Raw genomic sequence first — 63,488 nt, 5'->3', positions numbered from 1 at the left:
CTCTTAGCAGAAGATGACACTCAACCAAGATAGATGTCCCATGCCCCAAAGCTTGGTGGGTGAGACATATACAGGACCAGCAGGGCAGGATGAGTGTCGCAGACCCGGCTCTCCTTTGGGACCAGAGGAAAAGCTGTAGGCAAGGCACCAGAGAGCTTTTTAAACCTCTGTGTCTCTCTTCTTTCCACGTGATTGAATTACTGTATTAATAAAAACCTCCCAGATGTTTTGCCCTGGAGCATCCTGATCGCTTTCCCTTACTGGAGAAAGTAGGTTTAGCCTGGAGCAGCTGGAAAGATTCTTTTCTCTCCTGAAGGCTCAAGACTTTGGAGTGGGGAGCGGGTTTGATCTTCAGTGCATTAAGGAGGGGGTGCCCCAGAAACCCCTTCTCTTCCCCACCCCAATAGTTGTTTCCCCTGAAGAATTTGATCCTCTCTCTCCCCCTCTCCCTCTCTCTCTTTCTGCGGAGCTTCTGGGTGGAAAAGAGTGTGGGCAGCCTTAGTTAATGTAATATCAGCCGCCCCCTCAAGGTAAGAAAAGTCCTCAATTGGATTTCACCAAAAAAGGGCTTAATCTTGAATCAGTCTGGACCACGTTGTGCCTAATGGGGCTTGACAGCACTTGAAGCAGTTGCAGGCAAGGGAGAAAGGGGATAGAGAAAACAATCTGGCTGTGTTTGCTTTTGCTTGGGTGGGGTGGGGGTGAGGAGTCGGTAAGGAGAAGCTGGTGCCTACAGTTGGTGGCATTGATCACCCTGAGACCTGAGATGCTTTAAACTTTGAAGAGAGGCTGGATCAGACTAGAGGAAAGACAATTCTTTTTGGGTGGTGAAATCTATACATCTCCTGCTTTGTTTCTGACCTCCAGTAGTGTTGCTACTTAAAAGACTCGACAGCAGGGCACAGGCACATTGCACCAATTTGCAAAATATGTGCATGTGGATATAGATGGCTCTGGGCAAATTAAGGTGGCAAATGTCTGGGGTCCCAAAAGCACTCAGTTCTTCAACGTATTCAGCCACCCTATAAGTGAAGAGCCCCTCCACACCTCCTTTCCATTGTGTGGGATTGTTTGGTTTTATTGCATAATTGTTGATATTTTCAATATATTGCTTATGACTGCTTTTGTTATATATATGTATTCTAATTATGTAACTCTTACCATGCTGAAAGCCACCTTAAGCATGATTTTAACTATGGAAAAGTAGCGTATAAATAGACAGTGGTGTTGTTTAGTACTTAACCATGTTAGCCTACCTTTGCTTTGCTTATTGGGCAGGTTTCTCTCTCGAGAGGGTGGGGAGCTTTATTTATTTGGCATAGAGAAAACAGGCAGATAGCACCCCAGGAGATGGTGTCATCGTTCCTGCTGTGAAACAAGTGGTTGTGTTTCATCCCTGCCTTTCCCTGCCTCACTTCACCGCTGGAGAAAGTAGGACATTTTTGTAATGCTTGCTACATTTACAAATGCAAAAGGAGATGGGGAGAGACACAGCAGGCACTCTTAAAGGAGGTGGGCCATGGGTGGAGAGAGAAGTGGTGTTCACACATTGCATCCAACCAGTGTACAGTCTGAGTACATGTGTGCAGGAATAGCTGAGCTGCCCAAATCAACAAATCCCTTTCACACAAACACTTATACATGCGTAGAGACAGGTTTCACCTGCATTCAGTGTAACACATGAGCAGCCTCTAGAGGACATAAGGAGAGCCTGCTGGATGAGAACATATGAATGTAAGAACATGAGAAGACTCTGCTGGATCAGGCCAATGACCCATCTAGTCCAACATCTGGTTCTCACAATGGCCAACCAGGTGTCCATGAGAAGCCTGCAAGCAGGACTTGAGAACAAGAAGAAGAAGAAGAAGAAGAAGAAGAGTTTGGATTTGATATCCCGCCTTTCACTCCCCTTCAGGAGTCTCAAAGCAGCTAACATTCTCCTTTCCCTTCCTCCCCCACAACAAACACTCTGTGAGGGGAGTGGGGCTGAGAGACTTCAAAGAAGTGTGACTAGCCCAAGGTCACCCAGCAGCTGCATGTGGAGGAGCGGAGACTCGAACCTGGTTCCCCAGATTACAAGACTACCGCTCTTAACCACTACACCACACAGGAGCAGTTCCTTCCCCTGCGGTTTCCAGAAGCTCATATTCAGAAGCATTACTACATCTGATTGTGGAGGCAGAGCATAGCCATCGTGGCTAGCAGTCATTGAGAACTTTTGCCTCCATGAATTTGTCTAAGCTTTTAAAACCACCATTGGTTATCAGTGCCTTCCATCGTTTAACAATGTGCTCCCATAGTTAACTCCCATCAACCCCAGCCAGTATGGCCAGTGGTCAGGACTGATGGGAGATGTAGCCCAGCAGTACCTGCCAACATTTCCCACCCAGCTCTAACTAAGACTCTGCACACATTGGCAGCTTGAAATGCAGTGAGATTGTTTACCCTCCAACTGTGTTTCAAGTCACAATCTTACCTTGCTGTACATACCGGAGATGGGCAGGGATGTCTTCACCTGAAGCCCATTACCTGATTTGTTTCCTCGCCCTGCACTCCAGTTCACTGAAGCTGTCGCTTGTGCATGTGCTGTTATCTGAGCATGTGCCATTGGTGCCTGGAATGCACACGCATCAGCTTCCATTTTCAGATCAAATGGAAACTGATTGGAGGGAAAGGGCATCCAGTAGAAGTGTTTCTCAAGAAGCTATATAGGACACCTTTGAACTGTGGCAAACACCTTGGTTACTTGGCTTCCAGCACCAGTGGTGGAAGTGAACTAGAGACAGAGTAAGTAGGAATGTGTACACAGCCCAAGGATATCTTCACCAAGGGTGCATGCACTCCTGGGAAATAATCACATTTGTTTCCCTGGTTGCAAGGTATGTCCTTCTGTCCTGTTTTCTAACATTCCATTCATACTCCAGTACTTGTTGTTTTACAGAACTGGAGCATTTTGACCAATATGTCACATTCTGTGCTATATTTCATTTGCACCAGTGGGCGTGGTATGACACAACAGTGAACATCATTATAATAATAATAATAATAATTTATTATTTGTACCCCGCCCATCTGGCTGGGTCTCCCCAGCCACTCTGGGCGGCTTCCATAAAAACCAAAAATACACTAAAATATCACAGATTAAAAACTTCCCTGAACAGGGCTGCCTTAAGATGTCTTCTGAATGTCAGGTAGTTATTTATTGCTTTGACATCTGATGGGAGGGCATTCCACAGGGCAGGCACCACGACCGAGAAGGCCCTCTGCCTGGTTCCCTGTAGCTTTGCTTCTCGCAATGAGGGAACCGCCAGAAGGCCCTCGGCACTGGACCTCAGCGTCCGGGCAGAACGATGGAGGTGGAGACGCTCCTTCAGGTATACTGGGCCGAGGCCGTTTAGGGCTTTAAAGGTCAACACCAGCACTTTGAATTGTGCTCGGAAACGTACTGGGAGCCAATGTAGGTCTTTCAAGACCGGTGTTATGTGGTCTCGGCGGCCGCCCCCAGTCACCAGTCTAGCTGCCGCATTCTGGATTAGTTGTAGTTTCCGAGTCACCTTCAAAGGTAGCCCCACGTAGAACGCATTGCAGTAGTCCAAGCGGGAGATAACCAGAGCATGCACCACTCTGGCGAGACAGTCCGCAGGCAGGTAGGGTCTCAGCCTGCGTACTAGGTGGAGTTGGTAGACAGCTGCCCTGGATACAGAATTGACCTGCGCCTCCATGGACAGCTGTGAGTCCAAAATGACTCCCAGGCTGCGCACCTGGTCCTTCAGGGGCACAGTTACCCTATTCAGGACCAGGGAGTCCTCCACTCCAGCCCGCCCCCTGTCCCCCAAAAACAGTACTTCTGTCTTGTCAGGATTCATTGGACAACATCGCTGTTCCCCCACCCTTTTATACATGTGTGCTCCTGTTCCCCCAGGATTCCCCCATGAAAACAGCAGGAATGAATGGTCTGCCAATATACTGGTCCAAATTCTGTCACTATCCCACTTGTTTTTCAGGTTAAGGGAGCTGCACACAGGGTTTTTCCTGGAATCAAATAACACAGGAATGAGTCTTCAGCATTGGCTTCCCATAAGTGGCTTTTATGTCCTGTGAAAGCTCAAAAATACTATAGAAATTAGCTAGGGAAATGTCGGGGAAGTGGACCAAACAGCTGTGTGAAGGCAGCCCAAATGACAATGCCCAGGATTCATTGGGAGAAGGCATGGCAAGTAGTGGAGAGAGAAAGGAAAAAAATGGAATGAATTTTAGTATGAGCCTAATTGTCTGCAAATCACACCTTTTGCCTTGTAAGGATTAATAACCTCCTTCACTCTACAGCCATGATGGAAGGTGCCCAAACCATTTCAAAGCCTTCAGCGGCGATGTTTTCAAGCTGAAATATGAAGTGAAAATCACAGCAGAGAATGAGGTCCAGAAACTATTGCAGTCTAGGAAGACCTGCTGTACTGCTTTGCAAACATTAGCTGACATGGGCGATAAATTCAATGAGCTCTTGGCTGGAAAGGCAGCAGCTGTTTAAACACAGAAGCTACGGGTTGAAAGAAGCCTTAAAACTCGTGCATAGATAGGCTAGCTTTTCTTTTCTTTCTTTAACAGAGGCACAGCCTAAGGAGAGATGTTGCCTTTGGGCGGGATCAACGAGGGGCAGAAAAAGTGCAGAAGGCAGGGAGCTTCTCCTCCTCATCGCTGCTAACTTTTATGAGGGTAATGCTGAGACTAAGGAGGGAGGAAGCTGCCAGCCCAGGGCCATTTGTCATGAAGAAGGCAGGCCGGTGAAGGCTGGCTGAGGGCAGATTCAGGTTGGTGGGGCAGTGCCCCACCTGCCCTAACAGATCAGGCTCCACTGGGTACCTTGGGTTTCAAAACAAGCAAGCTTATACTCTGCCTTTTCATCAGATCCTATAAAACCTTTGCCCCCACCCCTTTAAAAAACAAAACAAAACCAGTAGCAGATTTGCAATTACACAGCACTCTTCATTTTTGTTCTTGTCTAGTTTGAAAGCCTGCAAAGAGAGCCTGATGGGCAGGGAAGAGAGAGAGAGAGCTCTGCCCACTCTCACTGGCCCTTAGTATCTCTTGGCTATGGCAACTGGGGTTGATGGATGTTGGGAGTCCAACAACATACAGAGGGCACTGACCTGGTTACTCCTAGCATACCCAACTTGCAGAGGTTCCTCAAGGCCTGTGCCAGAAGTCATTCCCTGTTCCATACCCTACAGTGTTTTACAGACAAATAGAGGAGCATGCTTGATTGTGGCAGGGCAGACATTTGGGGTGGATGTCCGGGACCTCATTCAGCAGCATGTGCACAAGGACTCCCAAATGCAGCAGGGATGCTTTACTAATATTAGCCAAAACCAATCACAACCATCTCAGGCTCTGTGCTTGGCTGGGGATCCCTTTTTGGTGCTTTTGCCTCCAGCTGCCACCCAGTTGGCATTGACCCATAATAGGGCATTCTTGGTGGTGGCTCCCTGTTTGTGGAATACTCTTCCTGGTGAGGTGCATATGCCTCACTCATTACTGACTTTCAGGAGAAAATCAAAAACATGATACTGGGCATGAAAACTGTGCAATTAACACCTCTGAGGGTATGTGATTTTAAATTTTTTTTGTGGGTTTCAATTATCTTAATTTAAATCTAGGACCTGCTGCATGCAAAGCAGATATTCTGCCAAAGAGCCATGGCCTTACTCCAAGCACTACTAACCTAATCTCTACCTCTAGTATCTCCAAGTGAGAGCTTGCCCATACCGTTTCAGCTTGTGCCAAAATCTCCATGTTTTTTCAGCATTTATAGGCTCTGAATTCTGCATATCCCACTCACTCTCAAACGCAGTTGTACAGATCAAATTATTCGCAAAAGAATCCAGATTTTTCTTCTTCTTCTGAATGTTAGAAGATAGTTTTGGTGGATGAGTGGAAACTTTTATTGTTGCAGAAGTTCTGACTGAGGAGGTTTGGGTTGCGGGGAGAGCCAATTTTGGCTGCTGTGGCATAATGTGAAATTTTAAGATTGGGAACATCTGTCATTTTAGGCTCTCCAACTTTGAGAGAATCAATTTTTTTTAAGCATTTAGGTCATCCTGTAGAAGGATTTGTATAATAGAAAACATATCCTGTTGCTGATGAGGATCACATTATATATACTTTCAAGTCACTCAGTGTTTAAGAAATGGTTGTTTTACCTGTTTTTATATAAGTAATATTTTAAAATTGTTTTTATAGCTGCAGTTTTTTACATTATTATTATTTTAATATTACATAATATTATATTATTATATTATTAACCCACCCTTCACACAGAAGTGTTGGGGTGGGTTGGACCAGCTTAAAATACAGCATTAGAAGCAGTTTAAAACCAAATTATGTACTTTTAAAAGTATTGACTATGGAATGCTAAGATACAGTGGTACCTCAGGTTAAGAACTTACCTAATTCGTTCTGGAGGTCTGTTCTTAACCTGAAACTGTTCTTAACCTGAAGCACCACTTTAGCTAATGGAGCCTCCCGCTGCCGCTGTGCCGCCGGAGCACGATTTCTGTTCTCATCCTGAAGCAAAGTTCTTAACCCGAGGTAATATTTCTGGGTTAGTGAAGTCTGTAACCTGAAGCATATGTAACCTGAAGCGTGTGTAACCCAAGGTACCACTGTATATTCATGGAGGAGAGGGCTACCAATGGCTACTAGCCATAATGGCTATGCTCTGCCATAACAGTTAAAGGTAACAATGCTTCTGAATACCAGTTGCTGGAAACTGCAGGAAGGGAGAGGGCTCTTGTTCTTGGGGGTCCTGCTTGCCAGAGGGATCTGGTTGGTCCCTGTGAGAACAGGATGCTTGGGCTAGATGGGCCTTTGGCTTGACCCAGCAGGCTCTTCTTATGTTCTTACAAATCTCTCTCTAAGGGTACATAAAGTGATGTTTCACTGACTGGCCCCAGGGGAACCTCCAGTTGCCCCCAAGGGTGTATCATGTGCATTGCTTGGAAGCCCTGCTTCTTGAGCTGATGGCTTCAAAATGAAAGAAGCTGGAAACTCTGTCCTCAAGAGTTATGACAAGTTATTTGGCAGCTCTTGTGAGGCTCTGTATTTTAATATGAGCGATTGGATTATTTCTAAAGAGGCTCCTTGTCCATAAAAGAGTTACGTTAATTGCCTGGGCTGTGGTAAAAAAAGAAAGAGAAGAAGAAGATCCAATTGAATTAAAGGCTTGAGATTGTTTATAGGAGTCAGTCGGACAACTTTGCCCCAGGGGCTGACAAGTAACAGAGATATTAAGCTTTAGAAATTACATAGGGGAGGAGGTATAATTGATCCAAAGAAGCCTTAGTAGTTTATATTAGATAAAGTTGAACTGATAAGCAAAAAGGTTAGAAGAGAGGAGCTTAATTGAAGCACATTTGGTCTGGGAAATGAGACGCTGCAGCAGAATGAGGTAGGAGAAAACTTCTGGCCTGCTGTGTCCTTCCTGTGGGTAAAGAAGGCCAAATCCATGCATTTCAGCTTCTGATGTGGCCCATCTTCAGTTTGCCACATGCGTACACCAGCTTGTGAATTTTTTCTACAGCCATCATGAAAATTCATGTAGCCGCAATGAGACACATCCCATTTAGATTCCTGTAATGTGCTCTACGTGGGGCTGCCTTTGAAAATCAGAAACTGCAACTGGCCCAAAGAGCTGCAGCCAGAGGGAGTATATGACCAATGAAGGACTTTGGGTTTTTCAAATTTCAGCAGTGCCCTGTGCAATGCTAACCATTTGGCGTGCCCCCCCCCAGCCTCTCACACTTGGTTCTACAACATTGTTTTGGCGCCCCCTGCAGCTCACCAGTGATGCCACTCTGAAACCGCTTCTGACACGACTCACTTGTTATAGCAGCTGCACTGGCAACTGGTCTGTCTCCAGGCCCAATTCAGACTGCCCTACCAGTTCAGTGAGATGGCAGGCAGCATTGGGATGAGATGTGGCAGGGAGCATCAGTATTGGGATGAGAAAAGGAAGGAGTGTGGAAATCAGCATCATTGAGAGTGGGGCTAGGTATTCGGGGGTGGGCAAGGCTCTACAAGTGCCTGCAGATCATCACAATAGGAAAGGACGGGGTGAGGCCCCATGAGTGCTTCTCCTAGAGGAAAAGTGCTTGCAGGGCATCACTATTGGAAGGGGGCTTCCCTGGGCCACCTCCAGGCATCAGAGGAGGAGGTGTGGCAGTGGGGTTGGTGTCATGCTGGAGCAGTAGGGGGTGGCAATCATCTGACAGCAGCCTGGCAGTGCCAAGTGTCAGCTGCCTGGTGGTGTCACACTCAGGAGCCTGCTGCCTCACCTTGCCTCGTGGACAGGCTGGTTCTGCCTATGAAGCCTTGTACAACTTAGGCTGTAAATTTGTGTTGCATAAGCAACCTTGCATGCCTCCAGCCAGTAGGAGGCAGGGACAGGACCAAGAGGTAGTCAGGGAATATGGAATGTGTGGCTTCCCACTGAACACCTAACCTCTGCCCCTTCCTCCTGCTCTCTCTCTCTCTTCTCCCTCTTTCCTCATACAGTGGCACCTCTGGTTGAGAACAGGATCTGTTCTGGAACCCTGTTCACAACCTGAAAGGAACGCGACCTGTGTCTGCACGTCTGCACACACACAGGTCACGATTTGCCACTTCTGCACATGCTCATGACGTCATTTTGTGCATCTGTGCGTGCACGAGCATCAAATCCTGGAATTAACCCTTTCCGGTACTTCTGGGTCGCTGCAGGACACAACCTGAAAAGATGTAACCTGAACCAAACGTAACAAGAGGTATGACTGTACAAGGATGCCATGAAAATAGCTCCAGCCCATTTAACTTGCATGATTTCAACCATACACCATACAGGACGGGTATGGATTCTCTTGTGAGATCACACAGGAACTGAGATTGTCCCATGGCATCTCACAAGAGCATCCCTAGTAGTACTCCAAAAGTCTGCATGCCTTGCCCCCAAAAGCAAGACAGAGAGCTTAAAAACACTCTTTATGATGGGTAATCCCAAGCAAACCTGCTGCACGCCAGCTCTGGGACTAGAGGGGGTGCTCTCTCTTCACCCCAGACTGGCAAGCTGTGGGATGGCTCCAAGGGTAGCACAATTTTGACTATGCACGACTTTCACATACGCACATTAGCTGTATGGAATCCAGCTCTCCTGCGTGAGATGTGGGCACACTATAAGGCAACCAGTTTTTAGTTTTTCAAAGTCACAATTCCTTTCATCCAGGCAAGCAAGAGGCATGATCCATGTTCAATGGCTCATAAACGAAAGAGATGTGGAAAAAGTGGGCACAGATCTCATTGGGACCTTAGCAGCATTTGGGGTGGGGTGCTTCAGATATTGGCCTTCCAGTGCCAAAGGCTCATCTACATGTTACCCAGGAAAAGAGGGAGGTGCAATGACTGAAGGAAAGATGTTTAAATACCACACCAGCCAATCAGATCAAATGTTTACTGTCATATAACTGGCCCACAAAACAACCAGAATGAATGCTTGGGTATAATCCAACCTCTGTGTAAAAAAATTAGCATGAATCCTCAAAGATGGGTTGCATGGAGGAGCCCTCTTATGTCTTCTCACTGTGGGGCATGTATTATGCAATATAAGCCGTGGACCACAAGAGGGCACCCTTTCTCTACTCTCCCTTGCCAGCTTTCAGGATAACACCAATACCCAGAACCTGGCAACCTGTGTGGTGTAGTGGTTAAGAGCGGTAGTCTCGTAATCTGGGGAACCGGGTTTGTGTCTCCGCTCCTCCACATGCAGCTGCTGGGTGACCTTGGGCTAGTCACACTTCTTTGAAGTCTCTCAGCCCCACTCACCTCACAGAGTGTTTGTTGTGGAGGAGGAAGGGAAAGGAGAATGTTAGCCGCTTTGAGACTCCTTAAAGGGGGTGAAAGGCGGGATATCAAATCCAAACTCTTCTTCTTCTTCTTCTTCTTCTTCTTCTTCTTCTTCTTCTTCTTCTGTAAGATAAGAATTAAAAGAGTATCTCTGATTGCCCTTCTCTCATCACCAAGCACATCTCAGCTGGCTCTCACACAGCTGGGATCAAGTGATCCTGACTCACAGGGTGAACATCTCTCAGATTCCATAGTTGTGACAAAACCATAATCTGATGAGGGTGGCTTTGCTGTCCCCAAAGCGTGAGTGGGGAGTCGCGTCCCCAGGAATCTACATGTACAGCAAAAACATCTGAAGAGAAGGAGCCTAGTTTCAATAAAAATTTATATGGGGGGGGGGATGAAGATAAGGAGCCTTCATTCTTTGTTTAATGATTTCAGCAGCCTGATTCATGTGCTATAAGACCTCATCTGCACTGTTAAAACAGTAGCACACCACTTTAAAGGGTCATGATTTTCCCCAAAGAATCCCAGAAACTGTGGTAAGGTGTTGTTAAAGGTAAAAAGGTAAAGGTACCCCTGCCCGTACGGGCCAGTCTTGACAGACTCTGGGGTTGTGCGCCCATCTCACTCAAGAGGCCGGGGGCCAGCGCTGTCCGGAGACACTTCCGGGTCACGTGGCCAGCGTGACATTGCTGCTCTGGCGAGCCAGAGCCGCACACGGAAACGCCGTTTACCTTCCCCCTGGTAAGCAGTCCCTATTTATCTACTTGCACCCGGGGGTGCTTTCGAACTGCTAGGTTGGCAGGCGCTGGGACCGAGCAGCGGGAGCGCACCCCGCTGCGGGGATTCGAACCGCCAACCTTTCGATCGGCAAGCCCTAGGCGCTGAGGCTTTTACCCACAGCGCCACCCGCGTCCCTTTTTGTTGTTGTTGTTGTTGTTGTTGTTGTTGTTAGGAGACCATTATTCTCCTCCAAGAGCTACAATTCCCTAAGTTCCTTGGGAAGAGGGATTGACTGTTGACGTATTATGTGAATTGTAGCTCTGAGAGAGGGAATAGGGGTCTCTTAACAACCTTGAATTTTCAGGTAAAAAATTGAGTAACCTAGCTAAGTAGAATTGACAGATTCATCCATCCTCTACAAACTGGGTGTGTGTATCAACCACCAAGCATCTTTGGGCTTGCAGATCAGAAGGTCAGCGGTTTGAATCCGTACAATGGTGGTGAGCTCCTGTTGCTCTGTCCCAGCTCCTGCCAACCTAGCAGTTCAAAAGCACACCAGTGCAAGTAGGTAAATAGGTACCACTGTGACGAGAAGGTAAACAGCATTTCCATGAGCTCTGGTACTTGTCACAATGTCCTGTTGCACCAGAAGCAGTTGTTGTTGTTGTTGTTCTAATTTATATACCACCCTATACTTGGAGGTCTCAGGGCGGTTCACAGAATAAAATCAAAATAGAAAACCACAAAATACATAATCAAAAAACAACAACCCAATAACCCTCCCCCCAAAAATACACATTTTAAAAGGGCATAGGATCCTCACAACATTTAAAGTAAGACAATCAACAAACCTAAACAGGAGCCACTCATTGGAAAGGCCATGATCTCAGAAATATTTGCAGCAATATTTATTGGCAACCAAATTGGCCTGTGCTTTTCTGATACAAAAACAAAAATTGCTTTGAAAGAAGAGTGGGAGGGGAAAATTAGCTTTGGTTGTTGAGCAGATGTCTTGCTGGCAACATGACCTGGAAAGCTGTCTGTGGACAAATGCTGGCTCCCTTGGCCTGAAAAGCGAGATGAGTGCCACACCCCATATTCGCCTTTGACTGGACTTAACCATCCGGGGGTCCTTTACCTTTACCTTACTGACTGCTATCTGTTTATCATGTAAAAATATTTCTCTCCGCAGGTTCTTTTGTATCTCAAGAAACAAGAAGCAATTAAAGCCCCCCACTGCAGGATCCCCCCCCCCCCCGATGAAATATGCAGTCCGAGGACCAAGTCGTAGTGAACTCAGTAAGCCTTGCTTCCGAGTAAACATATGCAGGACCAGGCTTCAAAGCATACTGGCTGCCTTTTGATCAAATTAAATGTCTGTGTTTGCATTTTGGCTTAATGAAATGTCAGGTTAACTTCCCTCCTAATGAAATGTCCACATTTTCAAGCAGATGGCAAACACACCTCCTTAATGTCACAAGAGGTTTGGCTTCTGACTTCCTGCAAATAGTAATCGAGGGTGAGACTCTTAAGCGCTCACAGCCTGCTACAATGCGACCCGAGAGGGAGAATTTCTTTAGAATTACTATAATTATTATTTTACAACTTTGGCTTTTTTCACTTTGGCTTTAAAAGTAATGGATGAAATGGATGAAAAATGGCCACTGAAACGAAATAGCTCTTCTATTGGCAGGGCAGCTGACCATCAGGCAAAATTTGGTTAGGATATGTTACACATTTTTTGGGGGGGGGGGCAAACCTCAGCTGGCTGGAGAACTGCATTGCAAAATTCTGGTACGTGCAAATTTCAATGCCTAGTTCTGTTTCGGTTCACAGATTGTCCTGGAAAGTGTGAATTTGACAGATTCGTCCTTAAATGCATACCAAATTGAATTTCCCTTCCCTGGCTGTTGAGCATGTTCTTCCCTGGCTGTTGAGCATGTTCCCCACATACCTAATGGAGCTCTTTGGTATGCTAAGTGTGCAGCGTACAGCCAGTGAACCTGGCTAGAGAATAGACTTTACCTGTTGCAACCACACAGAGAGAGATACCTTGAAAGTAATAAAAAATAACAAAATAATTGTTGGAAGTGTGTAACTTGGATAGAATTGTTTCTAGTTCTAACCTAGTTAATTTTGCTCCTTTGCTCTTCGAGGGTAGTTCCAAGGCCACCTCTCATCTTGAGGTCCAAGAGAGAAGTGTGAGAAGGAGGAGGAAGTTGTAAACAGGATGCAACCATAAGACATATCAGTCTAACATCAAAGAGATAGGGAGGTCAGCTGAGAGGTTAAAGGCACAGGGACAGTCTGGGAATCTGGAGGTCCCTCACTCTGTCTTTGGTTCCCAAATACAGAGGAACACCTCATTTCAACAATTATAAAAAAATGATTCAGAAACCATTTGGAGTTTTTCATCTATGGAGACACTGCATCATTTAGATGTTTATTTAAAAAGCACATAAAACCCACAAACTTTGAAGAGGAAACACCATACATAAACAGGAAACCATAAAGCACATGGAAACAATATAGCAACCTTATTTGTTAATTTGAAAGGCAATATCCTACCTATGGCTTATCGATTGCATTTTACTGTTTAGATTGTATAGATTTTACTGTATAGATGGCATTTTATTGTTTTCCCCTGATATTTGTTGTTTAGGACCCAGAAACTCTCATATTCTCTGCAAGAGTTCTGTTCAAATGAACCCCTATGTTTTCCCACCCACCTTCTCCCAACAGAGCTTCTTTAAACTCATGTGCAATTCCAGAAATGTAAGTAGCTTCACTTCTGCAATTATAGACATAACTCTAGTAAAAGTACATTTCCTCCTTCACTGAATTCTTGCTTGCTTTGCACACATGTGGCTATCAGCCCTATTTCCTTGCACTTAGCATTGGTCTACAGTCCAACACAAGATTAACCCTGGAAGCTGGTCCATTAGGTCACTGCCGTACCAGCCACAGTGTGCCCTCAGCCAGCCCCCACATGCCTGCCTTCTTGCAGTTAGTCCAGAGGGTGGCACTGACCACCAGCTTCCTCCTCCTTAGTCTCAGTGTTGCCTCTTGTAGAACTCATCAGGGAGGTGGATGGAAACAACACTAGACTTATCTGGCTCTAGTTGTCATTGGCTCTGGTGCCACCTACTGTTCGGCTCCTGCCTTACACCCTAACAGCCCCAATAAGCACCAGCCACTATGTTTAAACCCAAAGGGGATGCCTTGCTCAATGGATGCTGCACAACATGGTCCCAAACTTTTGAAAAGGATACCATTTTCTGTCTACTAAAAGCTGTACTCTAGAGTAGGGATGGGAAGATATGTCAGTTTTAGTTTTCTAAGTTTATTGTTTTTCCAGTCTTAAATTCAGTTCTCCACATTTCGCAGCAATTTGCGACTCACTCAAAAAAAATCCTAATGCAAATTCATCACTCTTTTAGAGCTAATTTCTCCTGATAAAAATAATGTTTGCTTCAACTCGCTTGTGGAAACAACTCAGAGGTTATTAAGAAGAAAAACGATAACAAGAAGAAGATTGGAAGATGGGACTTGTGAACATCAAAGCAGCAGAAATATGAGATGATTGGACCCTTACGGAGCTCGAATCATGGGTACCCCCAACAAAAAAATTAAAAAAATTCGGTAAAATATTTGGATTTTATTATATGTATTGGTATAATTTGGATTAATTAATGTGACATGATTGGATTGTTAAATGGAAAACTTAATAAAAATTATTTATATATAAAAAAATCTCCTGATAAACACTTTTGTTTTTTGGCACGCAACTTTTACTAATATTTACATTTCTGCAAGCACTTTCACCTGGTAAAATGCACTTTGGTATGTTATTTTCTCCAGCATGTCCATTTCTATCAACACTTTCCCCAAATATATGCATTTTTTAAAAAACCATTGGTTGGAGAACTGAATTGCAAAATTCAGGTAAGAGTGGCGTTTGAAGGAAAGCTGTGTTTTGGTTTGAATATTGTTTTGGAAAGTGCAAAATTGATCAAATTTTCTTATGTGCATTGAATTGAATTTCTCCTTTATCTCTACTCTAGAGCACTTAGTTTTTGTATTTGATGCCTTTCTACTCCTCTTTTCCACCTTGGAGCAGCAGCCAAAGATTTAAAATAAAGTAGCCTAGGACCTGCCGATCGTATGGTCGGCGGTTCGAATCCCCACGGCGGGGTGAGCTCCCGTCTTCGGTCCCAGCTCCTGCCCACCTAGCAGTTCGAAAGCACAATTAAGTGCAAGTAGATAAATAGGTACCGCTTTATAGCGGGAAGGTAAACAGCGTTTCCGTGTGCTGCGCTGGTGCTGGCTTGCCAGAGCAGCTTTGTCACACTGGCCACATGACCCGGAAGTGTCTCCGGACAGCACTGGCCCCCGGCCTCTTAAGTAAGATGGGCACACAACCCTAGTCGGACACGACTGGCCCGTACGGGCAGGGGTAACTTTACCTTTACCTTAGCCAGGCCCTAATTAGCTTCTAATTAGAAATTGCACCAATCCATACACCTTCAGTCCACTTTCTCTCCTGGGAATCTTAGGAGTAAACATTCATTACACAGTTGCTGAATCTACAGCTCTAATTTTTAAAACACTAAACTAGTACCAGTCACACACGAAAGCCAATAGCAGCAGATCCAACTCTTATTTTAAGCACAAAGCCAACCATATACACCATCATGTGCAAATAAACCATATTATTTTATTTTTAATTTATTTCCTATAATATTCACATAGTTTCCACTCCAGAAGACCGCTTCCAACCAAGGTGGCCAGATAAGGACAAGACAGGCATTTGTTAGGTTAAGATAGACAACACTAGGCAATATTCTGTAGAGTGCAAAAATATTGTAAAATGGCTTTTCAGTATAGTTACAAGGCCAAAATCCCCTGAGTGAGCACGTTCCCCTTTCTGAACACACACACATTTATTCTATAGACAAATGTATTCTGCTGCAGAACCTTCAATTATAGTTAGCTGGCTGGTAAAATAGCCTGTGAGGATACTATCAGACCAACTAGTATGATGTTGTGATTAGATCTCCTGCATTAAAGAAATAAATAAAGACAAATTCAGCTCCTTGAGGATGGGGTTATAGATCTGTATCAGTGTTTGGAGGATTTTCTCTTCTCAATCTATACACCCTCCTCTTCTATCCTACCATCTCCCCGGTTGAAGTTAGCCCCAGGACACAGGCCAAGAAAGGTATCAGAAGAGCTACATGCCCACCTGGTTTCTCAGTAGGTACAAAGCAGACACAGTCAATTGGGAAATGACCCTTAAGAGGGCCACAAATGGAATAACAGTGAGGAGCAAAATTATGACTATTTTGGTGACTGATACAGTCCTTGTACAGCTGTTCCAGAACGTTGAGGGCGTCATCTGATCAGTCAACACATCAAGTGTCCAAGTGGAAGACTCACTGCTGGTTTTGGCATGGGAGTGAGGTGGTTCCCAAGCAAGGACCTCCTCTTACCTTCTTCCTGCTTAAGTGAGGGATAAAAGAGTACGGTCACCCAGATTTCTCCCATATTACAGCCATGATGTGCTTCTTTTTCGAAAGAAAGGGGGGGTCAATCAAGGTGGTCATCCAATAGACCAATCAGTACACAGAACTGAAATCAGATACTAATTCAGAGAAGGGAAGAGGAAGGTGGAGGAAGGCATAGACTCTGGGGGTAGAATGAAGGGGTAGACAAGGACAACTATAAAAAAGGAGACAGCATAATCTTTGTTCTGATACATAGGTCACCCCAAATGCAAGGTCCAACCCTATTAATTTATGATCTTACATTTCCACTTCTGCTCCAAAAGGCCAAGTTAGCTTAGCGCAACCTGTTTGCTAGTCCATAAATAGTTCTTAACTGTTTGGAAACATTTGCCACAAAGGCGGGGTGGGGGTGGGGAATCAATGGCATTCTTTCCAAGAAAGTAACCATTGTATTGCATTTTGCCTCAGTGCAAGCAGCCCAATGAAACAGGGGTGCAATTAATGCAGCCCAAGTGATAAAAATAAAAATAATAAATAGAATGACTGACTCATTAAAACTAGTTGGATATTTTTTTAAGCAATTAATTTTTTTATCTTTACCTTCTCTGATAAAAATTTAAAAACAGCATTTTTTAAAAAAAGAAGAAAATCCGTATGTTCTTTATATTAAAAATAAAATACAAAACATCAACACATACACAAATATATTCAGCCTTTTAGTTTCAGTCTTCTTTTTTATCAGAGACACTGACAATGGAATGGTCATCATCACTGGCCTGAGGACAAACTTTATTCCTTGGCACCGAAGCAATTTCTGAAACTGGGGTTTTCACAGTCGGCGTGCTGCAAGTAAATTCTGTCTCTGGAAATATTTGGCAACGCTGTAGCTCGAGGTATGTTGTGAACAGTTTGGCGTATTCAGGATGTTTCAGAGCAAAATCCTTGAACTCTTCTGAAAATTGAGAAGCACAAGAAGTTATTTCTAACACTGGGGGAGTTTGGGCATTGCGTTAAACCATAGCTTTAGAATGAGCTTCTACTTTTGCTGAAGTGCACCTCATCATGTCGTCTGGACTGATAACCTGTGGTTTGACTGAGACTAGCCAACTTCAAAACACGTACTGGGAAATTGGATTGAACCAACCACAGTTTAAACCAACCACAGTTAATATTAAACCACAGTGTTAGGTTCAGACAAAAGTCTACTGTCCAAGTTTCCATGTCAGGGTAAACTGGCTCCGTTCAGGAGCTCCAGTTAGGAGCTTCTGAGTGAAACCCATCTGAGTGACTGGGCCTTCCTTTTGGCACTAAATTCAAAAGCTGCTAATTGCAAGCTCTACTTGTTAAGGAACAATTGAGATTGCACTTGAAGTCTTCCAATTGTTTTTTTTCAGCCGCAGCTTTACCTCCCCCGACACCTGACTCCCCATGACATCAGATGTGGGGCAGCTAGGCTTGGCTAGGGGAGAAGCAGCCTTGCAGGGCAAATAAATACCTCTGAGAACCCCAATTTGGCCTGGAGGTTCCTCCCCCTTGCACTAAGGGTACGTCTAGATCAGCCTTTCTGTATCTGTGGGTCCTCAGATGTTGTTGAACTACAACTCCCATCACCCCTAGCTAGCAAGGCCAGAGCTCAGGGATGATGGGAGTTGTAGTCCAACAACATCTGGGGACCCACAGGTTGAGAACCGCTGGTCTAGATAGACCATTTACTGCACATTCAATCTGAGTTGTTTGCAAGGAGATTAGACGCCACTGGCTCTTTAAAGAGCCTTCATTCTCATTTGCTTGAAGTGAGGTTAGATGACGTTGCGGGTGTTGCCCCCACACTTTCCAGAGCCATTTCCCCACCACTTTCCATGTCACAAAAAGTTGAATCTTTAGCGAAAGGGAGTTGGTTGCTCAATACCACCAAAACCACTCTAAATGTACGACTTGAATGCCACCTGAAAAGAGCAACAGACTGGAAGTGCTGGAACCGTGATATCCGAAAATGATAGTTAATTACAACTTTTAGGGGGCACCATACTTACAACAATAAATGCTTAGAGTTACACTACAGATGTAAAAGGAGGTCCACCTTGTTGAGCTATCATTGGTTTCTGAACAGAAATACTGGGACTGTAGGCAAAACCTAAGGATTCACCCAGTCAACTTGGCATCCTCAGGTCCAGGCAACAATTCCCAAGGAAGCAATTACACTTTAGGCTTGGCGACACTTACCATAGGAGAGCTTTTTAGAGTTGTCAGCGTCTATTTCCTTGAACAGATTAGAAACGTCGAGGCTAGGAAGCCCAAGCGCTGAACGCATAATTAAGCTAAATTCGTCTTCGTTTATGATGCCATCTTCATCGACGTCAAAGAGCTGGAGAAAAGAGGCACGTGCTGATGTTTCGCAGTGGGAACTGTTGTTACATTGGGAACAGCCAAAAGGGCTTTACAGTTAAATAAGTCAAGGGAATTACAGAGGAACCCTAAACAGATGGAGGGTGGTGGCATGGCACATCAAGGGAGGGTTAGGAATTTGAGCAAACCATACATCACTGTGTAAAGTAATGTGAGATGGGCACTCTTGATAAGGCTGCAGTTTAGATAAAGAGACTAGATCAACGGACTAGATAAATATAAGCATTTGCTAATTCATTTAATGCATGAGCTTTCTTGAAATGAATCATTTAATCAATAAGATAAATATTTTACAAAAGAAATTAAAGGAAAACAATGCCATATAGAGGCATTAGGCATTTTCTATTTCATCAGGAAACTCTGGCTGTATCTACACACTGCAGCTTCTGTGCAATAATTTAAATTTTAACCCCCCCCCCTAGTTTGCAGCAATCTATCTGTTATATACTGAGTTGAATAGGATCCAAAAGGCAGCAGTCTGATTGGTCCTAGAACAATAGGATTCAGAATGCAGCTGAATAAAGAGCTTGAAATCCACTCTCGATTCCGAATATATTTCACTATCTTTTTAAAAATATTAAACCTATTGACAATAATGGCCATGGCTACTCTACTAAGTCCATTGATTTCAATGGGCCTACTCTGAGCAGCACTTTGTTAGAGCCTGCCCCCCCAATGGATTTTGAAAGTTTATATGTATAGCGGAACTCTTTTTTGGGGAGTTAAGATGCTAAGCTTGAGGACTTACCTGAAATGCCATTCGAATGGTCTGTTCTGTGTTAGCAGGGTTGCAAACCACGGACAAACCAATAACATACTCTCTGAAGTCTATGGTACCATCTCCATTCTGTAAGAAATGCAGGGCAACATTCAAAGGGTATGTGCTGTTCTCCCCTCCCTGACATTGTTGGGCCACATTCACAGCATACATTCAAAGCACTATGATGCCGCTCTAATCAGCCATGGCTTCCCCCAAAGGACTATGGAAACTAGTTTGTTGAGGGTGCTGAGAGTTGTTAGGGGACCCTTATTCCCCTCACAGAGCTACAGTTCCAAAAAAATGATCAACCACCAATTCATCTTCACAGCGAATTCTACTTGTCACACCACACCCTGCAGAACATCACAGGGCTGTGACACAAAAATGGGTGTTTTCTGCTGTTGCCCCTCTTCTGTGGAATGCCCTCCCCTCTGTTATAAACATAAAACGGCAACCACCGGCTGGTTAGACATCTTGTGATGATTTATCTTTTCATTCAGGCTTTCCCTGACCCATAAGATTGGACTGCTGAATATCTTTTGGGTCTTATACATTTCTTAGGGTTGCCATATTTCAAGGGGTAAAAAATATGGACACAAAAAGTTTTAGAGCATTTTTAGGACAATTGCGCCCATGCCAGAGCCTGAACCAGAGCTGCTGGTGCATGCACACACACACATAACCAAAATCCTAGACATTTGCTTTAAAATGTGAAATTCTCCCCAGATGTGCATGAAGGACCCCCAAAAGAGGACATGTCTGGGAATTCCCAGACGTATGGCAACTGTAACATTTCTGCTTATTTTGCTTTAATATGTATGTATGTATGTATGTATTTATTTATTTATTTATTTATCTTACAAAATATATCCTTTATGTAAACATTTACATGTGGTGTGTGTGTGTGTGTGTGTGTGTGTGTGTGTGTGTGTGTGTATGCACCCACACACAATATGCTAGTGTAAGGAGCAGGCTCCATTTCAAGCCACTGGCTATATCATCTGAAAGAGGCTGGCATACCAGCCCTCAGGAGACTGGCCAGTTTCCAGACTTTAAGGCAGAGGAAGGGATGGGCTCTGCCTTAAAAGAATGGAATGTTTGCAAACTGGAATTAGCACATTTAACTGCCTCCCTCCCACCCCAATATGCATCCTCAGTAAGGGGAGAAAAAAGTATTTCTACTCTTGGGAGCGGGGAGAGAACAGGCTTGCAAAGACAAATAAAAGTTATTGTATTTGTTAATGAAGCAATGATCACAAGCCTAGATTAGTATTTTCTCTTCTTTTCTGCCTCCTGTACTAAAAATAAAGGATGGATTTTTAGCATACTGGTACTAGTGTGTTGAGTTGGCATCAAAAGTCGATGTTGATAGATACCTGCCAAACCCCTTTTGCCATTACCATCATGGAATAATTAGTCAATTTTAGTTTCTCCTATTTCCAGTCTTAAAGTGAAATTCTCCGCACCACTGCAGCAATCTGCAAATTTCCTTTTCAAAAACCTTCTAGAAATTCACCAGCATTTAGTGTGAATTTCTCCTGGTAAACATGCAGTTTTAACTAATATACACATTTCTGACAGGCAATGGAATAATAAAATGCAATTTTGTGTGTTATCTTCAATAATGCTTGCATTTTTATGTCCTCATGGATGCAAATATGAAAGTTGCAAGGGAAAGTATGCAGAAAATGCCCAGTGAAGCTTCATAAGCTAAAGAGAGGTTAACTATCAAAACTGCAAACACAATGAACCTTCATTCCTCCTATATGCATATAAATGTAAGGCAACTGTCACGCTGTAGTTCACCTGCCTGCCAAAAGGTGGCAGGCAGGTGAGAAAGCAAGCTGTGTGGGTAGGAGGAGGCCCGGGTGGGCATTTTAACAGAAAGGGGGACTCACTTCAAAGAGTGATATGGCAAACTGCTCTCTGAATCTTGCCCCTCTCCTTTAGAAAGGGGTGGGGTTGCAGCAAGTGGTCGGGGGAGGGCTTGAAGTGAGGTATTAGGGGATAGGCAAGGGGTGGGTGATGTGTAAATGGAAGTGAGTTGACAAAGAGCTTGGTGGGCAGGCAGGGTTGGCAATTGGAGTGAGAAGTAATCATAATTAAAATGATTTTGAGTGTTGTTGCTTTTAGCACCTTTGATAGAGCAAACATACATTTGGAACTTCCTAGAGATGGAGTGCCTGTTGCGAAGACAGCTAAGTCAGTGATTATCCCCCCACTCTGCCATCACCTACTTTTCCAGTTCCAAATGGCCCCCTCCTAAAACAGCTCCTCTTTACGAAAAGAAAAGAAAAATAGCCAGCAAGGATTGGCTGTGCACATCATACAATGTTTACAGAGGCCCTCTCAGGCCAGCTGCAGCTATTCAAATAACACCATTCCAAAAACCAATATGAAGAACAACGGACATGGTAGGGCGTTCCCACTTAGGGTGGGGAGATGAGCCATGCCAAAAATAGGTGTCTGGGTTTCTTAATTTGAGAAAGGGCTTGCCAAGAAAATATGAATCATCTCTGCACACTCCGTTTACTAAACACGCAAACACCTGGGTTTAGGTCTGAAAAAGAAAAGGAGGGGAGCCAGGATTCAACATAAAGTCAGAACTGGTAACATGGTGGAAACATGAAGAGGTGGTTTTAGAAGAGGTGCAAACCTGGGGCATGTACAAGAAAGGGAGAAGAGAAGTTACAATGTGGAGTTCAGTGTTCTCTCTCTGTGTGTGTTCTATCTGTCTGTGCACCTCTTTTCCTTCTCCCCCATCCTCAAAGGTAGAAGGTCATTGCGATGCCAATGTGGTGCCATGGAGAAAGGACCTGGTTTGGTATAAGGCACCTGGCTTCCTTTGTTCATATATGGATAAGGCTATAGCTCAGTGGCAGAGCATCTCTGCATGCAGAAGGTGAAAGATGCAATGCCCAGCATCTCACATTGACCTACTGCAAGTCACTCTGCATGAAGCTGCCCTTGAAGGCAATTTGGAAACTTCGACGGGTTCACAATGCAGCGACCAGGTTACCAGCTGAGGTCTCATTGACGGCTCCTGTTTCGAAAACAGCTGCAAGAGGCATGATCACAGGTCAAGGACAGATTTCTGTCAGGTGTAAAACAACAGAGGAGGGTGCAAAGCAGAGCTGGGGAAGGGTGAGAGTCCTGAGGGCCAGAAATAATGGTCTGGGGGGCCACATGCATCTCCCAGGACCAAAGGTTCCCCAGTTCTGGTTTAAAGTAAGAAAGCATTAAGAAGAAATGAGGTATCCCCCAGAGATCTGAAGCCCTGGGCTCTATTCCACTATAAACATCAACGAGGGTTTCCCCACGCCCTCCCAGTTTTCAAGTTATTGCATTGCTGAGTGCAAAAGTAAGTTTCTCTCTCACACACCCCTCCCTGGGTCATACCAAGCTGCAACATGATCAAATAAATGGCAGAAATCTCTTTCTTTGTTGTTATGATCCAAGTTTATTTGCCCCTATTTTCACCCCTTCATGGCTATGAATTAGCCAAATATCTACTTTGTCAGTGCTTGCTTGGGATTCAAATGTGCCCTTGGGCAAAACGACGCAAAACACCAAACAAAAAGCTATGGACTACAACTTTGCTCAGCTTGCAACTCGCTCTCCCCCCAGTACCCATTCCTGTGTCTAAGTTTACAGCATTCCAGCTAACAGCGGACTTGAGTGGCCGAGTGCCAGTCACGTTTCAGAAGAGGAACAGCACCACCCAAAAACAAACTAACGAATATAGAATGATGAGGTGTCTGTTGGGGGGGGGGGGAGAGAAATGAAAATGGGAGGTGGCATGGGAATGGGAACTGGTCTCCACAAGCCCCTGATGGTGTACAGTAAACTTCTGCAGAGGGGAAAAAATTGAGGAGGATTTCGGGGAGGGGGCAGGGGTTCTGCCCTGCACCATACAGCGATGCATTTTGCTGCACTATAACTATAAATCAAAGACACCCCACACCCTTCAACACATGATTGCTGCTTGTGAAAGCAACAGTCTTCTATGCCCAATTTAGACACTTTTTAAAATACGCAGTTTTGGTCCTAGACACAAGTACAGCTTACACAAGCGAAGTGTATCCATGCTCCCGAAATGATAAACAATGCATTTCTAAAATACACCAGCCATTTTCATTATTTAAACAAAAGCACTTAAAGGAAAACGGTGCAAATCATAGACAACAAAGCTAAAATGAGCACCTTGAGTAAAGCCAGATGTAAGTGTACAACCTCCCCTACCTTGCCTATCTCCCTGGCAAGCCTAAAATGTAGCAATGGCATGAGAGAGTCAGCCTCACTTCCAGAAAGGAACAGAGTCCAGTTATGTAACTAAAAAGTAGCGCTTGCAGCCTGAAGCTGGGAATGAGTGCCAGATTCTCCTCCCTGCCCCTTGGGTTGCTTTCAAGAGTACATGGTCAACTGCAGCCAGTCCTGGATGTTCATCTGGACTTTGCCATCACCAGCCCTGTCCAGGGACTTGAAGGCTCGGAACATGCCATCCAGGCGCACCAGGCAGCTGATGAAGTTGTTGAAATCCATGCTGCCATCTTCATCGGCGTAACGGCGGATGATCAGTGCGTAGATCTGCTCGTGCAAGTGGAAGCCGGCAGCCTTGAAGGCGTCAGGCAGCCGGGCCATTTCGATGGTCCCCGCCGGGCCCATGTGCTGCTTGAAGACGCACTGCCACTTCTTGATGTTGTTCCACAGGTATCTGAACTGGTAGAAGTCCAGCTTGCCGGTGGTGTCGCTGTCCATGACGGACACCATGCTCCGGCAGGTGTCCAGGCTGAAGCCTCCACCTTTCAGGTCCTGGTGCCTGGCCATCACCTTGTTGAGGATTTCCATCAGCTCTGTGGGGCACACCTCCATGTCGTCGCCAGCCAGCTGGGCAAAGAGGCGGCGGAACTGGCGCATCTCCTCACTCTCGTTGGCTTCCACATTTGCAAAATGGCTGCGGGGGGTCGGCGGCGGCTCAGGAGTGTACTGAGCTGCCGCTTCGCTGATGAGGTTGACGATTCCCCCGACGATCCCCACAATGTTCCCCGCTTTGTTTCCGCCACCTCCTCCTCCTCCTGCCAAGAGCCCCCCGAGGCCTCTCACCAGGGCTCCCCCAGCACCACCTCCGCCTCCAAGGCCTTTCATGAGGGCTCCGCCAGCACCGCCGCCACCTCCTCCTGCAATGCTTCTCAGAAGGGCTCCGCCAGCACCACCACCACCTCCTCCAGCTCCTGCAATGCTTCTCAGAAGGGCTCCTCCAGCGCTACTGCCACCACTGCCACCACCGCCACCGGTAGCAGTGTCCAACAAAGCCTGAACGAGGAACATGGCGAAGACTCGGAGAGACCCAAGCACCTTCCAAAAAGCTCCGAGGGCGTCTGAGGAGAGCACAGTTGGGTGTGCGCTACAAGAGCAACTGATCTGTCAAAGCAATTACCGCCTGCCATGCCCATACATGTCGTCTTTCACAGCTGGAATCCATGGGTGTTGCAGGACTCCGCCCTCTGCTGCACATGAACAAAGGCAGCTGCTTCTCACAGTGCATTGGCAGTTGCAAACCCTTTCCCCAGAGACGCCAGACTCTTTTTAACCTCATTCCCCGTGCCTCCTTCCTTGCACTGATTCTATGCTGTCCCCCGCTCACCCAGCAATGCATCATCTTTCACCAAAAGAATTTGGATTCTTTTTTTTAAAAAAAAAAAAAAAGACTCCATGAGGATTGAATTACAAGCACAGCTTCTGCAGGAAGGATTATGGAGGGAGTTGGGGAGCATGCTTACCCTGTCAAATAGGGCAAACAGCTGTTCGAGAGCATCGGAGATGGGCAGCTTCAGGTAGTTGGCAAACTCCTCGATTCCAATCCTGCCCCCCTTGGAGGTGCTGGCGATCATAGCAAACTGGTCCAACTGCTCTCTGACGCTGTCCCATTTTAGACTATTGAAAGGGAAGAAAGAGTCCAGAGGCCCCACTTGCCATTAGTACAGGCCACTGAGAGCTCAAAAGTAATAGAATAGTAGCAAAGTAGCGTGCTCCTGTTCACGCCTACAGCCAGCCAACCAGCCAGACCCATTCCATGCTCCATTCCATTCCATCCCCCCTTCACCTTATGGTTCTGTCTCCCCCTTCCTACAGTCAGCCAGCATCCCATGGCCACTAAACACACTCAATCCTGCTTGAGCTGTTTTGGATTATCCCCCTGCCCCATTATTTCCCTTGTACACCTGCCAACCCTGGAGTTCTTTATTGTGCATGGATGGATTAGCTACCCAAGGAGCCACATTTGAGTTTGCTATCCATATGCAGCAGGGACAGGGAGACCTGTGGCCTTCCAGATGTTGGATACAAGCAGAGCATCTTTCAAGTCAAGCATCCGACAGCCAACAAATCTTGCATCCGAATCAAGCAAAAGCAAAGCACTTACTTCAGTTTCTTGCTGATTTTGGTGAATTCCACCAATCCTGCCTCCATGGGCAAGGTCAGCTGTCCGGCCGAGATCATCAGGCGGCAGTCTTCGTACGTGTGGTCCGTAGTGGCCACATCCAAAGCCCTGAAATTAAACATATGTATGACACCACTTTAGAAGGTAAGCTCATCTTCTTGTTCTAGGCAAAGTAAAAGAACTGGCTATATAAACTAGCGCTATGCTGAAAGATTTCGCCATATTTCAGTTGGTTGTTTGCCATCAATGAATGAGAAACAAAACTGCATTGAAAAATCATCAAAGAGAGTGAAAATTTTGGTGACCTCCTCTTGAGTGTGATGCAGGGCCCTTGATGTGCTCATGTTTCCTTTCAAGGCGGCTGAGGAATGTTTGATCCACGTGACCCGGAAGTGTCTCCGGACAGCGCTGGCCCCTGGCCTCTTAAGTGAGATGGGCGCACAACCCCAGAGTCTGTCAAGACTGGCCCGTACGGGCAGGGGTACCTTTACCTTTACCTTTTATATTTAAAGCACGGTGCCATGTAAAACAGTCGTGGCTCCCCCCCCCCCCCCCAGAATTCTGGGAGCTGTAGTTGTTAAGGGTGCTGACAGTAAGGAGACCTCTCTGTGAGTGACCCAGAGAGAAGGGATTTGGCCTAGGAAGAGTCGTGAGGGTTGGATAGAGAGGGTTGAAGAGTCTGGAGCTCTCCACCAATTATGTAGTGGCACTCACACAGGCTGGAAAGATTCAAGCCTGATATAATTTTACACCAGTCACCTGCCGCCTTAAGGTAACCTTGCAAAAGGATTGCCACGTCACCTTGCCATTTTGTTACGGACTCCACTGGCAAAAAGGACTGGATCCTTCTTTTCTTCCTCGGATGGAATGTAGACTGGAAGAAACTGAAATAATAATAAAAATGCAGTTACACAAGCCTGTAGAGTCTTAATAACCTGGGTAGGTTTTATTTCAGGACTACTAAAGGGCTCCGCCAGCACCACCACCACCTCCTCCTCCTCCTGCAATACTTCTCAGAAAGGCTCCTCCAGCGCTACCACCACCACCAGATTTGATTTTGAATCCATTTATTTCAACAGATCTAATGTATGTCAATTGTTGGTTATCACCTGTATATCTATTTATGTATGCATATATCAAATCTATAAATGGGTCTATATCATACCACTTTAAGCAGTCACAACTTCCCCTGAAGCATCCTGGGAGCTGTAGTTTGCTAATCCTCACAGAGCTACAATTTCCAGAGTGGTATAACAATCAACCCCTCCCCCCTCCAGGAGCTCTGGAAATTGTAGCTCTGGGGTCCCCTAGCAACTCTGAACACCCTTAACAAACCACATCTCCTAGGATTCTTTTGGGGAAGCCATGGCTGTTTCAGGTGGTATGATGCTGCTTCAAAAGTATAGTGCAGATTGGGCCTCTCTGTGTGTATGCGTCCATGCAATATACAAACTTGATGAAATCTGCTAGGGAAGATAAGCAGGTCTGCCAGTAGATGGCAGCACATCCATATATATTAAAAAAGCAAAATGCTCAATGGCAAGAATTAGCTGCACTAAAAACCTCTGTAACCAGTGCTCCCCCCCCCAAAAAAAAATGTTTAGGGGTACTGTCATTTTCCTACTCATATTGAAATACTGCCCCTCAATGAGGCCAAACTTAGATTCACAAAATGTTTAGGGGTATGCGTACCCCCAGAAAAAAGCACTGTCTGTAACTATACATAGTTCTTTAAATTGTTGCATTTCTTCTTTTTTGAGAGTGCACACACACAAAGAATGGGATGGCTACTTCAACACAGTCATGGCACAAGCCGTTTTAGGAAGTTAGCATTGATTTCAATGTGTGGGCTAGGAGCAGGGTTAGGCTTCCCCTTTCCCCATACAGCTATACTGGACATGGGGATATCAGGAGTGCAGGCTGGGGCAGAGGATGTGCAACAGTGAGGGCAGGCTAGCTGGCATGGCGCTGACCCCAGCATGTGTCCATGTCAAGACATGATCTACTATTTGAAGGTGGCTGCATAGTCTCTCTTATCAATAAGCAAGGCCTGGATTCACAAAATGGATATACGTTTTCTTCCTATATACATAAAAAGGTAAGGCTGTCGTTGTGCAGCTCGCAATGGAAGATTTTTAGTGCATCGTCAGAATTCCGCTTTGCATGAAGCCACAGTAGGGGAAGGGAACAAAAGACGAGGCTGGTTTTAAAATGGTGGTTTTAAACAACAGCAGAGGGTTGAATAAAGCAGGGGTGAAGGGACACAGCAGACCTGTGAGGCTATAGGGGGAGCTTGAAGAAGCAGTGGGGATGTGAGGGGGTTGGGTTAGGTATAAAGGGAGGGGGTTATGTCTTGGGAGGAGGTGGGCTTTTGGTGCAGGGGTTAGTGAGCAATGCAAGTAGGGATGGTGGCCCCAAGCACTACAATAAAAGTGGTAAAAAAACCCCCCGGAATATAGACTTCCGGTCGGCGCCAGCGCTTAATGGCGGTCCGAGCCTCGAGCTCCGAGGCAGGACTGCTTCGCTAGTTCGGGTCTTACCCGCTACGGCAAGCGGGGGACCCCTAAAATCACAGGCGCGGAGCCTGTGAACAAAGGAGATTCGGTGGGCACCTTTTGCGCCCCCCGGCACTGTGAAGGAGCCTTTTTAAAGGCTTCTGAGCGGCATCGGGGTAAGCGCGGTGCTGAGAGTCGTCACCCAGCTAGCGGAGTGAAGCCGCGTTGCCATGAACGGAGAGCGCCGATTCCTTCCTGCAATTGGAATTTGACCACAGCACCCGTGAGTAAGACTGAAAAAGTAACGGGACATTAAATTAGAAATTTGGCTGAAAACGGGAAAGGCATAAATTAAGGAAGTCTGCCTTCCCGGAGCTGCATGAGAGACAAAGCAACGAAAATCAAGCTGCATTTGAAGGGAACCTTTCTATTTTTTTAAGCTGTCAAACTGACATCGGACTTAAACTTCCCCCCAGATTGGCAGGAGAAGGGGGGAAGGGATTGGGACATTGTTAACCTGCTGGAAAATTACTGGAAAATTAAGACCTTCCATTGCCAAACCCCCCCAGGTCGGGCTGCCCAAATAAGACACCGGGATGTGGACTGTCAAACCTTGCAAAGTGGGGTTTTGTTTGTAACAAAGTTACTGGACCTCAGATTTACCCTTTTGTATTTTGGCAACATAGAAGATAGAGACGTTACGGTTTGGATATTGGAAACTACTGGCTACTGTTATACTTCCTTGCTTCTTTGTTTTTCTTTCTCCTTGCCACTTGGATACAATTGAATGCTCCCTCTAGAGGGTTTTAAGTGAAATTGTTGCACTTGGAAAAGTAACAGTGGGATTTTCCACTTGGAAATCAACTCTGTGAAAACGACCTTGAGGATATGAGTGCCCCTACAGAAGAGATAGTAACAAGGCAGAAAGCAAAACAATCCCACAAGAAAAGGGGCTCTATATCAGGAACTGTATCAGCTGCACAGGAAAAAACATCAGCTTCTATGGATCCTATGACTCAGGCACTACTTAAAATAAATCAATCCCTGGAAGCATTGACAAAGCTATCGACAGAGAATTCTAAAAAATTAACAGAGTTGACAACAAGACTGGATGTGAATACAGCCAGTGTAAAATCTAACACAGATTCTATAAATAGATTAATCCAGGAGAATTCAGAAACACGAAAGATTGCAGAAAGTGCAAAAACAACGGCTGAAGAGACAAGGGAAAAGTTTGGGCCTATTATTAAAAAAGTGAATGAGCATGATGCAGCCCTCTCCTTATTGGAACTTCAGCGTAAAGAGAAGAACCTAAAACTTAGATTGGTTCCTGAAGGGGAAGGGGACAACCTTGTGCAATTCCTTACAGAGAACATTATAGCTTTTTGGCAAGAGGAATGGGAGGAAGATGATGAATTTGAGATAACAACAGCCTTTCGACTGGGCAGAAAGCAGGATAAAAAACCAAGGGATTGTCTAATTACATTGAGATCAAAAGAAGAAAGAGATAAAATATTGAACTTGCATTATCAAAAGGCACTGGTGATCCAAAACTGTCAAATACAGATTTTTAAGGACATTCCCAAATATATTTTAGAGGTGAGAACATATTATAAAAGCCTAGCAGATCTGCTGAAGAAAAACACCATACCATTCAGATGGGAGTTCCCACAAGGATTGTCCTTTAACTTTAAAGGAAGAAAGATTAAAATAAAAACAATTCAGGACAAAGAACAATTTCTGGAGAGATACCTGGAGGATTTGCAGAAAGGAACTGTGGAGGAGGGGGAACCACCTGATATAGCAAATCTGTCATTTGGACTTTTACCACCACCATCGGAGGAAGAGCAGAAGCTTGGAGCAGTTGGAGGAACAGCTACTTAAATACAAAATGTCTCTGCAACTCCTTAGTTGGAATTGTAACGGCTTGAACCTTCCTCGAAAAAGACGACAAGTTTTTCACATTTTGAAGAGAGAACAATTAGATATAATATGTTTGCAAGAAACCCATATTGCCAGGATACATAGGAAATTACTGATAAATAAGAGACTTGGTCAAGAATTTATCTCATCAGACAAAGTAAAGAAAAGAGGTGTGGTGATCTATGCAAAGGAAAAATTGGCTCCAAAATTGATATTTAAAGATGAACAAGGAAGATACCTGGCAATTGAAATACAAATTCAAGGAGAAAAGATTTTGATTGTTGGAGTATATGCCCCAAATGAGGGGAAGGCCGAATTCTTTAGGAAGTTGCATGAGACATTAGTTGACTTTTTAGACTATAAAATCCTAATGATGGGAGATATGAATGGAGTTGTCTCAACAAATATGGATAAAGCACAGAGACAAGTGATTTCAAAAGAAGGGAGACTACCAAAGACCTTTTTCGAAATGACTGAAACAATGGACTTGATTGATATTTGGAGAACAAGGAATCCTCTAGAGAGAGAGGGAACTTTCTTCTCTGAAGCAAAAATGACATGGACAAGAATAGACCAAATTTGGATTTCTAGCAGTCTGGCGTCAAGAACAAAAAAAGTAGAAATATGTCCAAAAACGTGCTCCGACCATAACGCTGTGAAGATGGAGATGAAACTAACAACAACTGGATCCTTTAGATGGAGAATGAATGACACCCTATTTAAGGATGAAGAGATCCACAAGAAGGCCCTTAAAACATTAAAAGATTACTTTGAGATCAACAGGAAAACAGATGTGGAAAAAAGAATAATTTGGGACGCAAGTAAAGCCGTGATGCGAGGTTTTCTAATTCAACAAAATTCTATAAAGAGGAAGCAACAAAATGAGAAGAAGGAAATTTTTTTAGAAAAAATAAAAGAAGGAGAGAAGAAGCTGAGATCCAAACCAAAGTCCCATGAGATTTTGAGAGAAATAAAGTTTTATCAGATGCAGTACATGGAGCTCATGAACCAACAAATAGAATGGAAGATAAAGCAAATGAGACAAAGAACTTTTGAATCAGCGGATAAATGCGGGAAACTTCTGTCATGGCAACTGAAAAAAAGGCAGAAAATGAACACTGTAACAAGTCTAGAAATGGATGGAAAAATTATCTACAAACCCAATGAGATAAACAATTGTTTTCAAAGTTTTTTTAAGAAATTGTATGCACAAGGGCCAATCAACGAACAAGAAATAGAAGAATTTATCAGAAAATACGGTCTACCAAAAATTCCAGAACAAAGTAAAAGGATCTTAAATGAGGAAATAACAGAACAAGAAATAGAGGGTGCCATCCAAAATATGAAATTGGGAAAATCACCAGGACCAGATGGCCTGACGGCCAAATACTACAAAATGCTGAAAGAATGGTTGATACAACCATTGAAGGAAGTTTGCAATGAAATTTTGAAGGGGAAAAAGGCACCTGAATCGTGGAAAGAGGCTTTCATCTCACTTATACCGAAAACAGAGACTGAGAAGAACCAGGTCAAAAACTACCGCCCTATATCTTTACTCAATGTGGATTACAAAATTTTTGCAGACATTTTGGCAAAAAGATTGAAAAGAGTGTTGATAGAAGAGATTCATAAGGACCAAACAGGCTTTCTCCCAGGTAGACATATGTCAGACAATGTGAGGAACATTATAGACATTTTGGAGTTGCTGGATGTTGACATTAACAGGAAAGCAGTTCTGATTTTTGTGGACGCGGAGAAAGCCTTTGACAATATCTGTTGGACTTTTATGAAAAAGAATCTCCAAGGGATGGGGGTAGGCCAAGGCTTTGAAAACGGTATAGGTGCAATATATTCTCAACAAAAGGCCAAGTTAATTGTAAACAATGTGGTAACAGAAGAAATACCTATAGAAAAAGGTACACGGCAGGGATGCCCAATATCCCCTTTGCTTTTTATATCAGTCCTGGAGGTTTTGTTAAACATGATTAGAAAGGACCAGTTGGTTAAAGGAGTTCAGGTCGGAGTTAGACACTACAAATTGAGAGCATTTGCAGATGATCTAGTATTGACTTTGCAACAGCCAGATACTAGTACTAAAAGAGTATTAGAACTAATTGAAATATTTGGTCGAGTAGCAGGTTTTAAATTGAATAAACAAAAAATGAAAGTGTTGGAAAAAAATTTAACAATGGAAGAAAGAGAGAGTTTTCAGAATGAAACAGGCTTGGAAATAACAAAAAGGGTAAAATACCTGGGGGTAAACTTAACATCTAAGAATGTGAACTTATTTAAGGATAATTATGAAAAATGTTGGTCAGAAGTTAAAAAGGATCTGGAAATATGGTCAAGGTTGAAACTTTCCTTGTTAGGCCGAATTGCTACTATCAAGATGAATGTATTGCCTAGAATGCTGTTTTTGTTCCAGACGTTGCAGATTGTGGACAAGATGGACTGTTTCAAGAAGTGGCAGAAAGACATATCAAAATTTGTCTGGCAGGGCAAAAAGCCCAGAATTAAATTTAAGATTTTAACTGACGCAAAGGATAGAGGGGGGTTTGCCCTGCCGGACTTAAGACTTTATTATGAATCAGCAGCTTTCTGCTGGTTGAAACACTGGCTACTTCTTGAGAACACTGACATTTTGGATCTGGAAGGGTATGATAATAGTTTTGGTTGGCATGCATACTTATGGTACGACAAGGTAAAGGTGTATAAAAGCTTTAAAAACCATATTGTAAGGAAAGCATTGTATAACGTTTGGATTAGATATAAAGATTTGTTGGAAAGTAAAACCCCTAGGTGGGTGTCACCAATGGAAGCTAGGGAAGTAAAAAAGCTTAATATGGATTCTAAATGGCCAAAATATCATGAGATTTTAGAATATGATGGCGAAAGGGTGAAACTTCAGAGTTATGAGAAATTAAAGCCAAAGGTTCGAGACTGGTTGCATTACCATCAGATAAATGAGACGTTTAAACAGGACAGGAAAATAGGATTTCAGAAAGAGAAGTCAAAATTAGAAACAGAACTGTTGGAACCCAATACTAAGAACTTATCAAAAATGTATAACTTGCTGTTAAAATGGAATACACAGGATGAAATGGTGAAATCAGCCATGATTAAATGGGCACAAGATATCGGTCATGATATTATGTTTGCTGACTGGGAACAGTTATGGACCACCGGTATTAAATTTACTGCATGCAATGCCTTAAAAGAAAATATTATGAAAATGATCTACCGGTGGTACATGACCCCAGTCAAGCTTGCAAAAATTTATCATTTACCTAGTAATAAGTGTTGGAAATGTAATGAGACTGAAGGCACTTTCTACCACCTTTGGTGGACCTGCCCAAGGGTTAAAGCTTTCTGGGAAATGATCTATAATGAAATTAAGAAGGTCCTTAAGTGGACTTTTCCTAAGAAACCAGAGGCTTTCCTTTTGGGCATGGTGGGCCAAGTGGTGTCAAGGAAGGATAGGATTTTCTTTATGTATGCCACTACAGCAGCAAGAATTCTACTGGCAAAGTATTGGAAGACGCAAGAACTACCTACTCTGGAAGAATGGCAAACAAAGGTGATTGACTTTATGGGACTGGCTGAGATGACGGGCAGAATCCGGGACCAGGGGAAAGAGACAATGGAAGAGGACTGGAAGAAATTCAAAATATATCTTAAAAATAATTGCAAAATTGAGGAGTGTTAAGATGTCAGGGGGTAAGAAGTAAAGAATTGCAGCAGTAAACAAAAAAAACTTAAGAATTTTTTTTTTTATGAAAGGGAATTAAGACAATGGACCTAAGGGTTGCTAAAGAATTATTAAACAAGGATGCAGGGATGGGGAGGTATGGGGAAGTCAAAGAAAGAAGGGTATGAACTGATGAGCTTGAAGTTGTATTGTTTTATACTGTTCTTTATTATTTGTGTGGAAAATTAATAAAAATTATTATAAAAAAAAACCAAAAAAAAACCCCCGGAATATAGCTTGTTCCTTTTTCTGCAAAAGGGAAGGAGGAAGGGGAGATACTGAAGTTTTAATTGATTTCAGCATTTCTCACATCTTAACATGCTAAGCATCAACTTTTAATTTTATTTATATTTTTCAGTGTTACTTTTTTCAAAATCACGTTCACATTAAAATAAGCATTTCCCCATCCTTATCTTTCTATAAAATAAACCAATTGTTTATGACTTCACTTCTCCCCCATCCCTGGTTCCTTTAATTTTATCACCTGATTAATGTATCTTTCTCAAACCAAATCTTTCCAATTATTTTGGCAAAGGCCAAGGGTTAAACAACAACAACAACAATTTAACCATTGGTGTAGGGCTGTACCTGCTTTTTAAAAAGAAAAAGAACATGAGAGATTATTTAAAGCACAGGATTGGGGAGAGGGGCAAACCCTCTAGGTCCAATTTAGCAGGGAAGAAGAGAAAGGAAGCTTTTCTATCATTGCTCAATGTCAGTTCTCAAACATTTGCAAACTAATTGCTTGCAAACTAATCAACACATTCAGGTTTAAAATAGCAGCATTTCTCTGGTTCTCACCTCCACTTCAACTTTTGTAAACAGCTGGCACAAAGTCAAGACTAATGCCTCCTTGCTGGAAAAGAATTATAATAAAACAAAGGTTGCAACCCATTTTCAAATCAATCCATTTAAATGTGACATTTAAACAGCCAAGTTTTCAAATGGACATTACAAATAAAGCAGATCTAAAAAAATTTAGAAGGCTCTTGTAATGATAATTAGGCTTTGCAATGAAGTGTTTCACATCCTTGCTACAGCCTTGAGATGATAGGCTATTTAATACATTTTAACAATTTATGCAATTTATGCAAGGCCTTTCCAGAGTGGCCGACAAGCTAGACGCTGTAAGCAAAACAGCATTATTATGGATGAAGCTGAAAGGAAAGGGGCTTGTTTAAGACTCCAGTCCCCATGGGTTCAAGTTATGGGTATGGTTCTCACAGTGGCCCGGGGGAAACCCGCAAGCAGGAAATGAGCACAGCAGCATCTCTCCCCTGAGATTTCCAGCAACTGGTTTTCGGAAGCATAGTGCGTCCAATCATGCAGGCAGAGTGTAGCCACCACAGGTAGTAACCATTGATAGCCGTATCCAGGCTACAACCCATCAACAGTCCTGCTTGCAACCTCATTGAGTGCTTTTGCCTGTCCTTGAACTTGGATAATGTTTCTGGCTTACCTGGACAGGGAGGAAGGACAGGAAGGGATGAGTGACCGAGTTAATGTGTTGCTCCACCAACTTTCGATCCTTGCCTTGCTCACTACCAGCATGTGCCCCACCCCCACTCCAAACGTTGCTCAGAAGGGAACACGGCCCTTGGGATGAGAATGCTTCCCCACCACTGCCCCACTAGTATACAATTGCTGCGATATAAACCTTCTGAACAAGGCACCCATGTCTAAAGATCTGTATATGCAGCACATACAAAGATGCTGCAACTACTATTGTCAACAGCCGCCGGCGATAAGAACGTTTGTCATTAGGGTGGTGCCACTTACAAATTGTAGCCCTGCCAAGTCCACGTCACGGTATCCTAGAGGCAAGCAAATAAAATAAATGAATAGTTATAAACAGCTCGCTGGACAAATGGAAAGCAAAGCACAGCCGAGACCAGGATGTGGGTGTGATTCGCTAGCAAGTCTCTAGCAGGAAACCTGTGTTTCTCCGGAGGCTGTGGACCAAGTCTCACCATCCTTGACCACTGGTCACACTAGACTTGGAATCTAGCAACACCTGGAGGGCCACAACCTCCCCCCCTTATCAGATGGAAGAGAGGAGAAGACACAGGACTCACTCCGACAGCTCCATCCTCTCCCTCAACAGTCACATGGGGACAGGAATATCACTAGGCTGCCTCAGTGGGAGAGGTGGCCAGCAGGACTCACTCACTCCATCAACTTTGCCACAAGGCCACCTTCATCAGGCACCTCCTGCCCCTGGACTATGCCAACTGGTCATTAAAAGAACAACTATTTAAGAACTGGTGCCAGAATTTGACCTCCCCATCCATCATCCCCTCCCCATGCCTTTCTCCTTCTACAGTATGTGGTGTTTTTTCTAGGTTCTAGGTTATAAGCCTGTGGGCTGTCTTGTTTTAACTGTTTGTATATAAGTCAGTCTGGGAGCCCTTTTGGCTGAAGATTAGGGGTACAAATGCTCTAAATAAATAAACAGCAAGAGCAGAAACTGGTTTGTGGCTCCTGACAAGGGATGGGGGAGAAAATCTGATTCTGTTTGCACCTAAAGCAAAATTTATCACATTTGCACTGTCCAAAACAACACAAGGACCGAAATGCAGGCATCTTTCAAAATTCGCACTCATCTGACTTTTGCGGTGCCTGTCAATCTTTGCAAGAATGCATGTGTGGGAGGGGAAATGTGTGCACTAAAATGCATTAGTGAAAATGGCATTCAAAAAAGGTGTTATGTTAAGAGAAATTACTGGTGAAATGTGTACATTCATCAAAACAACATTATAAAAGTGTGTTCATGTGGAGAAATTCTTACTATCACTTTGAAGAATTTTCATGCAGATTTATTTTTTTAAGAAAACATAAATTGGTGCAGAAATGTAGAAAACCTACTTCAAGAATGGAAAAATGAGAAACCAAGAGGGCTGGATCTGGCACATCCTCCCATCCCTACTGTGAGCTAACAGACAAGGTACAGAGCGCCAGACCCAAAATTTCCAAACCATAACATATAGTATGACTGGTAAGACTCTGGCCCAGTGAGGCAAATGCAGCCCCCTGAGTCTCTCCATCTGGCTCCTGCTTTGAACCCTCCTTGAATCTTTCTGTGGGGTTGGAATGTGTCCTTGAACTCTGAAAAATCTGTTCGCCTGCTTGCCTGAACAATAGGGGGAGTTACCATTCGCACCCACTGCTCTGCTCACTTTTGTCTCTGACCCTGCAGAAGGAACACATCCCCCAGGCAATGGTTCCTCAGCCCTAACACAATATGAGGCAAGACCGCACAGGCCTGTCATGTTCCCTCACAGGAGCAAATAACTGTCGTTTACTTAGATGTGGCAATGCCAAGAGGTTTAACTTGCAAAAACCATGGGTGGAAAAGCTTAACCAGTTTTCTGCCCTTGGTAACGGTGGTGTCTGTGGTGAGAGGATGGCAGAGTGTGCTCTCAGCTGTATTTCAGGTGGAGTTTTCTTAGTCAGCAGGCAGCATGACAGAATGCATAGAGGGAGCCTATCTTGAGATAGTTCACACACCCAAATGGTGGTCTGCATGTGTGAATGGGCCATCACAGACTCAGAACCACAGGCAGAACGTTCAGATAACCTCAGGCAAACAATGCTTTTAGGGGCCTTGTCTACACTATACATTTAAAGCAGTATCATACCATCTGCCAAAGAATAATGGGAACTGCAGTTTAAGGGTGTGGAGAGTTGTAAGGAGACCCCTATTCCCCTCACAGAGCTGTAATTTCCAGAGTGGCTTAACAATCGCTCTTCACAGGGGACTCTGGGAATTGTAGTTCTGTGAGGGGGAAAGGGGTCTCCTAATAACACTCAGCACTCTTTACATACACTTTCTGGAGGTTTTTTGGGAAACCACAACTGTTAAAATCAGAACAAAGCAGAACTTTAAATGTACGTATAGTGCAGATGTGGCCATAGTTTGTATCAGGGAAATGGATCATTCTAGAGGGATTGCAACAAGTCAAGACATTTGATTTCTTAAAGGGGCGGGGAATCTTTTTTCCAGTCCAAAGGCCATATTTCCATTCTGGCAACTTTCTGAGGGCCACATGCCAGTAGTGGGTAGGTGGGCCACAAGCAAAGCAAAATGAGTTAATAACACTCTTTTCTATTCTCTACCCAGGCAAGCAAGGGGCATTATCAGAGTTCAAGGACTCGTTCCAGCCAGGTAGAAACACTCAAAAGGGATGTAAAGCATGGGCAATGAGGGGTGTGGCCTGCGAAGACTTCTTTGGGCCAGATAATGAGTTCAGGGGAGCCACATTTGGCCCCCAGGTCTGAGGTTCCCTACCCAACTTATTCTATCAATAAAATAATTGGGAGGGAACTTACCAATTTATTTGGATACCGAAGGAGCACTGGTTGAACAGGAACACCAGGAATAAAGGCCCCTGGAAATGGAAACCAGACAAGAAAAATCACCATGGGGAGAAATTATGTGGACTATAGTTTGTGCCTAGGAATAATAATCAATGGACACCACCAACAAAACCCATTCAGTTTAACATGTTGAGTTAAGGGCTTTCCATGTTCACTCAGATACCCAAATCCCAGGAAATCACAGCTATTAGGGGCCACATCCTTAACAGACTTGTTATTGAGATCCATATGTTGGTGGATCTACTACTGGACCAGTTTCCTGATCAAAGGTAGATCACAACTGAAGCGCTATCACCAAATATGTGGTCAAAATGAATTGGGTCTCCTAAAGCATGTCATGCTTAAAAGGTACATCCCAGGTTGAAGAATGAAGACCATCAACCTAGGCAAATTTGATAGCATGGGATCCTGTCCCGGGGCCAGTTTCACCACTACCTTGGATCTGGGTGGCTATCAGAAGGAGAGTAGAGGGATTCAATCTTCACTGGAATAGACAGCTGAAGTCTGTGGAACTGAAGCCTGGGCTTTAAAGTAGGAGTCGGGAACTGTTGGTCATCCATATGTTGCTGAACTCCCAGCACCTCTGGCTATTGGGCCAAGTTTTCTGGGGCTGATGGGAGGTGCAGATTGGCAACATCTGGGGAACCGAAGGTTCCCCATTCCTATTTTAAAGATGGCAATGGGGGGAATGAAATTCATCAGATAAAGCATACAGTTGCAACCTAAATCCCCTTTCTGTTTTGTTCTAAAGGCCCTGTAACAACAAAGTGCAGATCGGTTCCAACTCCCTAGGCAGAAAAGCAACCAACACTTTTGGTTGTCTATTGTCTTTTGGAAGTCTGTTGTGTTGATGAGATCTAGGCTCATTTCTGAACTGTACCGCTTCACACCACAAGGGGGAAGCTCTCCATATAAAGAAACATTCCTCACTTACAGAAGACAGAACGTTGCCTTAAACCAAGTCAGATTACATCTATTCCAGAAACAGGCACATTCCAGTATTGTTATTTAGTTTTCTACAAGAACACCAAAGGATCTACCAACCAGAGCCTGGTGTAAAAGATATACAGTTGGGATTAATGGGACACATTTGAGCTCAATAATACTTTTTTTTTTCTTCAGTACTAGAACATCACTACCTTGCATAAAAAGTTCACTCCTGATAAGGAAGGAACTGAACTCATGTTCCAAAGCAGACTCTCCTGATTTGATCCAGGCAGATCATGTGTTCACTGCTGTTCCTATTCAGAGTAGACTTGGAATAATTCCATTGATTTCAATAGGTGTACTCTGAGTAGGGCCAGCTAGTGGGTGGTGCTGTGGTCTAAACCACTGAGCCTCTTGGGCTTGCTGATCGGAAAATCGGCAGCTTGAATCCGCACAACAGGGTGAGCTCCTGTTGCTCTTTCCCAGCTTCTCCCAACCTAGCAGTTCAAAAGCACACCGGTGCAAGTAGATAGATACCACTGCAACGGAAAGGTAAACTGTGTTTCCATGCACTCTGGCATTCATCAAGGTGTCCTGTTGCACCAGTAGAAGTTTAATCATGCTGGCCACATGACCCAGAAAGCTGTCTGTGGACAAACGCCAGCTCCCTTGGCTTGAAAAGAGAGATGAGCACCTCAACCCCATAGTCGCCTTTGACTGGACTTAACCTTCCAGGGGTCCTTTACCTTTACCTTGCAACCCCATAACTCTGATTCATGGGTCCATTTCAGAATCTGTAGCCTGGAGGATTGCTTTGCAATGCATTAGAGGGTTATGTACTTCCTCCATTCCTCTGAAAAGGTTCGTGCTTTAAATCTGCTTTTCAAATGTTACACACTCCCTCACCCCCCTCTAGCTTTTCAGGAACAATGCATCTGACACAACCTTTCTCACCTTGTTTAAAAGTGATCAGACATGAACGGTTTGTACATGTACCTTCTGGGAAAATCAATACCTGGGATCAAAAAAAAGAGAAGACATGAATATTCCATTAATTTAAACTGTCCCACAAATTCAGCAATTCTTGTTCGAGACTCATTTGCCAATGGTTCCTTCAGATAGCAATGGGGGGGGGGAGGCGCACGTCTTTCTGAACCTTTCTTTCTTAATCGTTGGGTCATAAAATATTGTTGGACTCAAAGTCCCATCATCCTTGATCACTGGCCATAATGGCTGGGGCTGATGAGAGATGCCAGATGCTGAAGAGGGCTGTTTGGAACAGTGGTCAGGGAAGACCCTACAATAACAGAACCTGTAGTGACACTTCAGGAATGCTGTCCTGTTTCTTGCAATACATACGCTCCAAAATCTGATGGAAGAAAAACAGGAACACCTTTATAACATCCCAGTTCTCAAACCATGGATCACTGTCAGAGCTTTCTGCTTCCATAACCCTGATCTAATTCCGCCTCTGTTGTTCCATTCCACTTTCCATATGCTATATCTGCCACATATTTTGGAAATGTGTTTCTTTGCTATACATTTGGACACCACTTAAGATGCCATAACCAAATGTTGCATGACGGCTCCTGCGATAGCAGAGCAGTTTTTTTCCTTGACTGGATATCATGGGGAACCATTTTGAATCAAGATGGCTGATTGAACCTTTCAAACCTGCAGTTGTTGTTTTCTTTAAATCACTTTATTTGCTTTGGGGGTGGGGAACCATCCAATATGCATTACCAAAAACATGTAAGGAGCATATAGCTAAGAGCATTGATTGAATCTATCTTGTGCTGTAAAATATTTGTGCCTCTTTACTTACAACCAAAATTATTTTTGTTTATTAGTGTCATCTTACACAGTTGTTCCACATGAGTCTGCATGTGGATGCCGGTTATGTATTTTTGTGCTACTTGTTTAATAAGGAGATAGCACATCGTTTGGAACTTCTTTTCTGTCCTTTTTTGAAATTCTTCCTGTCGTACACCTTTGGTGTCAGTTTTCCCATCGATGCAATTTTCCGAATTTGCTGGTACCATTCAGACAACAAGTTGTCTCCTGAAACTTCCCAACTTCTGCCTATTGTCAAGCGTGTCATGGATAGTAAGAATTGTAATGAGCCCTGGTTTGTAATGTTTTGACTTTCTTCATCAAATATAGATAACAATGCCATCCTGGGAACTAAGTCCAGTATCCAATCCATGATAAGTCCCACTTCATAATATATATCTATATTTTTTCCTGTATCTTTTCATGAGGTCACCACTTATAAAAATAGGCACCTGATTCTTCTTAAGCTCTCCTGCATAGCGGGCTATTAGTACTTGAGTACAGGGAATCAGGTACCATCTATGAATAATTTTGAATGAGTTATCATTCAAACCACAATACTATGAGTGGTTTAACAGGAAGTAGGGGGTCTCCTAACAACTCTCAGCACCCTCAATAAACTACAGTTTCCAGGATTCTTTGGGAGAAGCCATTACTGTTTACATTTGCATGAAACTGCTTAAAATGTACAATGCAGATGGGGTTAAAGGTAAAGGTAAAGGTACCCCTGCCCGTACGGGCCAGTCTTGACAGACTCTGGGGTTGTGCGCCCATCTCACTTAAGAGGCCAGGGGCCAGCGCTGTCCGGAGACACTTCCGGGTCACGTGGCCAGCGTGACAAAGCTGCATCTGGCGAGCCAGGGCCGCACACGGAAATGCCGTTTACCTTCCCGCTGGTAAGCGGTCCCTATTTATCTACTTGCACCCGGAGGTGCTTTCGAACTGCTAGGTTGGCAGGCGCTGGGACCGAGCAGCGGGAGCGCACCCCGCCGCAGGGATTCGAACCGCCGACCTTTCGATCGGCAAGTCCTAGGCGCTGAGGCTTTAACCCACAGCGCCACCTGCGTGCAGATGGGGTTAGGTCAGCTGTTTACCTGGACCCCTACAGGGCAATAGGGCTCTCTCATTTATGCTTACAACATCCTCCATTTATCTCAGACGACTCCTTAGAGCTGGCATCATTCATTTCTCAACATTTGTCACAAAGAGCCTGGAGGAGCAATTTGCACAAAGATGGTTCATCTTTTCAGCAGCTAAACCATCTTAAAAATCTTACCTGGGGCCATTGCTCCCCTGAAGTTGCTCGACGGGTTATTTCTTTGATTGTGTTCCTCCGAGAATCAGGATCGACACGGGACACCACAACAGGCTGGAGAGCACTGAGGATCCCTGTTTAATAGCAAAAAAGAAGAAAAGAAGAAAAGAAGAAAGGAAGGAAGGAAGGAAGGAAGGAAGGAGAGAAAGAAAGAAAGAAAGAAAGAAAGAAAGAAAGAAAGAAAGAAAGAAAGAAAGAAAGAAAGATTCCTATCATTTCCAAGGCCATTCCAAAAATCTAAGAATTATTTATTGAGCCTAAGCACCAGTCAAAATTGGTTTATTTATTAAGAACATTTCTAGACTACCTCCGGTATCATGTGTGGAGGAGATGGTATAACAATATTAAAATACCTAACCAGAACTTTAGAATACAGAGAGGACCTGAGGACAACAGCACTCGCCTCACCTGTGATTCCCAGAAACTGGTATTCAGAGGCATACTGCCTCCAACTATAGAGGCAGTGAACAGCTGTCAAAGATAGGAGTCAATGGTAGCCTTATTGTCCATGTTATTGCCCAATCCTCTTTTAAAGCCATCCAAGTTGGGAGCAAGTTCCATAGTTTAACTTTGTCCTGAATCCTCCAACATTCCAGAGTTGGAGTTCTAGAGTTGATAGAGAGGGAGGGTAAAAACTGTCTATCCACTTCCTCTATGCCATCTATATTTTTACAAACTTAAATGACGACACCACTTACTCACATTTTCTCTAAACTAAAAACTCCCAGATGTCACAAGCTTTCCTCACAGAGGAGTTGCTCCATCCCCTTGATCATTTTGGCTGCTCTTTTCTGAACCTTTTCCAACTTTACAGTAACTTTGCTGAGGCGAGGCGACCAGAATTGTACACGGTATTCCAAATGTGGTTGCACCATAGATTTGTATACAGTGGTACCTTGGTTTAAGAACAGCTTAGTTTATGAACAACTTGGATTAAGAACGCTGCAAACCCAGAAGTAGGTGCTTTGGTTTGTGAACTTTGCCTTGGAAGCAGAACAAGTTCTGCTTCCTGTTGAGTGTGTTCCATTTGTAAATTGAGTCCCCCGCCGCTATGGGAAAGCATGCCTTGGTTTAAGAATTCTTTGGTTTAAGAACAGACTTCTGGAACGGATTAAGTTCGTAAACCAAGGTACCACTGTAATGGCATTGTGCTGTCTGAAGTTTTATTTTCAATTCCTTTCCTGGAGATCTCTAGCATGGAATTCAACTATTTCACAGCTGCCACACACTGGCAGGCAGGCCAGATCCTGAGCTCCCACTAGTGCCATTTTAATGGATGGCTAAGGGCTACCCTCCTGTCAATCAGATGATGTCACATGACTTTATGTCAAAGGAAAGAATCTGGAGCGCAGTCCTGAGTTTACCAATGCATGGGTGACAAGTTGGCATGTCAAAACCAATGGCCACACTGTATGCAGCTGATGGGAGTTGGGAGTCCAACAACGACGGGAGGACCAGAAGATTCTCCAACTCTTTTCAAAATGCTGCATCATTCTGGATTTTGTTCTGTGATCCAAAAACTCTACAATCTCATTCACACCTCTCTCTCTCTCTCTCTCTCTCTCTCTCTCTCTCTCTCTCTCTCTCTCTTTCCCTACGTTCCCTCAAGCCTCGTAACAACACTTACTCCCAAGAATGGGCACAGAGAGATTCTCTTGCCTAGACACCGTCGACGGCAAGCCTGCCAGAACACAGACGATCCCGTCGAAGAAGCTCGAGTGCGGTGCTGCAGTAAGGATCGGTGCCTCCTCAGGACTAGCTACTTCCCCCTTCACTTTGACTTGGAAGCCCATCACAAAAAATAAGGCACGGCCTAAGAGCGTGAGGCTGGCATAGCATACTCTCCTAAGGGAAGAAAAGAAAAGAAAATTGGGGACCTCATTACTTCACTCATCACCAAGATTACTACCCCTAACCCTGGAGAGAAACTAGAGAACCAGACAGAAAAGCTCGGACGACCACAATTGGCTCCCCAGGTCTGCAGCTCCCAACACATGCTTTGTGTTGTTATGTACACTGAGAGCACCATATAAACAAATATATATGACATTTTTAAAATTCATAAAGAGCTTAGACTGCATTAAGAACATTAGAATAGGTTGCTGGATCAGGCCAATGGCCCATCTAAACCAGGATCCTGTTCTCACAGTGGCCAACTAGATGCCTCATCTGGGAAACCCACAAGCAGGACTTGAGCACAAGAGCACTCTGCTCTCCTGTGGTTTCCAGCTACTGGTATTCAGAAGCATTTACTCCTGAAGAAAGAGGCAGAGGCAGAGCAAAGCCATCATGGCTAGTCGTCACTGATAGCCTTGTCATCCATGAATTTGTCTACCCCTCTTTGAAAGCCACTGAAGTTGGTGGCCATCATTGCTTCCTGTGGGAGTGGGCTAAATAGCTTAACTGTTCATTTTGTGAACAGTTCTTTATTTTATCTGTCCCAAATATTTCAACATACATTGTTATTACAACCCCCTCTCAGGTACATCAGTGTTATTATTATTTTATTATGATGACAATTACATTGGTGACTATTACCACCATCATTCACCTTACATAGACTTAGGCAGCAATCCCATACACAAAATTGGATGAAAAACTGGTAATATTCAGAAATGCACACACCCCACAAAAAAACTACAGGGAAAACAGCTGCACACGTTCAAAAACAAATAAAACATATTAAAACCCCCATCAAAAGAGGCACGCCAAAAAGCCTTTCTTTTTATTTTTAACACAGGACCTCGTTGTTTGCCAAGGGGCAGATCTGATGGTGCCATATGAATATGCTACAAAGTTGAGGTTCTTGCAAATCCCAGTGCTCCAAAAAGACAAGGACATTCTAAGCAATGGTTCTCCTACATTAAGTTCTACATGACAAAGGCAATAAAGACACTGGGCTGCCTTGCAAAATATGCTGGCCTACACAACGCAATCCTCAGTTCAATGTGAGTTACTTCCCTAGGCAATGTTTTTTAGGGCTGCAACCTCAGGTGCCATGTAACCACTCTTATTTCCTGGAAGTCCATGTAGAGATGCTGTACCCATGATTGTGGTGGTTGTTTCATTCCAGGATGAGGACAAAGAGGTCCTTGCAAATAATGTGCAAAGCATTTACAAAGACAAGTCCTGTTGTATTCAGCAAGCCTTCCCTATTAAGAGGTCCTCAACAGCCATGTTACCTTTTCCATCCCAGAAGTGGCTTAGTCCCCTTCTCAGGGGTGCAGGAAGTTGCCAGGACTGCAAACGGCCAAGCCACCAGCAAAATGAAGAGCATGCATAGGACACGGAGAGGAACCAGAATCAGCCCGAACAAGAAAGCCTGGAAAATAAAGAGACAGAGTTAACCAGTCACAAGTGATGTTTCAATTCACTTGTTTGTTTTCAAAGGACACATGCCAGAAGTACAGCGGTGATCGCATCTACCAACTCAGTAACAAACCACTGATAACCTAGTTGAGCAGCATGGTATAATGGCTTAAACCGTCAGACTATGACCTGGGAGATCAGGATTTAAATCCCCAATCAGCCATGAAGCTCACTGGATGAATCATAGAATCATAGAGTTGGAAGAGACCACAAGGGCCATCGAGGATGATCCTGGGCCATTCACATGATCTGTCTCAACCTGACTTGAACGAGGCCCAGATCCCTTGAAATGCGCCTGATTTCTCACAGGGTAGCCCTGTTTCATCATGTATTTTAATCATGCATGCCTATCCCCCCCCCCCCCGTAATTGGGTTTATACCTGTAAATGGCTTAGAAGATTCTTTGGCAACTAAGAAGTATATAAATCAATAACACAATAACCTCAAAATGCTGTGGTTTCCAACACAGGCTGCCTAGTCATCAAAGGCCAAGTAACCCAGTAACATACAGACATACAGGAAATGTAGCGGGCAAAAGTCCCAAGCAATTGAGTCCTGGTTCATATAGGCATTGCAGAAGATTGCTTGGGGACAGTTCAGTGGTAGAGCACGTGGTTTTCATGCAGAAGGTCCCAGGTTCAATCCCTGGCATCTCCAAGTCGGACTGGGAAAGACTTCTGTCTGAAATCCTTGACAGGGGCTGCCAGCCAGTGTTGGCAGCCCTGAGCTAGATGCTCTGCCTGGGTTGCTATATGGCTCCCTACACCCTTAGAATTCTCAGTTAGTCTTTTGGTCACGTCCCAGGCAGAGATGTCTCTGGAAATAACTTGCTGGTTACCTAATCATTGACCAATTGCCAAAATACACAGAAAGCAACTTCCTGATTAGCATTATTTGACTAAGTATTGGCTCTAACATGGAACGGGATTGTTGTTTTTCCTTTTTGGTTTAAAGAAAGTGATAACTCAAAGCAAATTTAATGTAAATATTTGAAAACAAACTGAGACAGCATTATGCATTGTTGTATACTTGGATTTCTGGTCATAGATGGCACACACAAATTGAAGTACAGTGGTACCTCGGGATACATATGCTTCAGGTTACAAACGCTTCAGGTTACAGACTCTGCTAACCCAGAAATAGTATCTCAGGTTAAGAACTTTGCTTCAGGATGAGAACAGAAATTGTGCTCCAGCGGTGCGGCAGCAGCAGGAGACCCCATTAGCTAAAGTGGTGCTTCACGTTAAGAACAGTTTCAGGTTAAGAACGGACCTCCAGAATGAATTAAGTACTTAACCTGAGGTACCACTATAGGGTTCAAGAGCACTGACATATGTAAACTGATGTGAAACACCCCCCCCCCAAAAAAAAGAAGGTTCTGTGATGCACAGGTGTTTCATTGGCAGACTGATTCATGGTGCATGAGGCTGGACAGCTCAGTCTAGTAGAGCATGAGACTCTTAATTCCAAGGTCATGGGTTTGAGCTCCACATTGGGTGAAAGACCCCAGTGGATCCTTCCAGTTCTACGATTCTGTTTCTCCTTGCATTTTGATCTCACCTTTCCTCCAAGGAGCTCAAAGCGGTGTAAATCGTTATCCTACCCCCAACTCCATTTGGTCCTCATAACAACCCTGTTAGGTTGAAAGGTGATGACTGCTTCATGGGTCACACAGGAATTTGAACCCTGGTCTCCAAAATTCTAGCCTGGCACTCTAACCACTGCACCACCACCACTGTATGCTTCTACATAAACATTTGTACACGGGTAGAGATAGTTTGTACCTGTGCTCAGCATAATATCTGAACAAGCCTCGAGTCATAACCCTTGCCAAACTTCCTATTTCTAATGAGCCAATTTCCCTCTCTCATATTTCACAGCAACTAGGTCTGCAAGGACAAAGGCAGAATAGGATTCGTTAGAAACCCAGCACATCACAATACACCAAAGTTACTTAACTAACTCAGGAACACAGAAAGCGACCTCTCACTGAATGAGAAACTTGAAAGACAGAAGCAAATTTTCCTCCAAATTAAAACAAGTGCAAAGGGGCAAGTCTGCACAGGGGCAAGACAGGTAAAAGCAGTTTCTTTATGCCAAATAAGATAATGGGCCAATTAGTATCCCTGACAAGTGTAACAATTATTATTACTATTATTAACTTGCGGCTAAACCAGTAGCATTTCGCCTTCAAAGACTGTGTGTCTCGTCATCTGATGTTTATAGGAGGAACAGCAGAACGAAGTTCTGAGGAAGTTGTGAAATTCTATTCCTGTGAGGTATTCAATACAAGTTTACAGATTCACAGAGAAGCTTTGGATATTTGGTGCAAAAGGCTGGGACTGATGATCTAATGGATGAAGCCAAAACAAGGGGGTGGCTGCCCCCTGATTTGAGGTCAGCTTACAGAAAAATAATCACCATTTCCTATCGGTACAAAACATTTGTAGCGTCTTCTCATGAAGGTCAAGAAAGGTTAGCCATGCAGTTTTGGAACACCAGGTTCATTTCCTGTTTTCGAGTTATTTCATTAGTGTTCTTTGAGGGAGTTTGGGTGGCCCATGCCTACCTCCACAGTCAGAGGCAGCAATGCTTCTGAACACCAGGTGCTGGAAACGGCAGGAGGGGAGACGGCTCTTGTGCTCTGCTCCGTTCTTGAGGGCTTCCCACAGGCATCTGGTTGACCACTGTGAGAACAGGATGCTGGCCTAGATGAGCCACTGGCCTGACCCACCAGACCTCTTCTTATGTTCAAAAACAATGGCATCCTAAGGTTGTGTCTGTTGTAAAAAATTCACACCCTGGCTGTGAATGATGCATGGGCTTCCCTGACTGAGGAGAATCAGCATTCTCTGGCTGCATTCACATGGCAGCACACTCCATCTTCTCCACTTTGTCCTAACTGTTAATTTCTGCATTATATTTGAGCTTTCCCACAAAGTAAAAGCCACTTTCAGAAATATAGTGGAATATAGAGCAGGTTTAGCCCTTATTTCCGTGTTATTTGCAAATGGATTTATTCTGGAAGCCGGTAAAACTGAAATGAATGCTAAAAATGTGCTATATTCCACTATATTTCCTGAAGTGGCTTTTATGTAGTATGAAAGCTGAACTATCATGTGGAAATTAACAGTCAGGGGGACATCAGGTATGCAGTATAAACTGCAGTGTAACCTCGGATTACCTCCATGAGAAAACAGGCGACTGAAATTGTGGAATCCACAAGACCTCCATTCTGAAAAATGGGACTTTAAAACATGCACACATGAGATTCAATGCCCAAAATAAGAATAACAACCTAAGAAGAGCACTGCTGGGTCAAGCCAGAAGCCCATCAAATCCAGCACCCTGTTCTCACAGTGCCAACCAGATGCCCTTGGAAAGCGTGCACCCAAGTGCAACAGCCTTCTCCCCACTTGTGATGCCCAGCGACCGGGTGGCACAGAGCAAGCCACATGTGTGAAGCCACAAATGCGGATCACTTCTGCCATTCATCACACTCAAGCTTGGAGAAATGGCATATTCAGGTGCTTATCAATTCTAGCAGAATGTGAGCTGTATTTATTAATGAAGCTGCCCAGGCCAAAGAGTCTGCCAATTTCAACACACTACAGAGAAGGACTTGACTGTCTTCATGGAGAAGATTTGTATATCCCTGTAAAAAGGACCATGCATGAAGAAGCCTTTCCTCACATGGAGTGGCCTCTCTTCAGATCCCTGAAGGCAACTTTGCTGAAAAATGGAGCAAGAAGCTATTGGCTTCCTTTTGCTGTTAAAAAACAACAACAACAAATCAAAAGTTATGGTTTTGGTCTCTCAAGCAAGTTTTTTTCTTTTTCTTTTTAAAAGGCTCTAGCAAGCATTTTTACAGAGATTTTAAAAGAATTGTTTTCCTCTAAATATGGTACTGAAAATGAAGAGAATTACAGTCTTCGCAGAGCAACGAGTAATGCAAAACTGTCTTAGAGCATTAATGAACGTTTACAACAGAATGTCAGGTTATACCTGCTCTTTGAGGAAACTTGCTGGTCCTGCAGCCATATGAAAAACCTGTGATCTTTGGCGGTAAATAGGTAAATAACATGTTACCTTGAACAGTATCAGGGAGTATGACCTCTGTAACCAACAGCTATCACCAGCTGCAGCAACAATGGCTCCATTTCCATACACAGAGCAGGGGGAAGAACAACCTTCCCTGTGCATAGGAAAAACTTAGCATTCAGCATTGAAGAGGCGGGGAACCTTTTTCAATCCATGAAGCATTCTGGGGGCTGAAGACCAGTGGTGGGTGGACCAGAGGCAACAGTGGGTGGAAGAATTGGCACTTTTAAAATATTTGTACAAGAGGCTCTGTTCTAGCCACAGGAAAGTCAGAGGTTTACACCTTTCCATCTTCCATCCTGCCAGGGAATAGGCACTATCGCCTTCAAGGACACATCCTAGCCAGCCAAAAACTCTCAATGATGGGGCACAGCAGGCTGGTGAGGGGTGTGCCTTGGGCAGAGTCCCAAGGTCCACCTCTGATATATTAGGAGAGTACTCAAAATATAAACACCCTCAATCTGCATTTTGGAAGTGGCTTGGTCCTGAAGTGACCATCCCACATGCTTTCTTGAACATTTAAATCTGCTGATAGGTCCTCCCCAAAAAACATAATGCCACCTGCTGCTGCACTCAATTCATTTGCACTGAGAACATCCCTTCTGCAGGTCATGGTGAAAAAAGCAGAAGATCTGCAGGGTGGAAGCAGGGCAGAGAACAGGCTGTGCTTTGATAGCCTGGATTTGAAAACTGTGCAGTCTCCCTCTTTGCCACCAAGGCAGATATGCTCTGGGTACTTCCCCATAGCAGTTTATTGTGGAGTCTCAATGTCACATCATCCTCACCAAACTGTCACCCCATATTATATTTCCATTTAATCTGGATAGATTAAAAAAAAAACCCAAAACCCTGCAGAAACAGTAAATCTGGATTAAACTGGTTAAAAATACATTGAAATCACTTAAACGCATTAAGAGCATCTAAAAAAACAGCCAGATGCCCTGGAAGATGGCAATTTCAGGAAGCAGGAAAGAAGTATCTCCCAGTCACCAGATACTCGGCATGTGGAAGGGCCTCCAAGGTGACTGGAAGGGAAGTGGTTTATCTTTGAAATTATAAGATAGAAGCACTACACTTCTCAACGAAACGGAAGGTGGGTCCGGAGTGGAGAAGTTTCACAGGGCTGGCTGGGAGTCAGCCCTCTTTTCCGGCCACATAAAGGAAACACACAAAGTTTCATAAGCTTCCTCTTTGCTCGTCTAGTTCTGTTGGCTGGGTTTGCATGCCCTGTGCCCCCACTACTCAGTTTAGACTGCAACACAACACATACATAGGATTATAGGATGATAAAATTGTAGAGATGGAAGGAACACGATGGGGCATCCAGTCCAACTGCCAGGAATGCAGGAATCACAGCTAAAGAATCCCTGACAGGTGAAGTCCCACTGAAGTCAGTGGCACTTACTTCCGTGTAGACCTGTATCAGACTGCATGGTAAAGCACTGATCTGCTCAGACATGCTGCAGAAAACATTCCATGGGCATGATTTAGATGCTCTGGATCAACCTGTCATCTTCCTAGGATTAAAATGACCTCAGAAAATGTTGGCAGGGTGCCTTTCTTCAGGGTGTAGTTCAGAGGTCCACGGCAAACTAGCAACATGGGAACAACCTTAGAAAGCCACTAAGGCAGAGGTGGAGACTCTGTGACACTGTGTGTGTGTGTTTGTGTCCCCCATAATTTTAGGCAGGGTTATTCCCTACCCCACTTAAAGAATTTGGCAATAGAACACAGGACTTCCTGTATGCAGAGTTTGCGGTCATTCACTATGCTACAATGCTAAAAACAACACAGGTTACTTCCAGATGAGTGTTGGCTTAGCGTTCAACACAATTTGCTTGTGCAAAGTTTGCAGTAAGGTTACACGTGACATCAGACGTTAAAAAGATAAGAAGAGCCTGCTGGATCAGGCCAATGGCCCATTTAGTCCAGCATCCAGTTTTAACAGTGGCCAGCCAGATGCCTATGGGCAGGGCTTTTTTCCTTCTGGAACTGAGTCCCTGCACCTCTTTGTTGTGTTGTGGAGCCAGAGTACAGCTATCATGGTCAGAGCCAGTGTGGATTAGTAGTTAAGAGCGGTGGACTCATAATCTGGTGAACCGGGTTCGCCTCCCCGCTCCTCCACATGCAGCTGCTGGGTGAGCTTGGGCTGGTCACACTTCTCTGAAGTCTCTCAGCCCCACTCACCTCACAGAGTGTTTGTTGTGGGGGAGGAAGGGAAAGGAGATTGTTAGCCGTTTTGAGACTCCTTAGTAGTGATAAAGTGGGATATCAAATCCAAATTCTTCTTCTTCTTCTTTCCTCCATGAATCTGTCTAATCTTTTAAAGCCATCTAGGTTGGTGGCCATTACTGCCCTCTGTGGGAGCAAGTTCCATGCTTTAATTATGTGCTGCATGAAAATGTCCTTTCTTTTACCTGCCCTGAATCTCCCAATATAAGTAGCGTCTACTGGCTGACTCCAACAAGTGGTAGAACATAGTCTCGTCCTTTCAACAAATCTGAATGAATGTTCCATTTTTATGAAGCGTTCATTCTGATTACAAGCGCTTGTCCACACCAGAGTTTAATGTGCTTGCAACTATCTGTGGTAAATGTCACTTCAGTGGCACTTTTCTTGTAGTTAACATTTCACAAAAAACTTCTTTTTCTTCTTCCTCTAAAAGAAAATTACAATACGGAAATCCTGGAAACATTTACTGGGGGGAGGGGGAGAATTTTGCTGAGAAATGAGAAAGCAGAAGTTTGAACCAGACAACTCTAGGCTTGAAACAGACGTCAGGAAAGTATCAGAATGTCTGCATAAAGCAAAAATCTTATATTTATGAGCAAAGCCCACCACAATGCAGGATTCAACATACCACTTTATTAAGAATGTTGAACAAAGCAACTGCTAATCTGAAGTCTGTGTAATGGGGAGAGGGGGGCATCAAGTTGCCCGTGTGTGTGTGTGTGTGTGTGTGTGTGTGTGTATCCCTCACATCTAATCTATGGCAGTATTAGAATAACAAAACTCTGTATTGGAATACAACCATTTGCAGATGTTGGAGTTTGAAGTATATCTGGAATTCCAAATACACCTTAAGGAAAAATGAGATGAAGATTCCATGTCTAAATCTGATCCCATTAGCTATAAAGTTAAGTTCACCAGAAGCTGTCTCCTACCAGGTCAGGCAATTTGTTCATCTGTCCCAGAACCGCCTACTTCATGGGTTGGGAATCTACATATGTTCAGCTGGAAGGCCATATTCCCTGAATATTCCAGGCTGGGTTGGGGGTGGGGTAGGGGAGTTTGCATGTCAGTAGTGGGTGTGGCCAGAGGCAAAAGTGGATGGAGAAACAGCTGCCACCCTTACCTTTGGACCATCAGCAATATATTCTGGTCATGCTGAGTTATGCTGTTCCCAATACATTGTGGAAGGGAGGGGGGAGAAAACAGGACAGTAACCACTGATAATATATTTCTGGGTAATCAGCAAAACTTTCCAAATGTTTAAAAATAGTAACAACAAAATAGTTTTCCCACTTCTAAATTAGGCCACAGGAATGCAGAAAGCAAACCAGATATGAACTTATTTTGTGTTTAGAGGGCTGCAAGCTCAATTCACATTCTTGCATTGAAAACAAAATTTGGAGCTCAGAACATGCTCAAAGGCTCATTCTTTAATTCTAACAGTATGCTTTCTGTTGGTACTTCTTAGGTTTCTCTCTTTTCTTTTCTTTTAGGAGATCCAACAGGCTTGAAGTCTGCATGCCCCCATCAAAGCATGGACTCAGTTTCTCATCTTTAAAATGGAAAGAATAGTGGCTTACCTAACAGCAGCAGTATGAAAGCAAAAGAAAGCAAATTAATTTATTGCACATAGAAAATAAGAATGGCAACAATTTCCTGCCACGCCTGTGTGGACATAGGAACCTGCCTTATATCAAGTCAGAACATAACCAGGCCTCTATAATCAGGCCTTTGGCTGTTTAAACTATCTCTGGCCTTTGAATTTGTTGGTGGGTGTTGTTTTTGGTTCTTGGTTATTAATTTTGTGCTCTCATTTTGAATTTTTATGTTGTATACCACCCTGTGATCTTCGGGTGAAGGACAGTACATTCAACTGATAAATAAACAAAACAAAACATACATTGGTCTATCAAGCTCAATATTGTTTACACTGACTGACAGAGGCTCTTCAGGGCTTCAGGAAGGAGTCTCTCCCACTCCAGGCATTGGGGACTTTACTCGGATCTTTCTGCCTGCAAAGCAGATGCTCTACCAATGAGCGACGACCCTTGCCCTTAAATAGAAGCAACATAGAAAGCTTCCTTCCATTGCATTCTTCCATCTAGCTCAGTACTGTCTACACGGACTGGCAGCATCTCTCTAGGTTTTCAGGTAGGGGACCTGTCCAGCCCCTACCTGGAGATGCCAGGAATTGAACTGGATACTTTCTGTGTGCAAAATGGATTATCTATAGCACTTCCCCTTTAAATAAATATAGCCAGTTATAACCTAACCACAGCATCCAAGCAAAACAGGATGCCCAATAAGCATCCCATCTGGAGAAGCCCATCATGTATAAGGAGGGACCACAGAAGCAGAGCACAGGCTTCGCAGCCAGAAGGGTCCAATGCTGACATTTCCAGCTTGGCTAAAGGGCCTCCACTGAGGACTCCAGATATTGTTGACCAGTCAAAGTCCCTATTGACAACCTATTGATTCTATTGACAACCATATGTCAGGAGTGCTCTGATGGTGTTTCCTGCTTGGCAGGGGGTTGGACTCGATGGCCCTTGTGGTCTCTTCCAACTCTTTGATTCTAAAGTCCCAAACACACTGTCTGACTCCAGTCAAGTTCACATATTCATATCTCTGACCAGGAAAATAAATTTTGTTGTTTAAGCACATGTGGAGTTCAACTATTAAAAGACACTAGAACCAATGCTAACTAGAAGATTTGTATAAACTATCCCCACTCATGTATTTTATTTGCTCGCTTATAAATGATGCCTTATCCCCATTTCACGGATCAATCAGCTGAGGCCCTGGCTGAGATCAGGGCAAACTCTCCCCACCCCCCAAAAAACCAAAGAACCCTCACATGATCCATACAAAAAATGAGAGAGAAAGGATGCAAACGGTTAGCATCCAGGTGCCAACTGAAGGATGAAGCTGCCTCTTTCGCTTGCAGGAAGTTGACCCGAGAGCGCCAGGCAGGTGGGGCTCTGAGGAATTCTAACAGAACGCATTCTTCGCCTGCTTATGTAATAAGGAGGGCAGACTCTTTTCAGCCAGAACCGCCGCCGCCCCCTTCTCTGTCTGCGGACACCAAACGGAGACCCAGAAATAACTGCAACAGATTTCATTTATGCAATCTTCAGCATGGCTTTTTGCTTTAAAAACGCCTGTCAATGTTTGCAAAGCGCAGCGTCGTGCGCGCGCTTTGTTATTATTATTATCATCATCATTGAAGAGGCATTTGCAAAGGGCCCCTTTAACCCCCTCCCTAGCGAGCTCGCAGGCTGCCCCCGTGCCGTTCAGCCCGGCTGCCCCCGGCCATCCTCCTTCCCCACCCCCGGGGTCTGTTTACAGCGGCTGTCAATCCCCTGTACCCGGGATTTATCCTTTGCATCCAGGCGCGTCTCTTGCACGAAGGGGTTGATCACCAGCGGCGAGGCGAGCGACTGCTGCCTGGGCAAGGTGAAAACCGCCCTCGGTTGCAGCGCTGGCTCCGACATGCCGCCGCCTCCCGCCTGGGCTGCAGATCCGCCTCCCAGCGCCGCCACGGCCGCTTCTGTGCACAGAGTCATCGCGGCCAGGCGAAAGGAGAACCGGGAGATGCTGCGAAAGGCGCTCGCTCCTCCTTGTCTCCAGGGCGCCTGCGCACAATCCATCAACCTGGGAGCGGGGAGGGGGGATTTGCCAACGTTTCCACCTGTCCCTGCTCCTCTGCCTTTTAACAGCAGCTTTCTCGGCGGACTCTAGCAGGCGATGGCTATTTTAGGGCGGTTAGCTGTGCTGGAAGACCTGTATTAGGACTGTGAATTGCGGTTGTTTGGGACAGTTATTGACCGGAACCTGCTCCTCTGCCTTTTAAGAGCAGCTTCCTCTACGGACTTTAGCAGGTGATAATTTCCAAAGTGTAGGTGCTGCCACGCTGAAAGATCAATTTCTGACAAATGCAGTATAAGTTTTATGTGGCACCTGCAACAGGTGCCAGTTCTGCAGATCAGAGCGGTCCAGGGAGCTTTTATGGAGTGAGGCAATCTCGCACGTAAACTGAAGGATGACTGTGTATCAGTTCTCATTCTTGAGAATGAGTTAAGTGTAACTTAGGTAACTCTGCCTTTAAATGCAAACTGAATCAAATCCCACCCCCACCCCCTGGCTGGGCTGATGGGCATTGTAATCCAATACATCTTTAGGGCACCAGGATGGCAAAGTCTCTTATATACATAGACAGATGTCATTTGTTGTAATCGTGGTGGTGAAGGAAAGTATTTCCCTTTTTGGCCAAACTCATCCCTGGCTCCTGGGACCCTTTTGCATTGCCTCTTCATACTATGACCTGATGTTAGAAATGAGCTGTCAACCACAACCCCCAGATCTCTTTCCTGAGGAGTTACTCATAGCAGGTTCTGCCCCCATATATGGGTTTATGTGACAAACAAAAGAGCTGTGCTGTTCTCTCCCCCCCCCCCCCCATATGAGAAGCCAAGAGCAAAATAAAACAGGAAGAATGAAAAGGAAACACAAAGCTTTAGAAAGAGGAAATATTTAAGCAGGTTATTTCCCGTTCACCTGCTTTTTTTAAAAGGGAAGCCTTTTTTAAACACACACATAAATAAATAAAATAAAGCTTAATCATATGAAAACATCCACTTAGCAATGGCCATCAGGAACTGCTAAGCTTGGGAAGTGTATTGGTAATACAGTGGTACCTCGGGTTACATACGCTTCAGGTTACATACGCTTCAGGTTACAGACTTCGCTAACCCAGAAATAGTGCTTCAGATTAAGAACTTTGCTTCAGGATAAGAACAGAAATTGTGCTCCGGCGGCGTGGCAGCAGCAGGAGGCCCCCATTAGCTAAAGTGGTGCTTCAGGTTAAGAACAGTTTCAGGTTAAGAACGGACCTCCGGAATGAATTAAGTACGTAACCCGAGGTACCACTGTAAATCTTTTCCGAAGAAGTGGCAGTTGTATTACACCTCTTGGACTGGCCACATAACTCAGGAAGAGGTCTTTGCATAAAACACGTAAGAGCCTCCTGGATCAGGCCAAGGGCCCATCAAGTCCAGCATCTTGTTCTCACAGTGGCCAATCAGATGCCCCAAAGGGAAACGCACAAGCAGGATTTGAGCAGAAGAGCACTCTTCCCTCCTGTGGTTTCCACCAAGTTTTCCAGAAGGTTTTTCAGCTAGGGCAAGAGACTAGACTTCAGACCTCTGCTCCTGTAGTGAACTGTTTGGAATATATCCTATAATAGGCTATCTGTAACTGGGAAGATTGCTCCCATCATGAAATAAACAATATAGCAATTGTGTCTTTCCAATCCATGAACATAAGTTTCCAGAAAGTAGTGTAGTGGTTACAGTAAGATTGAGAACATCAGACCCAGGGGCTGAATGAGACCTCTCCATCTGGAAATCACAACAACAAACATTGGACGATGTCACTACTCCCCCAAACTTTCCGCACATGTGTTCCTCTGTTCCCCCATGATTCCCCCATGGAAACATCAGGAAAGAACTGCATGCTGGTTTGTTGTTGTTTAGTCATTTAGTCGTGTCCAACTCTTTGTGACCTCATGGACCAGAGCATGCCAGGCACTCCTGTCTTCCACGGCCACCCACAGTTTGGTCAAAGTCATGCTGGTTGCTTCGAGAACACTGTCCAACCATCTTGTCCTCTGTCGTCCCCTTCTCCTTGTGCCCAGCCTTTCCCATGATGAATTCTGCATATAAGTTAAATAAGCAGGGAGACAATATACAGCCTTGCCATACCCCTTTCCCAATTTTGAACCAATCAGTTGTTCCATATCCAGTTCTAACTGTAGCTTCTTGTCCCACATAGAGATTTCTCAGGAGACAGATGAGGTGATCAGGCATTCCCATTTCTTTAAGAACTTGCCATCGTTTGCTGTGGTCGACACAGTCAAAACTTTTGCATAGTCAATGAAGCAGAAGTAGATGTCTTTCTGGAACTCTCTAGCTTTCTCCATAATCCAGCACATGTTTGCAATTTGGTCTCTGGTTCCTCTGCCTCTTTGAAATCCAGCTTGCACTTCTGGGAGTTCTTGGTCCACATAATGCTTAAGCCTGCCTTGTAGAATTTTAAGCATAACCTTGCTAGCGTGTGAAATTAGTGCAATTGTGCGGTAGTTGGAACATTCTTTGGCACTGCCCTTCTTTGGGATTGGGATGTATACTGATCTTCTCCAGTCCTCTGGCCACTGCTGAATTTTCCAAACTTGCTGACATATTGAGTGTAGCACCTTAACAGCATCACCTTTTAAAATTTTAAATAGTTCAGCTGGAATATCATCACTTCCACTGGCCTTGTTATTAGCAGTGCTTTCTAAGGCCCATTTGAGTTCACTCTCCAAGATCAGTTCAAGGTCAGCAACCCCACTACCTGGGGTGTACGAGACATCCATATCTTTCTGGTATAATTCCTCTGTGTATTCTTGCCACCTCTTCTTCATGTCTTCTGCTTCTGTAAGCCACTCTGCAAAGGTAAGAATCAGATTTGTTGCTCCACCTACTTTTGCCTCTGGTCCCCCACCCACTGTGGCATGCATCCCCCAGAAAGGAGGGGGAATGTGACCCTAAAGCTGAGAAAGATTCCCCATCCCTGGGTTAGAGGGTTGGATAAGACCTTGAGAGACTCAGGTTGAAATCTCTAACTGGCTGCAAAGCTCCTTGGAAGAAGGATAGTACAGGAGTCACACAGTGGCTGCACCAGAAAAAAAAATGGGGGGAAGGGCACAGAAGAGGCAAAGTACTGTACTTTCCCATGTATAAAATGAGGGTTTTTTTTTAAATTTAAAAATTATGTTAAAAATCGGGGGTCGTCATACATGGATAGTGCATAGGGGGGACCCGGGATTGGTTGTCAGTGGCTATTGGTTGTGTTATTGGTGCCTGCGGCAAGGGCTGGTGTTGAATGACTGTCACTGCAGCAATTGGGCAGGCGATTGGCAGCTTCTGCCAGTGAGGGGACAGATGATAGTTTGCTTTTGTGACGCATATGAGTGGCAAACTATGACAGGCAGGCGAACTTTTTTCATAAATCCCCTCCCCAAAGCTCAGCAGCTCTGGGCAATCTCCCCCCATTTTCTAAATTTGGAGTCCCCCAAAATAGGGGGCATCATATACATGGGGGCGTGTTGTACACGGGAAAATATGGTATATTTTGATGGGAATGAGAAAGAAAAATATCAGAATATGTTAATGACAGGAGCTCAGTAATGGGGAGATGGACAAGTGGGGCAAACTCCTTGTTTAGGGGAGATGCTTGGCCCTCTTTCCCCCCTCTGGTGTTGCCTATGGGATTATAACAACATGGGGTAGGTATTTTACTTAAAGTTGAAAAGTGGGGTTTGTACCTGAAATATTTGATCTGTTGCAGCCGAGGACCGATTTTGAGCAACATGAAGAACCACAGTTTTATATCAGCCATACACTATTAGTCTGCATTCCTGGTTAGGGTTAACATCTCATCCCATAACAAACATTGCACCTCAATCCCTGTGAGCTGACATTTGTGCACCTTTGTCTCGTTCAGCTCAAACTACCCCTGATATGTAGAATACTTAGCACCTTCTGTTTTGAAAATGGGCCCCCATCTGGTGGCCATAGTGAAGTAGTGCAGTTATAAAAAGTGAGGATTATTTTATCTCTCACTAAATCTTCCATGATTCTCAGTAAGCAAGTGGCTCCCAGGAAGCTGTTACACTCCAGTGTGGCCAAGAGTGTAAGCAGAAAGTAGAAATGATGTGAGAGAGCTGTGAGCAAAATTTCCTGCAGTTTCTCAAAATGTTGATAGCAGTGGGGTGTGATTGATATATACCAATTTATATGAATAAATTGGTACTGAGACCACAACCTTCCAAGGAAGTCTGTTCCACTGTCAAACAGCTCTTATCATCAGAAAGTTCTTTCTGGTGTTTAGTCATAATCTCCTTTTTGAATTGATTGGTTCATGTCCTACCCTCCAAAGTTTTTTGTTTTTGTTTTTTTTTTTAAATCAAGGAAAGCTTTTCATTTTATTTCACAGTGACTGTGGGATTATTGTTTCTTTCTGTGAGGATGTTTATTCTTTCATCTTTGTATTCATTGTACTTTGAAACCTATGGATGGGTGTGTTTAACTTCTGTGGCTGTCAGACATTGCACCACAATAATAGTAGTAATAAGAATAATTTATTATTTGTATCCCACCTATCTGGATGGGCTTCCCCAGCCACTCTGGGCGGCTTCCAACAAAGATTAAAAATACATTAAAGTGTCACACATTAAAAACTTCCCTGAACAATGATGGTTGAACTCTGAGTCACCAATGACTCCTCACTTTGGAATGCCTTTCCTAGAGAGGCTAGACAGGATCCATCCTTTTTGTCAATAATAATAATAATAATAATAATAATAATAATAATAATAATAATAATAATTTATTATTTATACCCCGCCCATCTGGCTGGGCCTCCCCAGCCACTTTGGACGGCTTCCATAGAAACCAAAAATACAGTAAAATCACACGTTAAAAACTTCCCTGAACAAGGCTGCCTTAAGATGTCTTCTGAATGTCAGGTAGTTGTTTATTGCTTTGACATCTGCTGGAAGGGCGTTCCACAGGGCGGGCGCCACTACCGAGAAGGCCCTCTGCCTGGTTCCCTGTAGCTTTGCTTCTCGCAATGAGGGAACCACCAGAAGGCCCTCGGCGCTGGACCTCAGCGTCCGGGCAGAATGATGGGGGTGGAGACGCTCCTTCATGTATACATTGTTTTAATGCTATAGGTAGCTCAGTAACTTTGAAACTATAGCCTATCTGTTTTTAGTGTTTTATTTGTATTTGTTTCAATTTGTGTGAGCCACCTTGAGTCTCAGTTCTGGGAGAAAGGTGAGATACAAACAAACAAGCAAACAATAGTTTCATGTACGTTTCTGTTGTGTTGTGAGATCGCCTTGAGGTGCTTCATAGGAACCCATTCATTAATGAAATGCATGAAAGTAGTCTCTCTCAAGTGATGCTGTGCCCAAATTCCTTCCCACTTTTTTTTTTAAGAGTTCATCCTTTGGTTCTGCAAAACATCTCACCAGTGGCCTGCACTCTTCACTCTTCCTGGGTGTCCACACTTAAACCAAAGTCCAGGGGGAGGTGTTGTGATGTAACACCTCACATGGGGCGTTTCAGATCAGGAAGTGTGGGCAGCTGGGGAGGCTGCAGAGTGATGAAGAAACATTTAGAGGAAAGAAAGAAAAAAGAAAACACACACACACAACCCTTGTCTACTTTGCAATGATAACTTAAGCTCAACACACTACACCCACTGAAATCCTAAAGAAATTCAAAAATGCCCTAAGAAAGAGTCAGAATAATAGAATGTTTTTTTGTGGAGATAGAAAACTTTCAAGAAGCAAAGTCTATATTGACGATTAGTAGTAGCAGCATGGCTACTGAGATACAACAGACAATGGATGACATTTAACTATGTTTTACTCAGAGGAGACCCCTTGAAATTAAGTAGCATGATGAAGTTAGGTCCATAAGGGTTAGATGGATGCCACCCCTGTTTTTTGCTACTGTAGCAGAGGAAAGAATCCAAACAGAAAACTTGTCCAAAAGTTAGATTCTTACAATGAATTGACACATGTATCCCGGGAACTGTGCAGTCTTTTATCTGGCCTCCAGATGTCAGTGTTTGTCCATTTTATTGAGCTGTATCAGCTAGCTTGTTCCTAACTGTAAACTCTAAAAAGATCCATTTGTAACAGTTTCAGGATATATTTATAAGACAGTGTAACTGAAAAGAAAGCACAGGAGAAACAATATATTTAATTTCTAAACTGTAATAGTGCCCTTTTAATTTAGATATATAATTTGTTCTATAAAGAAGGCTCAGGGTAGCATTATAGTAGTAGTAGTACTGCGCCTTTTACCCTAGTGGGACGCAAGGTGGCTTACAAATAAAAACAAAAATTGCTAGAAACATAGAATTTTTTTTAAAAAAAAAACAATTAAAATCCATCTAATTAATAATATATATATATATATATATATATATATATATATATATATATATATATCTCACATGTTTAAAATATACAAATAATTACAATAAGACAAGCACAGCACCAGTCCTTCATTAAAAACAGTCAGTTCCCAAAAGCCTGCTGGAAAAGAATGTCTTCACCTGGTTGTGGAAGGACAACAAGGAGGGAGCCTGACAAGCATCTCCAGGGAGGGAGTTCCAGAGTCTGGGAGCAGCCACCGAGAAGGACCTTCTCTGTGTCCCCACCAAGTGTTCCTGTGAGGGCGGTGGGACTGAGAGAAGAGTCTCCTTTGAACACCTGAAAATCCAGGCAGGGATTCCCTCATGTGAAGGAATATGATCTTTCAGTTAGCTTGGACCTAAGCTGTGTATCCGTAACTTATTAAGGCTCTGATTCATCCTGTTTTACAGATGTGTAGGCTGAGGTTCAAGCGGAAGAGGTTGGTCCAAGTCAGTCCAATGAGATCACAACAGAGTTGGGGTTGAAAACTCAAGCCTAACTCTATAAATCAGGGTTTTCCAAACTTTTATGTTGGGGACAACCCCTTTCCAGTCCTAGGAGAAGCACAGAGAGCATTCGTGTGACATACCTACACACTGCAGCTGACACACTAACATGTCACTATACACAGTTTGGAAAGCTCTGCTATAAATGTTAAGAAGACTGCAGTAGCCTCAGCAAGAGATGACTAGTATGTTGACTAGAATTTCTGCTCCAGAAGCAATCAGGTTTTTTTTTGCCCCAAATCATTCAGTACCTGATTAGTCAGTGAATACCTGAGAAATAATCAGCATCAACATTCTGGGAGGAGAAATGGTTTTGGAGAAGGTCTGTTTCAGCTCCAGCCTTCAGAGAGCCAGAGTTGCTTGATTTCTCTTCTTAGGTGAATATGGTCTGAAATGCACACACAACATAGCAAATCTGCTGTGGGCCCATCCGGTTGATGGATTCATGTCTCTTTCAGTGGCTCTCAGGGCTGGCCACCTCCACTTCCCTTGCCTTTTGCTCAGGGGTGAAGCTGTCTCTCAGCTCTCAGCTCTAGAATGTGGAAAACTAAAGCCCTGACCCACAAAGCTGATCCCAGGGGTTTGAAATGCTTGCTTTGCAAAAGAAGCAGACCTCCTGCATTAGAACAACTGCTTTGTCACATTACCAAATGCTGGGCCAATGCATGCTCAGATTAATTATTCTTTTAAAGTTGGGGTTTGTTTTGGCTCCACTGACAGAGCCCTCATGGCCAAACAAGTTAGTCACTGTCTGGAACAAGTCTGTTTCCTCCCATCAGAGATGTCCCTGAGGCATTTGCATGGGACAACTATGAGCTGTTACGAGATTTCCTGAAAGTTCGGTTGTGTTTTATGGGATTGCTGCTCTTTGTAAATTGGGTTTTAGGAAGGTGATGCCATTGTTCTTCTCTGTACTTTGCA

General features: G+C 44.1%; 2 protein-coding genes across 3 annotated transcripts; both read right to left on the bottom strand.

Annotated features, from left to right (window-relative positions):
* Positions 1-15,293: 15,293 nt before the first annotated feature.
* Positions 15,294-55,638, bottom strand: LPCAT2 (lysophosphatidylcholine acyltransferase 2). Its single transcript, XM_079988824.1, has 14 exons — positions 55,397-55,638; positions 45,509-45,648; positions 43,954-44,171; positions 42,288-42,400; positions 40,133-40,193; positions 38,204-38,262; positions 35,654-35,688; positions 34,676-34,730; positions 26,510-26,592; positions 25,691-25,816; positions 25,050-25,203; positions 19,258-19,356; positions 18,327-18,468; positions 15,294-17,055 (listed from the first exon to the last, which is right to left on the bottom strand). Exons 1-14 carry the CDS (start codon positions 55,592-55,594, stop codon positions 16,826-16,828), a joined length of 1,713 nt encoding a protein of 570 aa, XP_079844950.1. The 5' UTR covers positions 55,595-55,638; the 3' UTR covers positions 15,294-16,825.
* CAPNS2 (calpain small subunit 2) lies at positions 22,706-24,895 on the bottom strand. 2 transcript variants are annotated; one of them, XM_079988908.1, is made up of 2 exons: positions 24,543-24,895; positions 22,706-24,488 (listed from the first exon to the last, which is right to left on the bottom strand). In XM_079988908.1, the coding sequence occupies exons 1-2, from the start codon at positions 24,595-24,597 to the stop codon at positions 23,674-23,676; spliced, it is 870 nt and encodes a 289-aa protein (XP_079845034.1). In that variant the 5' UTR covers positions 24,598-24,895; the 3' UTR covers positions 22,706-23,673. The 2 variants fall into 2 exon arrangements, with proteins under 2 accessions (XP_079845034.1, XP_079845033.1); XM_079988907.1 differs by having other exon boundaries at positions 22,706-24,895.
* Positions 55,639-63,488: the final 7,850 nt, after the last annotated feature.

This window comes from Podarcis cretensis, assembly GCF_951804945.1.
Source record: "Podarcis cretensis genome assembly, chromosome: 8".
Classification (NCBI taxonomy): domain Eukaryota; kingdom Metazoa; phylum Chordata; class Lepidosauria; order Squamata; family Lacertidae; genus Podarcis; species Podarcis cretensis.
Note: the sequence above shows the minus strand (reverse complement) of the source record. Positions and strands in the feature narration are given on the sequence as shown.

Bases quoted from the DNA above. Each gene is read 5' to 3' on its own strand.
- CAPNS2 (XM_079988907.1), bottom strand. From the start codon at position 24,597: ATGTTCCTCGTTCAGGCTTTGTTGGACACTGCTACCGGTGGCGGTGGT.
- LPCAT2 (XM_079988824.1), bottom strand. From the start codon at position 55,594: ATGACTCTGTGCACAGAAGCGGCCGTGGCGGCGCTGGGAGGCGGATCT. The intron at 26,593-34,675 runs GTGAGAACCAGA...TTATTATTTCAG, and splicing joins TTACAAAAGTTGAAGTGGAG to TTTCTTCCAGTCTACATTCC. The intron at 17,056-18,326 runs GTAAGTGTCGCC...CTCAATTTTCAG, and splicing joins CTCTAAAAAGCTCTCCTATG to AAGAGTTCAAGGATTTTGCT.